Genomic DNA, 72,089 nt, shown 5'->3' with positions numbered 1-72,089 from the left:
AGACTTTTGTGTTTGAATTTGTGGGTCACTGCTTCTTCACGGCGTACAAAGCTACTGCAGCTTTACACCTGATATCTAGTGTTGAGCATTCCGATACCGCAAGTATCGGGTATCGGCCGATACTTGCGGTATCGGAATTCCGATACCGAGATCCGATATTTTTGTGATATCGGGTATCGGTATCGGAAGTGTAAAATAAAGAATTAAAATAAAAAATATTGTTATATTCACCTCTCCGGCGGCCCCTGGACATCAGCGGGAGGATCCGGCGTCCGGCACGGCTTCTTTCTTCAAAATGCGCGCCTTCAGGACCTGTGGAATGACGTCCCGGCTTCTGATTGGTCGCGTGCCGCCCATGTGACCGCCACGCGACCAATCAGAAGCCGCGACGTCATTCCTCAGCTAAAGTCCTAGAATGAGCGCCTTCTAGGACCTGAGGAATGACGTCGCGGCTTCTGATTGGTCGCGTGGCGGTCACATGGGCGGCACGCGACCAATCAGAAGCCGGGACGTCATTCCACAGGTCCTGAAGGCGCGCATTTTGAAGAAAGAAGCCGTGCCGGACGCCGGATCCTCCCGCTGATGTCCAGGGGCCGCCGGAGAGGTGAATATAACAATATTTTTTATTTTAATTCTTTATTTTACACTTTAATATGGATCCCAGGGCCTGAAGGAGAGTTTCCTCTCCTTCAGACCCTGGGATCCATGAGGATACATTCCGATACTTGATGTCCCATTGACTTGTATTGGTATCGGATATCGGTATCGGCGATATCCGATATTTTTCGGGTATCGGCCGATACTATCCGATACCGATACTTTCAAGTATCGGACGGTATCGCTCAACACTACTGATATCCTTTCTTGCAATATGGATGCTCAAAGTATTTGTAAACATTCAACACTTGCAAAGAAGAGAAAGAAAATATATTTTCTAATTTGCGCCATTAAATCTATGAAAGTGTGAAATTATGGGCCGTGAGCTGGACCTAATGTGCAAAGATATTTCTATCACAACTACATGAGATTTCCATATGCTATCCAATTCTTCATATTTTATAAATGTGTGTGATCTGAGCATACAGTCAAAGTGTCATCCACAGGTTTTACTTACGGCTATAATATTAGAAATTGCACTGTATGTATGGATGAGCGGGTTCACGGGTTCGGCCGAACTGTAGTTCAAAGGTCTATTCGGCAAACTCAATAGAAGACAATATGGACCCCAACTTCAGTGCTTTAAAATGGCTGTAAAATTGTCATATTAATGGCTAGGGGGTTTCAATAGGGAGCAAAATAGAGGTAAGAGCAGGACAACTGCCCTGCAAACAAATATGGATAGGGAAATTACTTAAAATAGCATAGAATTAAACAAAGTAATAATAATCTTGAACCAGTAGGCAGAGGTCCAAGTGGAGTAGGTGGCGGTGGCGGTGTAGGTGAAAGAGGCAGGAGAGGAGGTATCCAACACTATTTTTGTGTTTCTATGTTTGTTTGTTTTTAGCAAACTAACTTAACAAAACCTAGAATTTAAAAAAATAACAATCTAGAACCAGGAGGCAGAGGTCCAAGTCAAGTAGCGGGTGGAGCAGGTGAAGGTCGACATGACGATGAAGGTGGAAATGGTGAAGGAAGTGTATTTTCATGCACCCATTGTCACGAAGTAACTGCGACAGAGCTGTTTTGCCGCTGAGAGGAAGCACTTCTCTGGTGTACTAAATGTGTTTGTTTTCTTTCAGCAGGACAGGCGTTAATCGGCCATGTGGAAATCCCTGCATTCAGCTGTGCTTGGATAGCCACTCCTCTCTCCTATAAAAGTTAGGCCTTCTGGTCTGAGTTAGCACTTGCTATATAGACCTGGAGAGTGAGGAGCTGGTGTTTGAAGAGATGGAGGAGTTAATTTTGTGACAGTTGCTTGGTTTGCACACTTGGAAATTCCTCATCCTAACCTGCCTTATTTTCTTCCCCCATCCTTCACACCCCGGTGAATATCTCTGTTATTTGTGAGAGTATATTTTATGTGAGTGGAATTTTCTTTTACCCTTAACTTTGTTCCCCTGTCTGTCGGGTTGGTGTACTACGGTACACAGTAGCACCTCTGTTCCCCGGTTGGGAGAGGGGGCAGATGCAGAGCTGCAGTTAGGAGACAGGGAAAGGGTGGAGGCCCCGGCATTCTCGCCACCTGAGGTATCCCAGGGAACAGGGCGAGCTAGGGCGCACCCTAGTTCTAGGGCCAGGAAAGGTGCCCCTGGTCCCAGTTTGCTCGCTAGTCCAATCGTGACATTAACAAAAAGCCTTTTTCTGATCCATTATGGATCCTATCACAGCACTGACAGGGCAGTTGCAGCAGCTCAGTTTGGAGGTGGTGGATTTACGCAAAGTGGTTTCACAGCACCCTGTTATATCTGGTGTGGGTATCTCGCCCTCCAGGCAAACCATTGCGGAGCCCAAGGTCGTGCTGCCAGACAGGTTCTCTGGTGGGCAGGACAAGTCTGTTGTTTTCCATAAGGCCTGTAAAATATATTTCCAGCTGCATCCGGTGTCCTCTGGTACAGAGGAACAATGGGTGAGGATTGTTTTCTCGGTCCTGCAGGGGGACCCACAAGCATGGGTATTTTCTCACCCACCTGACTCAGTCACTCCAGACAGTAGAGGGCTTCTTTCAGGCTTTGGGCTTGGTGTATGATGATCCTGATTGCGTCTCCTTGACTGAGTCATCTCTGCGTTAACTTCAGCAAGGAGACTGTCTGGCGGACGAATACTGATCCGAGTTCTGGCGGTGGGCCACTGACACTAGGTGGAATAACCCGGCCCTCCGTAGTCAGGGTGAGGGTCTCTCTCTACGTTAGCTCTCTGAGACTCCTGACACCCTTGAGGCGGCCATGTGTCTGGCAATCCAAGTTGATCGCCGTCTTTGCCACAGATATAGGGAGTCACCTGGGGGCAGGAGGTCCAAGTTTGAGCGTGGTCAGTACTGATTCTACTGTGGAACCCATGCAGGTGGGTGCAGCGTTCCAATTTCGCAAATTTGCATTAATCCGGTGTAAGAGGTGAGTGTGTTTCTGTTGTGGCAAAAATGGTCATTTTGTGAGCACATATCCTAGCCATCACTTGTTTAAACAACCGCTGGAAAACTAGAGGGCCAGAGTTGCAGTGAGGTTGGCAACTCGGGTGTACTCATAACCTTAGTGGGAAAGACTTGTTTTTTCCTTTCCAGCTAGTTTATACATGGGTGAAAATAAGGAGGATGTTTCCACCTTCTTGGACAGTGGGGCGGGGTTTAATTTGGTCGACGTTAGGTTCGTCCAGGACCAAGGCCTTGTCCCATATACCTAATTCAGACCGATACCCATTATAGCTATCGATTTTGGCCCTCTAAAACAGGGGCACTTCATGCAGGTGGTCTGTGACTTGCGGCTACAGGTGGGGGCCATACATTCTGAGGTGTTAAACTGCTACGTGCTTAAGGGCCTGCCCTCACCTGTGGTACTGGGACTTCCTTGGCTCGCTGTGCACAATCAAGTAACTGATTGGCAGACACAGGAAGTGGTAAAGTAGAGTACATACTGTCAAGGGCACTGTTTGGGTACCCAGTTGGCAAAGGTGGATACTCAGTCCGTGCCCTATTATTTGTCAAACTTTGAGGATGTGTTTTCTGAGCAGAGAAGCACAGAGCTTCCCCCTCATTGTCCTTATGATTGTGCCATTAATCCTGGTTCCTGGTGCCAAGCTGCCCAAGAGCAGACGCTGTAACATCTCAGCTCCAGAAAGGCAGGCCATGAAGGACTATTTTACGGAAAGTCTGGCTAAGGGTCATATCTGACCTTCCTCTTCTCCCCTTGCTGCAGGGTTCTTTTTTGTCAAGAAAAAGGATGGGGGTTATTATGTCCTTGAGCAAAAAAGAAAAAAAAAAAATCCAGCTCCAGGAGTAAAATTAAACAAAAATTTTATTAAATATCTTTAAAAATTGGAAAGCTGCTTACCAAAAATATAAATCACAAAATAAGGATGAAGACAAACATCAATTCGCTGGACGCGTTTCGAGCGCCAAAAGCGCTCTTAAACTTCAGTATGCTTTAATCAAATTGTTGGGGCAAAATAGCTCTCTAATATGGACCTCAGGGTGGTGTACATCCTCTTCCGCATTAAGGAGGGGGATGAGTGGAAGACTGCGTTCAATACTCCAGAAGGACACTACGATAATCTGGTGATGCGTTTTGGGTTGACGATCGTGCCCGCCATCTTCCAGCACTTTATTAATGCCATATTTAGTCACCTAGTAGGCAGGTTTGTTGTTATCTACCTGGATGATATTCTTGTTTATTCACTTGACCTTGAGTCACACCAGCGGCATGTCAGACAAGTCCTACACATACTATGTAAGGAGGAGGGCCAAGCTAACAGTCTCTCTTGCATGTTTGGGCCGGAACTGTCAGGGCTGTCACCATTTTTTCAGGGGGAAGAGATTTCTGACTGGAGCAGTTCAGGACACCTGACTGATGGGGCGGGTCCGACACAAATAGCAGTCTGGGCGGGAAGACGGTACACTTGGCGGGGAACAATCTTGGGAGCAGTGAGACAGTTGACTCCCTCTCGATGGACCCACGCCAGCTAGCTGTGCCTATATCCCCGGCTAGCAAGAGAGCCAACACATTCTACCCTCAGCCCAGAGAGACATTCGCACCGGGTAGTGACCAGTATAAAGTGCATACCTTGGCTCCCATCACCACGGTGGCACCACTTAGTCCCATCCTTGCGGTGCCTGCTAAGGACCTGACGATGCCTGTGGCTTTGTCTGCTGTACTGTGTGCTTCTACTGCGGCCTTGTCTACTGACCTTTCTGCTTCTTCCACTGTGCCGCCAACTATTATCTCTACCCCACTGCACCCGGATCAGGAGATCACAAGCCGAAGGACCTGGAGGATTCGTCATCGCAAGGAGACAGTGTATCGCTCTTCTACGGGACCTGAACGGAGACATATCGCTCCCCCTGCGGCGCCACTGAGGGATCTTCCAGCCACCTTCCTCCAGCGCCCAGAGACTGATAAGTTAATCTATTGTTATTTTCTGCAAATTGACTTTTCTCTTCCGCAAGTTTATATCTTTTACCCCCCTGCTTGTACTATTACTGTTTGATATAAAGAACCTGTTAACCCGTGCTCTGCCTCCTGTGTGTCACTGCATCCTACGCACCTGCTAGCATCCTATAACTACATGATAATAAATTATACGTCAATCCCGAGAAGTGTATGTTCTCGGTTGAGGAGATCCCTTTCCTTGGGTATGTATTATCTGCCACCAGTTTTCACATGGATCCGGCGAAAGACAAGGCGGTATTGGAGTGGGATCATCCTGAGGATTTGAAGGCCTTACAAAGGTTTTTGGGTTTCACCAATTACTACCATAAATTCTTTCAAAAAAAGTTTCAGTAGTAGCCAAACCGCTCACTGATATGACTAAGAAGGGGACGGACTTCTCCAGGTGGTCCAGTCCTGCCAGGGAGGCATTTGACACATTGAAAAGGTGTTTTGCTTCTGCGCCGATTCTTATTCAGCCTGATGTCACTCAGCCTTTCATTGTGGAGGTGGATAAATCCGAGGTGGAAGTGGGGGGCTGTTATGTTGCAGGGTGTGTCTCCTGGTAAATGGCAGCCATGTGCATACTTTTCTAAAAAAAACTTTCGGCACCTGAGAGAAATTGTGATATTGGTAATAGGGAACTCTTAGCTATCAAATGGGCATTTGAAGAGTGGCATCATTTTTTGGAGGGAGCAGTTCACACAGTGATGGTGATCACTGATCATAAGAATCTGGTTTACTTGTGGTCGGTAAAACATCTATAAACTCATCAGGCAAGATGGGCATTATTCTTTACCAGGTTCAACTTCTTTGTTACTTTTAAGGCTCATACTCACTTGTGAGAAACTCGGATGAGTCTCGCATGTCAATACCCGGCACTCAGGAGCGGAGCATGCAGCCGCAGAGCAATACATGAAGCTGCACTCTCTGCTCCTGAGTGCCGGGTGCAGTGCCGGGTATTGACGTGCGAGACTCATCCGAGTTTCTCGCAAGTGAGTATGAGCTCTTAGGCCGGGCAGCAAAAATGTTCAGGCGGATGCTTTGTCTCGTTGCTTTCCAGGTGGAGGCCATAAGTGCAAACCGGTACCTATTTAGCAAAAAGGGGTAGTGATGGCATCTATTAGCTCCAATCTTGAAAGATAGGTTGCTTCCTGTCCACCTGATAAACTGTTTGTACCGATCAATCTCCATCTTAGAATTCTCAGCGAACATCATGATACGGTGCTGGCTGGACATCTGGGGAATAAGGCCACCACAGATCTACTTACTCGGTGTTTTTGGTGGCCAGGTGCTTATAGGGATGTTCAGGAGTATGTAGCCGCATGCAATATCTGTGCGCATTCTAAGACCTCACATACTCATCTGTCAGGGGCTCTCCAACCATTGGAGATTCCCAGCAGACCTTGGAAACATTTGTCAGTTGATTTTTATAACAGATCTACGTGTCTGCAGGGAACACTGTAATCCTGGTGGTGGTGGACAGGTTCAGTACATTGTCTCATTTTATTGCTTTGCCTAATGCCAAATCTCCGGCGCAAATCTTCGTCAGGGTATTAATCAGACTGCATGGGATTCCTACCGATATTGTTACGGATCAAGGGTGCAGTTTTTCTTCAAATTCTGGAGGGAATTTTGCACCCATCTGGGGACCCATTTGTCTTTTTCTTTGGCTTTTCACCCGCAGTCTAAGGCTACTTTCACACTTACGTTGTTCAGAACCCATCACAATGTGTCGTTTTGTGAAAAAAAAACGCATCCTGCAAATTTTCCCACAGGATGCGTTTTTTTCCCATAGACTTGTATTAGTGACGCATCGTGACGTATGGCCACACCTTTTGTCCGTCGTCCACTGGTTGCGTTGGAATTTGGCGGCCCGTCGTCAGGAAAGAACGTTCAAGAACGTTTCTGTGCATTGTATCCTGTTTTTCCGACTGTGCATGCCCGGCAGGAAATGTCTCTCTCTCTGTCTCTTTCCTCCCCGGGACTGCAGACGGAAGTGTGAAAGGACACACTTCCGTCGGTACGTTGTGCCAACGCTTTGTGACTGCCGAGTTCCGATGCAAGTGTGAAAGTAGCCTAACAGGCAGACTGAACGGGTTAAGCAGAATTTAGAGACCTATCTTAGATATTTTATGTCTGAGAATCAGGAGGACTGGGTGACCTACTTACTGTTGGTTGAATTTGCAGTTAATAATCGCTGTCAGGATTCAACCGGTCAGTTCCATCCGCAGTTTAGTTAGTTCACTGGTGATCGCCCTTCTGGTTTACCGGAGGAGGAACGGTTCTCTTCTTCTATTTCGACTATATGGCAGCAGGTGACTAATAATTTGTGAAAGATGGGTTCTCAAAATGAGTGTGGCTGATCGGAAACGTTTGGTGGGTCCGGACCTGTGTTGTGGTGACTTGGTATAGCTGTCCTCAAGGAACATTAAGCTAAAGATTCTGTCTTGGAAATTGGGTCCCAGGTTTATTGGTCCTTATAAGATCTTAGCCGTTAGCATTCCGCCTTGCTCTTCCACCTACTTTTAAAATCCGTAATGTTTCTCACCGTTCACTTCTCAAGAAGTGCATGGCATCTTCAGGACCTTCACCTCTGCCACCTTCTCCTGTCGTTATTGATGGTAATCTGGAGTTCCAGATAGCAAAGGTCTTAGACTCTCATCTTGTTCGTTGGTCACTTCAATATATAATAATAAATAATAATAATTTTATTTATATAGCGCCAACATATTCCGCAGCGCTTTACATTATAGAGGGGATTTGTACAGGCAATAGACATTACAGCATAACAATAAACACAGATCAAAACATGGTACATTGGAAGGGGTATGGTCCTGAGGAGAGGATGTGGGTTCAAGCTTCTGATGTCCATGCGGCCAGACTGGATCGGGCCTTTCATGTGGCACACCCAGATAAACCAGGCTCTGAGGTTCTGGAGGTCCCTCGTAGAAGGGGGGTACTATCACGGAGTTACTGTGACAGAGCAGTGCCAGAAGACCGCAGCATTTGATGGCTCCTGCTTCGCCGCTGAGAAGTTTGATGCATCCTTTGATGTCTTTGAGTCAGCCGCCAGGGCTGTGGGGTACCCGACACCGGGTCCGGTGTTCACAGGGGGATGTCATGGTGGCAACCCGGTCCGTAGCCCTGGGTGCCCATGTAAAAGGGAGGTTTAATAAAGTTTATGTTCGTAACGTCACCTGTGGTATTCCGTCAGTGGGGACCGATGCTGCTTTATGGGGTCCTCTGGGGTGATGCTATGGCAGCTAGATGGTATAACTTCCCACAGGTGAAGTATATCCCCAGGGTTTCCGGTGTGTAGATGGAAGATGGTGAATGGTGCAGTAAAAAATGAGGACACATGTTTGCATCATCTCGCGAGATCGCAATGCATTCCTGGGACCGGAGCATTGCGAAGAGCATCGCTAAACGCCTCGCCTGGATCCAGGGGCCACCGGGAGGTGAGTATATAACTATTTTTTAATTTAATTCTTTTTTTCTCTGTGCTATATACTACGTGGGCTGTGTTATATACTATGTCTGTGCTATAAACTACGTGGGCTGTGCTATATACTACATCGCTGTGCTATATACTATGTGGGCTGTGTTATATACTGCGTCTCTGTGCTATATACTACATGGGCTGTGCAATATATTACATGGCTGGGCAATATACTATGTGGCTGTGTTATATACTGTGTGAGCTGTACTATATACTACGTGAGCTGTGCTATATACTACGTGAGCTGTGTTATATACTATGTGAGCTGTGCTATATACTATGTGGCTGTGTTATGTACTACGTGGGCTGTGCTATATGCTACGTAGCTGTGCAATATGCATGGCTGGGCAATATACTACGTGGCTGTGCTATATACTATGTGGCTGTGTTATATAGTATGTGGGCTGTGTTATATAGTACATGGGCTGTGTTATATAGTATGTTGGCTGTGTTATATACTACGTGGGCTGTGCTATATACTGTGTGGGCTGTGTTATACACTGCATGGGCTGTGCTTTATATTATGTGGGCTGTTATACACTGCGTGGGCTGTGTTATACACTGCGTAGGCTGTGCTATATACTACGTGGGCTGTTATACACTGCGTGGGCTCTGCTATATACTACGTGGGCTGTGCTATATACTACACGGGCTGTGCTATATACTATGTGGCTGTGCTATATGCTATGTGGCTGTGTTATATGCTACGTGGCTGTGCTATATGCTATGTGGGCTGTGCTATATGCTACGTGGGCTGTGCTATATGCTGTGTGGGCTGTGCTATAAGCTGCATGGGCTGTGCTATATGCTGCGTGGGCTGTGCTATATGCTATGTGGGCTGAGCGATATACTACTTGGCCTGTGCTATATGCTATGTGGCTGTGCTATATACTATGTGGGCTATGTTATATGCTACTTGGCTGTGGTATATTTCTCTGCTGTATCTGTGCATCATGAATCGTGGTATGTGTTAAAGTGGGGGGCCCACTGAGACTCTTTCGCCTGGGGCCCTCAAAAACCTGCAGCCGGCCCTGGCTTCACTGATTGGTTACGCCCGGCCAGCCATGAACAATCAGTGACAGGCACAGTCCGGCAGCGAATTGGCGTGGAATTTGAACCACGCTTGGCTAGTTGGTCGCGCCCGGCCGGCCGAATCCTGTGTATAAATTGCATTATTCTGAAAGCTTCATAAATAAACTACATACATATTCTAGAATACCCGATGCATTTGAATCGGGCCACCATCTAGTCTCTATATAAAGACCAATATGGATATTACCGCCATATGGTCAGTGGTGGATACCAGCCTAACAGAACATATAAAAGATAACAGCACAGTTACAGAAAATGACGTTCTTTCTCAAACTCATACTTTATGATGTTCCTGAAGGGGTTTAGTTTCCAAATTGGTGTCACTTGTGGGGGCTTCCACTCTTTAGGCACATCAGGGGCTCTCCAAACGCAACTTGGCGTTCGATCTCAATTCCAGCCAATTCTGCATTGAAAAAGTCAAACAGCACTCCTTTTCTTCCAAGTTCTGCCATGCACCCAAACAGTGGTTTACCCTCACATGTGGGGTATCGGCGTATTCAGGAGAAATTGCACAACAAATTTTGTGGTTCATTTTCTTTTTTTACACTTGTGAAAATAAAATAAAAAATTGGTTCTAAAGTAAAATGTCTGTAAAATAAGTTAAATGTTAATTTTTTCCTTCCACATTGCTTCAGTTTCTGTGAAGCACATAAAGGGATAATAAACTTCTTGAATGTGGTTTTGAGCACTTTGAGGGGTGTAGTTTTTAGAATGGTGTGTCACTTTTGGGTATATTCTGTCATGTACACCCCTCAAAGTGACTTTATATGTGAGATGGTCCCTAAAAAAATGGTTCTGTAAATTTTGTTGAAAAAATGAGAAATCGCTGGTCAACTTTTAACCCTTATAACTACCTACAAAAAAAAATTGTTTCCAAGATTGTGCTGATGTAAAGGAGACATGTGGGAAATGTTATTTATTAACTATTTAATGTAACATACTGTATCTCTCTGATTTAAGGGCATAAACATTCAAATTTTGAAAATTGCAAAATTTAAATTTTTTTGCCATATTTCTGTTATTTTCATAAATAAATGCAAGTAATATCAAATAAATTTTACCACTAACATAAAGTAAAATATGCCACGAAAACAGTCTCAGAATTAGTGGGATCCGTTAAAGCGTTCCAGAGATATAGCCTCATTAAGTGACAGTGGTCAGAATTGTAAAAATTGACCTCTGCAAATTGGCTCCGTCACTAAGGGGTTAAATCCTTCTTCCAATAAGACTTTGCTCATGTTGGTGTCCATGCTCTTAGTGATTTCTTAAGACCATAGAGAGATTTTTGTAGTTTGCAAATGAGATTCTCTTCACCCTCATTTATATAATCCTCAGGTTTAGTCATGTACAAGTGGAGCGCCCCCAAGGGCTAGGGGTACTCGGTACCGGGTCCTTTGGTTCTCAAGGGGGATGTCACGGTGGCTGACCCGGTCCGTGGCCCTCGGGACGTCCGTTATAAAAGGGGGAAGGTCTTTTAAGGGATTCTTGACGCCACCTGTGGTATTCGGTCAGGGGGACCGACGCTGCTTTGAGGGGTCTGCTAGGGTGATGTTGTGGCAGCTAGATGGTATACCTTCCCACAGATGAAGTATGTCCCCAGGGCTTCTGTTGTGAATTCTGTGGTCAAGCTCCCTCCTGTGGTCATGAGTGGTACTTCAGCTGGTTCTGTCTATGAGCTTCCTCTGGTGGATGTGAGTGGGGCTGCGGCTTCTGAGTTTCCTTCCTCAGGTGACGAGGTTAAGTCGTTAGGTGCTGCTCTATTTAACTCCACCTAGTGCTTTGACCCTGGCCTCCAGTCAATGTTCCAGTATTGGTCTTGCTCTCTCCTGGATCGTTCTTGTGGCCTGTCTGCCCTGCATAAGCTAAGTTTTGCATGTGTTACTTTTGTTTGCTATATTTTCTGTCCAGCTTGCTTTATTGATTTTTCTTGCTTGCTGGAAGCTCTGAGACGCAGAGGGAGCACCTCCGTACCGTTAGTCGGTGCGGAGGGTCTTTTTGCGCCCTCTGCGTGGTTGTTTGTAGGTTTTTGTGCTGACCGCAAAGCTATCTTTCCTATCCTCGGTCTATTCAGTAAGTCGGGCCTCACTTTGCTAAAATCTATTTCATCTCTGTGTTTGTATTTTCATCTTTACTCACAGTCATTATATGTGGGGGGCTGCCTTTTCCTTTGGGGAATTTCTCTGAGGCAAGGTAGGCTTATTTTTCTATCTTCAGGGTTAGCTAGTTTCTCAGGCTGTGCCCTAGGCGCCTAGGTCTGGTCAGGAGCGCTCCACGGCTACCTCTAGTGTGGTATGATAGGATTAGGGATTGCAGTCAGCAGAGTTCCCACGTCTCAGAGCTCGTCCTATGTTATTAGTAACTATCAGGTCACTTGTGTGCTCTTAACCACTAGGTCCATTGTGGTTCTGAATCACCAGTTCATAACAGGCTTCCCAGTGTGTAAGATGGTGGATGGTATGAGGTGCAGTGAAGAACGAGGACACAAGCTTGCAGTCACTTTACATTTTACTGAAGGCTTCAGCAACCACAGTCCAGAGTACCAGATCACAGGGCAGGCAGAGTCCGGCCGGTTTGGAGGCAAATCCAGAGTCCCCTTATCCAGGCGGAAATCAGTAGCCTTCCTCTAGCGCCTGGGTGTTGTAGTACCTTATTGCTAAGCCTCTCATAAGGTCCTCACAGATGTTGTAGATGTTATCAATGTTATCTCATTCTCTCTCTCCCCAGATGGATAGGACAAACGTGTATGACCGGTGGCTTGAAGCTTTTTACAGGGACTCTATCGTGCCCCGGCCTCTCGTGGGTGCCACCTTGCCTCCTGGGTCTAGGGAGGATCAGTAACTTGCAATTAGCTGTCCTGTTGGTCTCTTGAGCAAGGCATATAGGACTGTCGCTCCCTCGGTGTTCCGGCTACCGGGATCCTGCACCTCAGAAGGAGGCAGCCTGTGCAAGGCAGAACTCCTTCTGGTCTCCACTCATTTTGCTATGACTTCTTTCTCACTCTCTACAATACAGTTCTCTGTTCGTGTCCTTTCTTAGGAACTGCTGCACGTGGGGCAGACGCAGCTCTGGGACCTTCTGTTTAGGCCTCTGACAGGATCCCACCCCTGTCAGGGACCAACTGCCTGAGCCAAGCTCAGACAGCAACTGCCTAACTTCCTCTCCAGGCCACCAGTTTTACCTAAGTGTGAAGAGTGCCCTAATAAATAGGAGCATAGCTCCCCCTGGTGGACTGGAGTATGAAACTGTGTTGTATGCTTGTGGTACCTGGTAAAGAGATCTCCTTTATTGCCTCCAAATGTAACATCACTCCCCCCTAGAGGAGAATGATATTGCTGCAATGACCAGGACCCTGGGGCGCTGCACAAGTCCTCTTCAATGTCACTATTTAAAAAGGCAATTTTTCTGTCCAAATGTGTGAAAAATATATCTTGTACAGCAGCCATAGCCATTAGAGTCCTGAATTTGTTCTGCTTAGCAACTGGAGAAAATGTGGAATCAAAATCTTTACCATATTTCTCATAATATCTTTTTTTGCAACCAATCTTACTTTAAATTTGTGAACCTTGCCTTCAGAATCGTCCTTAAAATCTTAAAATCCCACTTGCATTTGACTGCTTTCTTGCCTTCTGGCAGTTTTGCGAGTTTCCAAGTTTGAAATTGATGAATGGACAACATTTCCTCATTAGCAGCATTAATCCTCTTCAGTTTTTTCACGGACAGGAAGTTGTTGCATCTCACTCCATGACTGGGGTTATGACTCATGTAGTGTTTTGACAAGCTAGTATAGACGCTTAGCTGGTATACCCTTGTTTGATCTCAATGATCTTCTGACTTCAGGTTCACCTGATTATGTTGTTGAAGAACAAAACTTCTACATCTTTTTCTTGTTAATTTGAAATTGTGACTGAGATTGTTGTTACATCAGCTAGACTACTGGTATGATGTCATGAAACTTGAGTGACACGAAGTTGTCATTCATCATTAGATCTTAGTGTGACCTTGCACGATTTTGGTTGCAGGATTCTATATCCTTTCTGGGTTTCATTGTAGCCCACCAGGATATCTACTTTTGCATGAGATTTCCACTTGATACATTTTTCTTTGAGAATATGTACAAATACTTTACTTCAGAATATTCTTATGCATAGTAATTAAGGCTTCATTCGGTTCCATTGCTCCAATGGAGTTTTCTCAGTAGCTTTACATGCCAGTCTGTTTTGAAGGTAGCAAGCGTTCATTTTTGTTTCACCCCAATATGTTGTTGGCAAATGTGCGTGAAATAGCACATTTCTTCCACTTTCACAAAGTGTCTGGTGGCACCATTTTGTTCAGGGTTGTATGGTACAGTAATCTGAAATACGATTCCATTTTTCCTTAAAATGATTTGTGTCTCATTACTTGTATATTCAGTTTCATTATCTGCGCAGAGAAGTTTTGTCATTCTCCCAAATTTGTTATATACTTCAGCAACATACCGTATATGTCAAGTTTCTCTGGAACTTTACGTTTCCTGTGAAGCATATAGACAACTGTATATCTGGTATATTCATCGATAAATTTGAGAAAATATCTCTTCTTTCTAGGAGTTTGAGTACTCATTGGACTCCAAACATCTGTGTGTATTAAGTCCAGAAGTTGTTCTGATTTTGTAGTAGTTCTTAGGAAAGGATTTTCTTGACATTTTTACTTTTAAGACAGCTAGTATATTTCATTATCTGTTACAAAGATTGACTGTAACTTCCTGGTAGACCACTTAGTAGTATTGCAGCAACATGGAAATTCTTTGGATCTTTCCCAATGCCCTGCAGGCACTTCACATTTTCTAGAGTATTTCTGCACCCCATTACACCTTTGAACCCTCATACTCGATGGGTCCATGAAAATTCGCTTCACAATATGCATTTTGTACTCCCGTACTACTTTGTTTTACACAGTGACAGCAATGTTTGCCCTGCTGCATAGTCATATGCACCCCATTACGCCTTGGAACCCACATACTGGATGGGCCCATGAAAATCCACTTCACAATATGCATTTTGTACTCCCATAATCCTTTGCTTTACACATTGGCAGCAAGGCCAGCCCTGCTGCATAGTCATATGCACCCAGTGTCGGACTGGGGTGCCCAGGGCCCACCAGTAACTTTGACTTTGGGGGGCCCACTTTTCACCTGCACACAAATATTGTATGACCCTGGTTCACAAATTTACCAATATCTCAATATAATAATAAACTGGGCAGTTTGGTTAATGAATAATGAGATGCTGCTTTTTTTCTGTACAGAGTGAATCAACAGAATTACGACAAGTACTGTCCATACAATAAGGTTTGGGACCCAGATCTGCACAGGGGCCCACCGGGGGATTCCCCTGTTCCCCTAGGGGCCAGTCCAAGCCTGATTTCTTATGTAATCCTGCATATCTTGGCAATCATTTAGCTTAGACTTATAAAGCTTTCTCATTAAATAGAGCTTGTTGCTGAAATTTATCCTTCCATGCACTTTCTATAGCAGTTCCCACATTTCTTTAGCAGCTTCACATTTACATACATGCACAATCTGATCATTATCTATACTGAGGGATACAGTACTGTTTTTGATCCTTTTCAGCCGAGTCTTCTGTTAGTGGGTCAGGCCTTTGTGTATTCTCACTTCTCTTATCAGCAGCATCTTTACCTTGAATTTCCAGAATTTTTAGTTCTGATTAGTCAGATTTGGCACAATGAACTTCACAGAGTTCTTGCTGGTGCCCATCTAAACTTCTTTTGGCACATGGTGTTCTCGCTCCTCTGGGCTGTTTTCTGGGTCTTTGAGTTTCTGGGTCCCTGCACCTTTGGGCCCTTAACCTGTGGGCAGTGGATTAATCTCTGTACTGTCCAGCGATTCAACAGTGAATATATATTTACTAGATTGTGGCCCGATTCTAACGCATCGGGTATTCTAGAATATGCATGTCCCCGTAGTATATGGACAATGATGATTCCAGAATTCGAGGCAGACTGTGCCCGTCGCTGATTGGTCGAGGCAACCTTTATGACATCATCGTCGCCATGGCAACCATTATGACATCATCGTCACTGTGCCCGTCGCTGATTGGTCGAGGACTGGCGGCCTCGACCAATCAGAGACGCGGGATTTCTACGTCGATACTGTGCCCGTCGCTGATTGGTCGAGGCCTGACGGCATCGACCAATCAGGGACGTGGGATTTCCAGGACAGACAGACAGAAAGACAGAGAGACAGAAAGACAGACAGACAGACAGACGGAAAAACCCTTAGACAATTATATACTGTATATAGATTCAGGAGCAAAGATACAAATTACACCTGGTATTTCATGTAGCTTAAGATCTTAGCATATTTTCTGTCAATTTGCAAGTTAAATTAAAACTGTGCTCCAGTTACACACACACAAATGCTCTGTTACACTGAAGTGTTTTATAACATCAAGATGTGCCATTTTTGTCTGTAACTGAATATGAGCCTCTGCCTGAAGCAGGAAATGTGTTGAAGATTTACATCAAGTCCCCGCGAAGCTCATGCACATTCAGGGGTACGAAGCAGGGTGTTTTGGGAGGCGTAAAGTGATGTCAACCAAATCCTTCTCTTACATCTGAATTGATGTAGTCGGCAGGATGGAGATGCCCTGCAGAATTTATTTTAGGGGAAGATGTATGGCGCAGTGAAGATGTTTATCTGTATACAGTGCCAAGATGGCGGATGCTGTTTCAGGAAAAAAGGTAAGTAACGCCCATCATAGAAGTGGGGGATATGGAACACTGCGGAACTTTTCAAACCCCAGTAAAAGTGCAGACCAAAGAAGGAAACTTGTAAAGAAAGCCTGACTCACTGTTGGGAGAACGCATCGGCAGAAAGCATGATGGAAAGGAAGGTCCTGCCCACTGGAAGGCAAAGAGAGTACAGAAGGAACAGCTTTGTGACGCAACCAAGATGGCGCCTGATGACATGTGCATGACTGTAATGACCGGGGCCGCCATGATAGAAGAGAGGTTCGCCCATCTTAGCAGTGACAGGTGTGCTGGAGGAAGATAGCCTACCGGGATATGTGTGGAATGCTCAGGAGCGAAAGGCAAAGATATGCAGAGTGACAAGTGAAGCCGCAGACACTATAGAAGTATAGAAAAAAAAAGACCGCCAAGAAGCTGGAGCTGGTGTCATTACCATGCCGGAGTGTGAGGAGAAAGCAGTGCATAACCTGTACCTGTGAGATGCAGTTGGTGAAGTTGAGAATGACAGTGGTGAGATGAGGTTGAAGGCCTTGTTTACGGAGAATGCGATGGAGATGGAGCTGGAAGGTCTCTCACAGGTAGTGACCCATGAAGTCACGGTGGTGATGAAGGCCCACATGTCTGTGGGGAGAGACAGCTGAGAATCAACTCGGGTGGTCCTGATGCTCCAAGAGTTCTGAGTTTATTGCGGGAGCTGGCAGCTCCTATATACAGTGTGAGCCACTACATTGCCTCCCAACTATATATATAATCGTCTAAGGTCCACTTCCGTCTGTTTGTCTGTTATGGAAATCCCGCGTCGCTGATTGGTCGTGGCTGGCTGAGCGCGACCAATCAGCGATAGGCACAGTCCGGCCGCGAATTGGCTACTCCCTTCCAGTCAGTGCCTCCTCCTTAGTCCCCTCCAGTCAGCGCCCACATAGCATTTTAGCAGTCCGTTAAACGGACTGCGTTACACCGCGTCATAACGCGTTGTAAGAAAGTCCATTAACGCTGCCTTTAACCCTGTGTGACCAACTTTTTACTATTGATGCTGCCTATGCAGCATATAATGTTAAAAATAATAATTAAAAAAATCATTATATTCTCACCTTCCGGCGTCCACGGCAGCCTTTCCCGCTCCTCGCGACGCTCCGGTCCCAAGAATGCATTGCGGCAACGACCCGGTTTTATTTACAAGCGCTGAGTTCAGGCCGCTAAATGAGTTTGATCGATAATACTGAAGTTGTTCAACACTTGTTTCCCGGCCTCTTTCCACCAGCTGAGAAATAATGATGGGACAGAACGATCACTAATAGATCACTAACAGATCACCTTACAGTATCATGTTATCAGCAGCACATCTACAGTTTACACCGGCGATGTGCTGCTGAGAACAAGGATTTTTGCTCCAGCAATAACAATCTGAATATGCAGCATTTTACTTGTTTAGTAAAATACACCCCATAGTCCTCCATATATTATAATGTGCACCACAGTCCTCCATATAGTATAATACACTCCCTATAGTCTTCCATATATTAAAATACACAGCTAAGTCCTCCATATAGCATAATACACTCCTCATAGTACTCCATATAGTATAATGCACCGCCACAGTCCTCCATGTAGTACAATTCACTTCCCATAGTGTAATGCACCCCATAGTTCTTCATATAGTATAACGTATTCCCCATAGTCCTCGATACAGTATAATGCAGCCCACATATAGTATAATGCAGCCACCATCCTACAGAATATAATGCAGCCACCCCAGAGTATAATGTAGTCACCCCAGAGTATAATGCAGCCACCCCATAGAATATAATGCAGCCCCCTCATAGTTTAATGCAGCCCCCTCATAGAGTATGATGCAATCACCCCTCAAAGAATATAAATATAATGCAGCCCCCCATAGAATATAATGTAGCCCCGAATAGAATATAGTACAGCCCACCTTCCAAAAGAATATAATGCAGCCCCATCAAAGAGTATGATGCAATCATCCCTCATAAAATCTAATAAGCCCCCCATAGAAAATAATACAGCCCACCTCCCCATAAAATATAATGTAGCCCCCATAGAATATAATGCAGCCCCCAATAGTATATAACACAGCCTCCCCATAGAATATAATATACCCCCATAGTATATAGCACAGCCTCCCCCAAAGAATATAATATACACCCACAATAGTATATAACACAGCCACATAGTATATAACAAGGCCTCCCCCATATAATATAATATACCCCCAGAGTATATAGCACAACCCACATAGCAGATAACACAGCCCACGTAGTAGTATACAGCACAGCCCACACAGCTGAGGAATTTAAAAAGGAGTGGAATCAAATTCTTTCCATTTGCTCACTAAATTTAATGAAATTGATTATAAAAAATGAACAAATGAAATTAGAGGAAACTCAAATTAATGTGGAAAAAATAAATAATACTCTGGAAGAATTTAAAATGTTGCCACTCTTTGAGTCCTCTTTGAAACAACTTAAAGATAATGTGAGCATTTTGGAAAATGAAATTATGAACAGAAAAAAACAGAAATTTGAGAGAGACCTCAATGATTACAAGAAGGACAGTGTTTACGACTGGGGCAAATGGGAAAAAATGTATAAATCACCCAAACCCATCTTGAAAAAAAGCCACTCCCAAAATAAATCAACCGATAGACCACAGGTGTATTTTACATCAACAGAGCCTGAATCTTCAGACACCAATGCTAGTATGTCGGATGTATCTGTCATGAGCAACACTCGAGAGAACAGAAAAAGATATGTAAAAAACTCAAAAACCGCAAGAGAAGAGCCGGGAGAAAGCATAAGAAATCAACAAGGAATAATTACCCGACACAGAAGGAAACACAAACAATAAATACAAGTAATGTGGTTAATTTATCTTCACAACCTCTCACTGAAGAACAATTGGACTATTGGCTCTGGGCCTTAATTTCGTGCCAGACTCTGACTTTAACCTTTTTTTGACTATTTTGGATATAAATAAGTTTATGAGAAATCTTACCATAAAAAAACACTTTTTTTCAGAACATGTTACATCCACGCAGGTGGCTACGATTTCCAACGAATCGAATGAGTTTGAAGGTTTGGAATTTAAGGAGCAAGTGGCATTAAATTGCTTATTGAAATTATCTAGAGACCAACAAGAAGAATCCACTACTGGGTTATGTAACTCCTCGGAAAATTTTACAACAAAAAATCCGTATTTTTATCCTCTATAGAATAGAGCAGATTGTATGGATAAATTCCAGGAATTAATTGAGAAGGACTTAAAAAATCTTAAGGATGGCTGGAAAAGAAATATTCGGAGCAATCTATCCCGCAAACAAAGGAGAGCGCTGAACGAACTAAAACGCATGAAAAATATCATTATATAAAAAAAGTGACAAAGGAGGTCTTATTGTTGTCCTTAATGAACAGGACTATAAAGATAAAATGTATGAACTTTTATCTGATGCTTCCACTTACGACAAACTTGTAAAAAATCCAACCATTGATATTAATGCTAAAATTGCTAAAATAATTGAGGAAGGTCTTAGTTTGGCAGTTATTAATAAGAAACAGGCTGAATACATATATGTACAATCTCCTAAATTGCCCATTATGTATGGGCTACCTAAAGTACACAAGAGTGACGGTTTTCCAGCTATGCGTCCTATAGTGTCCGGTATCGGATCCATGACAGAACACTTGTGTGAATGGGTGGACTCATTATTAAAACCACCAGTCAGTAGGATACCGGGCTATATCAAAGATTCAAAAGAGGTTCTTAAGACACTAAGTAATTGGAGATGGAAACAAAACTATACATGGCTCAGTTGCAATGTCGTGTCATTGTACACGAGCATTCCGCATGATGTGGCCATGGAAGCACTACAATTCCATCTTACTGAGTCTGGTCAATTCTCCCTAGATTTAATCAACTTCACTCTACAGGTGACTTTCTTCCTAATGAAGAATAATATTTTTTCATTTGATGGACAAATTTATGTACAAAAGTCGGGAGTCCCGGTGGGAGCCAAATATTCACCTTCTTTGGCTAACCTGACCATGGCATATTGGGAACAAAAATGTATTTATTAGGTTGACAATCCTTTTTTGGACCACATCTCCTGGTATGGCAGATACATAGACGATACCCTCATTATTGGGGGGGGGATGTGTCTGCCATATCGGGATTTGTCGAATATATTAATGATAATAATTTTTGAATTAAGTTTACGTATGCTTTTAATCCACACAAAATTTCCTTTTTAGATCTTGAGTTATTAGGACATGCTGATGAAAACATTGCCAGCAAGACACATGTTGAACCAATTAGTGGTAATGCAATCCTTCATGCGGCCAGCAGTCACCCAGCACATACAATCAAATCGATACCAACTGGTGAATACACAAGACTCAAACGTAATTGTAGTAGAGAAACTGACAGGGAAAATGAGTTTGATAGCTTAAGAAAAAAACTTAGGGCTCGTAAATATCCACAGTGGTCACTTGACAGAGCAAATGCTATAGAATGAAATATAAAAATGAGAGAAGATTTATTGACTTCTGACAGGAAAAATAGAATACATACCATCAAATATGATAATAAGCCATATGTTTCTTTACAATTTAGTCCTCAATTTAATCTTATTAGAGACATTATTAATAAGAGGTTACCTATTCTTTATGAGGACTCCACGCTCATGCATATTCTTAAGGATGGCGTTAATGTGGTAGCCAGAAGGGCACAAACTATAGGAGACTCTATTGCTTCCAACTCCCAGTCTCCGATTTGTAAATCCAGAACTTGGCTTGAGTGCAAGGGTTTTTTCAAATGTGGCACAACAGCGTGTAGTACCTATGCACACGCACAGTTGGGGAACACGTTTCAGAATTCCGACAATATGAATAGTTATAATATTAAAAGTTTCATCAATTGCCATACTAAAAATGTGGTTTACAAGATAGATTGTGTAGCCTGCGGGATTTCATATGTAGGATGTACCTCGAGGAAATTGAAAACGCGAGTTACCGAACACTTGAGAGATGTGAATAAATGGAATATACCCAATAAAAATATTTCCATGGTATCAAGACATTTTGGTACTAAACACAATGGCGATATTTCTGACCTTAGAGTACATGGTATTGAAAATGTATACCCGCACAATCGTGGTGGAGATATTAAAAGACGTCTTCTCACCAGAGAGGCGTTTTGGATATATAGTCTCAATACTCGTTTTCCCACAGGATTAAACAAAAGAAACAAAATACTATATCATTATTGTTGATGTTTTAATTGTTTTTGCTTTAATTTTTGTATTATTTTGTTGTAGTATTTTATGTCCTTGTTTTAGATGTTTAGGACCTTTCCGGATTTATCACATGTTCAATTGGAACTCTGTATTATGATTATATGTGTAACACTCTATCCGGATTTCCCTAAGGCATGAGTAAGATCCTTATGGATCGAAACGCGTAGCCGGGACTGTCGCTTTCGCCTACTTGTTCACTGTGTGCTTTGGATTATCCTTTTTAATTTTGGAATAATAAAGACTTTCACCTTTTATCGGAGCTGGAGTACCCATTCATCTTCTGTTGTCTGCTATAGCTTGGCATTCCGGTCAGGACGGACTCTCGTGCTCTGCATCTGGTGGTCTGGTTGGTGAGCTAGCTGCGGCTTTTGGCCGTATTTTCTTTTATATTTGCTGTATATATATATGTATACAGTATATATATATCTATAACATAATGGTAGGAGCGTCACTCTGTCCGAAGCCTTTATAGACTGCACAAACGCGACACGCCTGTGCAGTCTGGACCCCACAGAGTTGCGCATCCGGGGATGAGGAGATTGCGGTACAGATCGCGGTATGCATAAGCACTGATCGCATACCGTGATCTCCGGAACAACAACTTACCTATGAGGTATTGCCACTGGGTCTCTTCAGGCTGGAGGCCGAGACATGAATCCGCCGTCGGAAATGGCGCATGTGTATAGCGCACTTCAGGCGCCATTTTGTAAGTTACACATCCGCGCTACAGCACATGACAGAATGGGGGTGCAGAATAGGTGCAACACATGCCAGAATGGGGGAGCAGGATGGGAGCAGCACATGACAGTATTGGGGCGCAGGATAGAAGCAGCAGATACCAGAACAGAGACCATATACCAATAGAAATGCTTGCCACCCAGGGGGTAGAACAGGTTCAATAGCTAGTACAAATATATTGGCTTCAGAAAGGTTCCTGTTGGGAACGAAACTTCGCTTTCTGGGCTGATTAGATAGCTCTTTTTCACTACAAAACGGTGTGCTGCCTCCAATCTTCCTTTTCTACATATATATATATTTATATTAATGAGAAGAAAAAGGAAGGCACTCACCGATCTGTTAAAAAATACCTTGCTTTATTAGATCTTCATTTAAAATCCATGGCCGGGAGAGTGAGTAACGGAGCTAGAGTGAGCAGGTGTAGACCAGGGCCGTTTCGTGCTGTATAAGCACTTGACTGACCCGTAGAAGTGCTTATACAGCAGGTAGCTGCTGCATTTTCCACCCTAGGCTTATACTCGGGTCGGCTTATACTCGAGTATATACGGGTATATATTTTCTTACAATTTATTTTATTGAGTACGGATTTTTATAGGATCACATATATGAAAAAAAATTATATGTATAAATCATCTATATAGATATATACACTGAACAACACTGAACCAATTTTCTTGCCATGCAAGATCTTCGTAAAGCCATTGAAGAGGAGAGAACAAACATTCCACAGGCCACAATCAACAACCTGATCAAATCTATGCAAAGGAGATGTTTTGCAGGGCGTGAGGCAAATGGTGATCAAACCAGATACTGACTGGTTTTCTGACCTCCCCAGATCCCGCCAAAACTGTAAATCTGCATATTGTAGAGTGGCCTTTTATTGTGGTCAGCCTAAGGCACACCAGTTCAATAATCATGCTGAGCGATTGTAAATGTAATATCCAGACTTTTTACCATCCTTTGTCCCTTTTCCTTCTACAGGAGCCATCCGACATTTACTCCATCCCCATGAATGAAAAACCAGAAAAACAGAAAACCAAGAATAATATATTCTCAGGGATTAAAGGAAAGAAAAATGCTAAGAAAGTAGAAAACTTGAAAAAGGAGCTAGAGATTGTAAGTGATAGATAATTAATACTGATTAGTGATGACCGAACGTGCTCACCACTACTCGGTACTCGCCCAAGTATCACTATGCTCGGTGTACTCGGCGAGCACTGAGTGTTTCCTTGATTATTCGTCTGGAGCTCGGGTCTCCTTCTTTTAATGCTGGCGCTCTTCAGAGCACCAATCAGCATGCAGGGATTGTCTGCCATGCACAGTAATACCGCAGCCATCTTTGTTGTGGTATTACAGTGATTGGCTGGCCGCACAGAGACCTGGCACCGTCCTGCTCGCCGCATTCTGCTCCGAACTTAGCGAGTGTAGGGAGAGCTGCTGCTCAGATAGGGTCAGATTCGTTCTTATAATAGTGTGGGTCTGCTAGTCTTCTATCCACAAATCCTGATAAACCAACAGTCTCTTTTAAGGCTAATTCGGGGGTACATAGCTTGCAGTGCTAGGTAGGCAGGGGAGTCTATTTGCACATATACACATCAGTGCAATACCTGCAGGCACTGTATGTGAGTTTATAGATCTCACTGCATACCTCAAAATGCTCCATTCCTGTGTACTGCTGCAAATTTTATATATACGTAGCTGCAGGTATCCGTGGCAATTTTTTTTTGCTGCTCATACCTGCTCATTTCATTAGAAAGCAATCCATAGCCCCCTTTTTTCTACATTTATTTGCTTGGTCATGCTGCAGGCTACAGCCAGGTCATTGTGAAATAAGAGCGTGAAAATCTAACAATTAAATTTTTTTTTGTCCAAGACATCAGATGTGGGTACGCAGAAAAATCTGGCCTTTTTTGGTACTATTTAATTTTTTGCAGTGTCTTACAACATTTTTGGACACCATTTCGCTGCCCCAAAAAACTGTAGTTGACACAAAAATGTTTAGCTACAGTTCTTATATTTATCCCTGTGATTTGTACACCACATGCATCACATATCATTGTGCTAAATCTCTTACAATTTTAGTACTCCAATTTTTTATTAAGTTTCATAACCTACTTATTGACACAATTTTGGTGGGCCCAAAAAAATCAAGGCCACATTTTGATCAGTCTATTATCTCAGTCTGATGCCTGTTGTATCTGTGGTGTCCAGATCCTTGCTTTGCATGCATACGTTGCATTGTTTTGTCTGATAACCTTGGTCTACTTATTATTGTCTTACCGCTGTCTCTAGCATCATGTCCTCCCTCTATCTGAAACTAAACCTGTCAAAAACTGAACTCCTCGTGTTTTCTCCCTCTACTAACCTACCTTTGCCTGACATTGCCATCTCCGTTTGCGGTTCCACCATTACTCCAAAGCAACATGCCCGCTGCCTTGGGGTCATCCTTGATTCTGACCTTTCATTCACCCCCCACATCCGATCACTGGCTCGCTCTTCTTACCTGCATCTCAAAAACATTTCTAGAATTCGCCCTTTTCTTACTTTCGACTCTGCAAAAACTCTTACTGTTTCACTTATTCATTCTCGTCTGGACTATTGTAACTCTCTACTAATCGGCCTCCCTCTTACCAAACTCTCCCCGCTCCAATCTGTCCTGAATGCTGCTGCCAGGATCATATTCCTCACCAACCGTTACACCGATGCCTCTACCTTGTGCCAGTCATTACACTGGTTACCCATCCACTCAAGAATCCAGTACAAAACTACTACCCTCATCCACAAAGCACTCCATGGCTCAGCACCACCCTACATCTCCTCTCTGGTCTCAGTCTACCACCCTACCCGTGCCCTCCGCTCCGCTGATGACCTCAGGTTAGCATCCTCAATAATCAGAACCTCCCACTCCCGTCTCCAAGACTTTACACGTGCTGCGCCGATTCTTTGGAATGCACTACCTAGGATAATACGATTAATCCCCAATCCCCACAGTTTTAAGCGTGCCCTAAAAACTCATTTGTTCAGACTGGCCTACCGCCTCAATGCATTAACCTAACGATCCCTGTGTGGCCTATATTAAAAAAAAAAAAAAAAAATTAATTAACTGGTTCATGCAGCTTTACATGAACACCCAAGCCTTACACTATGGCTGGTCCGAATAACTATAGCAATTGTTACCATCCACCTCTCGTGTCTCCCCTTTTCCTCATAGTTTGTAAGCTTACGAGCAGGGCCCTCACTCCTCTTGGTATCTGTTTTGAACTGTATTTCTGTTATGCTGTAATGTCTATTGTATGTACAAGTCCCCTCTATAATTTGTAAAGCGCTGCGGAATATGTTGGCGCTATATAAATAAAAATTATTATTATTATTATTATTATTATTATTTAGTGGTTTATTTAAAAAAAAACAACAACAAAAATATTTTAACTGTCTGTTATCTACGTCAAATGCTTGGTGTATCTTGCTTTCCAGGCATACTGATCACATATAAGTTTTCACCAAATTAATCCATTTGTATTAAAAAAAACAAGGCCACACATTTAAATGGTCTGTTATCTCCGTCAGACGCCTGGTGTATCTGTGGTGTCAAAATCCTCGCTTTGCAGGCATATGATACATTGCTTTGTCTGCTAGCCTTGGTCTACTCATAATTTAGTGTTTTAATTTTAAAAAAACAACAAAAAAAAAACCTATTTTAACTGTCTGTTATCTCCGTCAGATGCCCGTCGGTGTATCTTGCTTTTCAGGCATACTGATCACATATAAGTTTTCTCCCAGTTAATCCATTTGTATTAAGCTTTTAAAATATTTTGGTAGTCCATTGAAAATGGGCAAGGCAAGGGGCAAAAGACGGGGAAGTGGGCGTGATGCTGATGGTGCATGCAGAGGACGAGGCCGTGGCCAAGCTGAAAGTGGACCACAATAAAGACCCACATCTTCTCGCTTGACCTTCCTGTCCCACTTTTTAGGGGATCGCAGCACACCACTATTGAAGCCAGAGCAGTGTGAAACGGTTGTTGGTTGGATAGCGGATAATGCTTCCAGTAACTTAGCTACCACTATGTCTTCCACATGGTCAAGTCTGAGTAGCCATGAGTGTGGACCGGATATTACTCACCCTGATCCTCCTTCCTCTCACCATGCCGAGTGCCCTGAGACAACTGATCCCACACTTGGACACTCCAAAATGTTGTTCAGTTTTATCTTTAAAGATTCCGGACTCTCGGCCAGTCAATTTGAAGTGGAGCCAGATGAGATCGCATGTAGCGATGCCCAAAGATTTGAACAGCCACGGTCATACGAAGGCAATGGTGTGAAAGTGTCACAAGAGGTGGACGATGATGAGACACAATTGGCAGAAAGTCAGGAGGAGGAGCAGGGTGCAGATGTAGAAGACGAGGTGGTGGATGATATAGTGACTGACCTAACCTGGCAGGAGGACATGCAGAGCGAGGACAGCAGCACACATGGGGAAGGAGGCATATCACCCCAACAGGCAGGAAGAAGCAGTGTGGTGGCCACAGACTGAAGGAGTGCATCCGTTTCTCGCAACACCAACATGACAGAATTTGCCATTCCAATTGTTAGATCCCCCAAGTCTGGTTGATTTTTAAAGACTCGGGCAATAACCCCAAACAGGCCATTTGCAGCACCTGCCATGCCCCCATCAGCAGGGGTAGCAAAACTCCCAGCCTGAACACCAGCATGATTAGACTCATGGTAGAAAAGCACATGACTTTGTTGTCCGAACCCCAAGCTCCAGGAATCCTGTTTGCAGGTGACACCACTGTTTCTTCCACTGTTTTGCATACAACCCAATCCCCAGTTCACCGTACCTGTGAAGATGCCTTGGGCCCTGCACCTGTTGTTCCAACAGTCAACCAGCACCATCATCAAGCCTGTCCATGTCCTTGTCCCAGCGCAGCCTTCAGTTGTCTATACCCCAGTCATTGAAACGCAAGCGGAAATACCCAGCCAACACCCCACAGGCCACAGTGCTAAATTCTAACATTTCTCATCTGCTTGCGCTCAAAATGTTATCTTTTAGGCTCGTTGAGACGGAAGCTCTCTGCAACCTGATGGTGGCAGCCGTCCCAAGGTACTTGGTCCCCAGTCACCACTATTTCTCCCAGTGTGCCATACCAGCATTACACCAGCACATGTCCCACAACATTACCCGAGTCCTCAACAATGCTGTCACTGGGAAAGTCCACCGAAACACGGACACGTGGACAAGTGCTTGTGGGCGAGATGGTACATCTCACTGACGGCACACTGGGTTAACACAGTGGAAGATGGGACCCAGTCGGACCTTGGGTTGGAACACATCCTCCCCATGAGGATTGCGGGCCCTACATCAATCAGGGTTGCCCCACAGTCTGCAGCTCCTGCACCTCCTCCTGCTCTTCAGTCTCCATCTCTGAAATGAACACATCAGTCAGAAGCTGGAAGCACTGCAGCACTGCCTAGCCAAGCGGCAACAGGCTGTGCTGAAGCTAATCTGCTTAGGTGACAAACCGCACAATGCTGGAGAGTTGTGGACAGGTCTGAAAGAGCAGTCAGATATTTGGATGACACCGCTGAACTTACAGCCAGGCATGGTTGTGTGTGACAATGGCCAAAACCTGGTGGTGGCTCTGAGGCAAGATGAGCTCACACACATACCTTGCCTCACCCATGTGCTTAACCTCATCATTCAACATGTTCTGAAAAGCTACCCAGAGCTGCTGGATCTGCTAGTGAAAGTACGCTGTCTGTCTGCCCATTTTAGAAAGTCAGCTACAGCATCGGCTGCCCTTTCCGTGTTTCAGCAACGGTTGCAGCGTCCGTCTCACCGACTGGTGTGTGATGTCTCACTGCATTGGAACTCTACACTGCATATGTTGGAAAGGATTTGTGAGCAGAATAGGGCAGTTGTTGACTACCAGCATCAAGAAGGCCGTTGATATTCAGTTCAGACTCCACACATAAGACCTCAGGAGTGGACACGGATGTCAGACATATGTACCATCCTCCAAAACTTTGAGGACTGCACCAAGATGGTAAGTGGTGATGACGCCATAATTAGCATTATCATGCTGCTTCTCAGCATTCTGAAAACCTCTCTGCTCACAATTAAAGAGGATGCATTGCAGGCAGAGCATGAGGACATGGAGCAAAGAACCACACAGGGGGATGACACTCAGCCCAGCCTCTTGTCGTCCCAACGTGGATTGGTTGACAATGAGAAAGAAGAGGAGGAAGAACAGGAGCTACTATCATCATCCATCAATAATTTTTTAAAAATGTACCCCCCATGGTGAAATGTTTGTCAGCCCATGCACTTAGTGTATGGGCATTACAAGTCTACTGCCCCTATTGGACAAACAATCAGCAGATTTGGGTTCCAGCATCATCTCTATGCTGACGACACCCAATGATACAGTTCTTCCCTTGAGATCACCCCTACCCTAATTCAAATTACCAAGGATTGTCTGTCTGCTGTCATCATGTCCTCTGAAACTAATTCTCTCCAAAACTGAACTTCTTGTGTTTCTCTCTTCTACTAACCTCAATCTACCTAATATCGAAATTACCCTGGAGGGTTCAACCATAACTCCCAAGCAGCATGCCCGCTGCCTTGGGATCATATTCGACACCGAACTTTCCTTTATTCCCTATATCCGATCACTCATTCGCTCTTATCACCTGCATCTTAAAAACATTTCCAGAATCTGAACTTTTCTCACCTTTGAAACTGCTAAGACTCCTACTGTCGCTCTGATTCACTCTCGTCTGGACTACTGCAACTCTCTTCTCCAATCCATCTTGAATGCGGCAGCCAGGATCATATTTCTGTCCAGCCGCTTCACCAATGCCTCCATCTTGTGCCAGTCATTACACTGGCTACCCATTCACTACAGGATCCAGTATATACTCATCTCTCTCACCCACAAAGCTCTCCACAGTTCTGCACTGTCTTGTATCTCCTCTCTCATCTCTGTTTTTCGCCCTACACGTGCCCTCCATTCTACAAATGACCTAAGACTAACATCTCCCATAATCCGAACCTCGCACCTCCATCTCCAAGACTTCTCTCCTGCTGCGCCAGCTCTCTGGAATGCACTTCCCCAGATGATCAGACTGATACCTAGCCCCGACCTATTCAAGCGCGCTTTAAAAACTCATCTCTTCAGCAAGCCTACCACATCAACTACTCAGTAAACTAACTTTGCCCTGTTGCCTCCTTCAAATATTATTCTGAATCTGCACCCTACTATTCATCAGTCTCCACACCCTCCATGCACGCGATAACTGCACTTGATACTTGACTATTGCACTTAAACACACGGGCTGATGACCGGATCATGCAGCTTTATATGAAAATCCCTATTTATTATAATTGCCAGACCTGAAATAACAAGCACTTTTCACCTATTGTGTCCCCCCCATTTCCTTGTAGATTTTGAGCTTGCGAGCAGGGACCTCACTCCTAACTTCACTGTTTAAATTGTCTTAACTTGTATTAAATTTATTGTCTGTACATGTCCCCGCTTAATTGTAAAGTGCTGCGGAATATGTTGGCGCTAAATAAATAAAAATTATTATTATTATCCACACATGTAATCAAGCAGGCTAGTAGCTGTAAATCATTCAGCTGCCACGATGAAAACTAAATCTCCGAGCAGTCATAAATACTCGGAGGTCACCCAAGTGTGCTCGGGAAACCCGAGCAACAAGTACACTCGCTCATTACTAGTAGTGACCCATGAAGACGCAGCGGCATTGAAGGCCCACAGCTGATAATCAACTCAGGTGGTCCTGATGCTCCAAGAGTTCTGTGTTTATTGCTGGAGCTGGCAGCTCCTATATACAGTGTGAGCCACTACTTTGCCTCCTATATATAATATGAGCCCACACGCAGCCTCCTATAAGCAGAATGAGCTCCTATTAAGCCCCTATATACAGTTTGAGCCCCCACATAGCCTGTTTTACACAATATGAGCCCACATATAGCCCCTATACACAGCATGAGCCCCCTATGTACAGAATATGACACCATATAACCTTCTATATGAACTCTGACTCTGCTGACACGATGAAATAACATTGTCACGTTAGCTGGCTCAGTTGCACACACTGATTTGAAGATGAAGGAGTCAACGGCTCCATCATCCACCAAAAGATGCACCGATATCTGTATCCTGAGGATAGATAGCACTGACAACAGGTGGTTGCGGCAGGCAAGGCATGGTGTCGCCCACTATTGGCAGCCCTTCAGCTATCTCAGTCCTCGGACTTGACTGCAACATCCAGAGCCAAGGACTTTTCCCAGCTCTGGTATATGACTATTATTGGGCAAATTCCATAGAAGAACATAGTATTACTGATGAATTTGATAGAGCCCATCATAGCTCATAGGCATTTTTTAAATTTGTACTTTATTTACCTATCCACAGGAAAGCAGATAACAACTCCATTAGCAGACATCTGAATAATGAGACCCCCATTGATTGCCAAACTAGAGACTTCTGTTCATCCTTTTAATGGATGTGCATGTGGACTTCTGCTCCTACTTAATTGATATCTGAGAACAGTCCTCATATTTCTTGGGTGATCATAGACAAATGTACAACTAGGGAGCAGGACACAACTTCCATTCTGATAAACATTGGGGTCGCAAAGCTTGATCCATAGAGACATGGTTGGGTGAGAACATGACCGGTTGCACAAAGCCAGAACCAGAATTCCATCTATTGGGGGCACTATAAAGGAAACTGTGAGCCCGGACTCTCCCTGACATCATTGTCTGACTTCACAAATGCTCTGAACGGAAGACGGGGCAAACATTCCAAAGGATGCAGCAAAAATCTTCCCAGAATAGTGGAAGCTGAAATATTTTAATAGTATCATTTGCATAGCTAAACCCGCACCCAGCTTGTGCACTAATGATGATTCACATCCTTAGTAAAGGCCATCTATCTGATCTGCAATTCTGTTATCAGCACCTTGATAGTTTTTCAAAGAAAAAAAGAAATACTGGTTTATCTGGGGGCAAACCTGGTGCAGCGAGATCCGGAATGGACTGCACTTATTACCTCCAGGTGGTGACAGAGGGAGGAGCTGCGTAGTATATAAGCCAAAGGAGTGATCCTACAAGGCTCCGGCATCTTCCATCATAACTGACGGAATCTAACAGGATCAGCTGAAGAAGCTTCCAGGTAGCCACTTACCACCACAGAATGTCCAGCCTTTCCCAATCTCAAATTTCACCATCCCAGGTACGTGCACTTTACTTTTCTTGCAAAATAACTTATTGGGTCTGGAATTTTATTGGATCATATCTATTTTGGGGACAAAAATAAATAAATAATTAAATATAAAAATATATAAACCGCCATGGAATTAACGGCGTTATAATAATAAATAATAATAAAAATAATGTACTTTTTCTATTATTATTTTTCCTGCAAAATATCTGAAGTCTGGATTTTATTGGATCATATATCATATATATGAGAAAAAATGAAAAAAAAAATATGTAGGTTTTATATATATATATATATATATATATATATATATATGCCTCCATTTTTGGATGTGTGTGTGTGTATATATATATAAACATATACCTATAAAGAGAAAAATCAGACAAATTGAAAATTTTGCAGTGGTCTCTTAATTTTTGCCAGAGCTGTACTGTATATATATACATATACAGCTCTGGCAAAATTTAAGAGACCACCACATCAAAGCCCTGCCATGGGCAGCCCAATCTCCAGACCTGAACCCCATTGAAAACCTCCGGAATGTAATCTATAGGATGATGGATAGCCACAAGCCATCAAACCAAGAGGAACTGCTTTAATTTTTGCACCAGGATCAGTATGAAACTCTGGTTGAAAGCACGTCAAGAAGCATGAAAGCTTTGATTAAAAATCATGGTTATTCCACAAAATATTGATTTCTAATCTCTTCCTGAGTTAAAACATTATTATTGTTGTTTCTAAATGATTGTGAACTTGTATCGTTTGCATTATTTGAGGTCTGAAAGCACTGGCTTTTTTGGGGTTTTTTTTTATTTTGACCATTGTTACTTTGTCAGAAAAAAATACTAAATTTATTGCTTGGAAATTCGGAGACCTGTAAGAAGTTTTTTAGAATAAATGAACAATTTACATTTCACTCAAAAATATACCTATAAAGAGAAAAATCAGACAAACATTTTGCAGTGGTCTCTTAATTTTTGTCAGAGCTGTATATATATATATATATATATATATATATATATATATATATATATATATATACTGTACATATGTACAAAATTGAAGACAACTCTCCCAGATAGAAAATTTGAATATTTTAATAGCCCATAGTGACACCAACGTTTTGGTCCATTTGAGGACGTTTCTCAGGCAGTGTTAAAGTGCATATGCCAAAATATGCATGTACTGTGTATATAGATCTAGTATATATAAATTTTCTTGAGTCCTCATTTTTATTGAAATATATATTTAATATCTATCTATATATTTTTTTCTTGCAAAATATTTTATTGAGTACAGATTTTTATAGGACCATAAATATGAAAAAGAATGTATATGTAGAAATCATCTTTATAGATATATACACTGAACCAATTTTCTGGCCATGCAAGAACATCGCACAGCCATTGACGAGGAGTGGACCAACTTTCCATAGGCCACAATCAACAACCTGATCAAATCTATGCTAATGAGATGTGTTGCAGGGCGTGAGGCAAATGGTGATCAAACCAGATACTGACTGGTTTTCTGACCTCCCCAGATCCCACCAATACTGTAAATCTGCATATTGTAGAGTGGCCTTTTATTGTGATCAGCCTAAGGCACACCAGTGCAATAATCATGCTGAGCGATTGTAAATGTAATATCCAGACTTTTTACCATCTCTTTCCTTCAACAGGAGCCATCCGACATTTACACCATCCCCATGAATCAAAAACCAGAAAAAGAGAAAACCAAGAGTAACATATTGTCAGGGATAAAAGGAAAGAATACTAACAAAGTAGAAAAATTGAAAAAGGAGCTAGAGATTGTAAGTGATAGAAAATTAATGCTGATACAATAAAATACAGATATTAGGAGGTTTGGTAATATGAAATGACCATTTTTTTTTCTAGACCGAACATAAGCTGAGTATAGAAGAACTACAAAAGAAATACTCAGTAGATATCAAACAGGTCAGTTTGCAAGAAGGTTTCTTCATCTAGAAAACATGTTTTCAAAAACTGTTTTTTTTTATAGTAATTCTGAGTTAGAAGAAAGCGCTCCATCATCCTGGACTCTTAACTAGTAGTTGGAGCTAATGGAGTAGATACAAAAGCCTGCCCTTCACTCTAGAAGATCTGGCATATCCATTTGTTACAAGGACAGCTTTTTCATTTCATTGGAAGCTGTGTAATATTTAATTTCACCTGTGGTGGCATTGTAGATGAATTGGAAATGTTCTTCCCCGGATTGGGATGGAATTCCGGGAGATTGCCCAAAGTGGACATATCTCTAACACAATGATGAAAGCTTATTTTATGATCTCATGTATCAATCCATCTATTGGTACAGTAAAGTATAAAAGGGTGTACAATATTTTATCAATTGTGTTTTTCTTTCAAGGGTTTGAGCACATCAGCTGCTCAGGAAATTTTAGCCCGAGATGGACCTAACAAACTCTCACCTCCAAAAGGAACCCCTGAAATTGTGAAATTTTTGATGCTCATGGGCGGAGGATTCGCCATTGTCTTTTGGATTGCGTCTGGATTGTGCTTTCTGGCATATGGGCTTCAAGCTGCCCAAGACCCTACGGTTTCTAAAGATAATGTAAGAAAACCGTTAGATTTTGATTTAGATCTTAGGTCGAGTGGATGCTGTGGTTCAATCCTTTATGTATTTTTTTTACCTATAATTCTTCCACGTCTTTAGCTCTGGTTGGCGATCATCCTGATTGCAGTGGTTGTGTTGACGGCCCTCTTTGCATATTATCAAGAAGCCAAAAGTACCAACATTATGGCTGGCTTTAAGAATATGGTGCCTCAGGTAAGAAGCGTTACTACTATAAATTTGTAGAATGATAGTCGATGAGCGTTGTTTTTAATACATTTCTTTCTTGATTTAGCAAGCTTTGGTTCTTCGAGATGGGAAACGTATCGAGATGCTAGCGGAGAACCTTGTTCCCGGGGACATCGTCTTTATTAAAGGAGGCGATAAAATCCCGGCTGACATACGTATATTTGAGAGTCATGGTTGCAAGGTGAGAAGAATAAAGAAAACAATTTTGCGTTCTGTAAAGCTCATGCTAGGGAGTTTGATGAAATCTTGGAAACCATTACGTCATAAGAAAGATTTATAATTTTGATGTGCAGGTTGACAACTCATCCCTCACCGGTGAATCAGAAGCACAACCTCGTGGCATGGAATGTACCGATGATAACCCTCTAGAGACAAGAAATTTGGGCTTCTTTTCTACAACCTGCTTGGAAGGTGAGCTAAAAATCACAATTTGAGGTTTCCCTAGTTCATATCCTTTACTTCATGTACAAAGTAGAGATACATAAGATGATATGCATTTGGTAAAGGTCACTAAATCTGGTCTAATATTTTATGCTTACTTTACAGGGACAGCGTCTGGTATAGCAATTAACACAGGTGACCGTACAGTCATTGGGCGTATTGCATCACTGGCCTCACAAGTTGGTAACCAGAAGACACCCATTGCCTTGGAGATCGAGCACTTTGTGCACTTGATCAGTGGTCTTGCAGTAGGCGTTGGCGTAGTTTTCTTCATTATTTCCATCTGCATGGGATATAGTCCCCTCGATGCTATAATATTCTGCATTGGCATCGTGGTAGCTTATGTGCCTGAAGGACTACTAGCAACTGTAACAGTGAGTATAACATGTTAATGAACTCATTATGCATTTGTCTTTGATGCAAGCTTCTTTTAAAACTTCACGGCCTTCCTAATCTAATATGTGCCCTACAGGTTTGCCTGTCCTTGACTGCAAAGCGCATGGCAAAGAAGAATTGTCTGGTAAAGAACCTGGAAGCTGTGGAGACTCTGGGGTCCACCTCAGTCATCTGCTCTGACAAAACTGGGACCCTAACCCAGAACCGGATGACTGTGTCACATATGTGGTTTGACAATCTCATCCACAATGCAGATACCAGTGAAGAACAGACAGGTAAGGGCCTATTAATCTCTTGACATTAGAAGGTAGATAATGGGATTCCGAACATCACACAAAACATTTTTTGAGGAATACAAAGGTAACCATTGATAATTGTTTTTCTGTTCAGGTGAAAAGTTTGATCAAAGCTCCCCAACTTGGGAATCACTGGCTAAAATTGCCACCCTGTGTAACCGAGCTGAATTCTGTGCTGATCAAGAAGAAGTTCTCATCAACAAGGTAAATATTCATTTATATATCCTACCTATATGCAAGTGAACTGTGGTGCTGTCTCACAAAAACATCCTGTCCATATGTTCTAGAAGGGTATACGGATGTCCCTTTGGAATCTTCTTTATAAGAGGGTTTTCTCTTCCGGAGGACCTGGCTGATTCATGTATTAGATACTTTCCAAGGGAATGTGTGCTGTGCTACTGTGTGCTGAGTAGGGTTGAGCGAAACGGGTCGAAATTGTTCAAAAGTCGCCGACTTTTGGCAAGGTCGGGTTTCATGAAACCCGACCCGACCCCAGTGGGGGGTCGGCCATGAAGTCGGCGATCTTTTGAATCTGGAATCGGAATTCCGATCCCGATTCCCGATATGTTTAAGATATCGGGAATTGGTATCGGAATTCAGATTAAAGTGTAAAATATAGAATTAAAATAAAAAATATTGCAATACTTACCCTCTGACGCGCCCTGGTACTAACCGGCAGCCTTCCTCCTTCGAATCCGCGCTTCTAGGACCTTGCCGTGACGTCGCGGTGACGTCGCGGCTTGCGATTGGCCGCGCGGCCGCCCATGTGACCGCTCGCGCGGCCAATCACAAGCCGCGACGTCACCCGCGACGTCACCGAAGGTCCTAGAAGCGCGGATGGAATATATATTCCTATTAGGTATATACTCACCCTCGGAAGCGCCCTGCTTCCTTCCGACAGCCTTCCTTCCTAAGAATCAGCCCTTCCAGGACCTTCGGTGACGTCGCGGGTGACGTCGCGGCTTGTGATTGGCCGCGCGAGCGGTCACATGGGCGGCCGCGCGGCCAATCGCAAGCCGCGACGTCACCCGCGACGTCACCGAAGGTCCTGGAAGGCTGATTCTAAGGAAGGAAGGTTCCCGGTTAGTACCAGGACGCGTCAGAGGGTAAGTATAAGGATATTTTTTATTTTAATTCTATATTTTACACTTAAATATGGATCCCAGGGCCTGAAGGAGAGTTTCCACTCCTTCAGACCCTGGGAACCATGGAAACCCAATGCACTGCATTGGGTTTCGAGTTTCGGCCGACCCCGACCCCGACTTTTTTATAGGATCGGCCGATTTCACTCGACCCGACTTTTCCAAAAGTCGGGTTTCGTGAAACCCGACCCGATCCTATAAAAGTGAAGGTCGCTCAACCCTAGTGCTGAGGATTGGAGTAGCCAGACTTACTGGGATCAGTTGTTCCTCTTTGGAGATGGGTTGTCTTCATAAAACATATCCTTGAGGGTCATTTTGTCATTTAACAATAAAAATTTTTTAAAATATATATATCTTAATCTGCTTTTTTGTGTGCAGAGGTCAGTCAATGGAGATGCCTCAGAAGCAGCTTTACTGAAATTTACAGAGAATGCACTTGGAAAAGTCATGAATATTAGGGATCGAAATGAGAAAGTATTGGAAATCCCATTTAATTCGAGCAACAAGTACCAGGTAATTGATGAACCTGTTGTATCTCAATGCCAAAGCTCTCTTTGGGGATAAAAGATTATGATTATTGGCAATTCCCTTTTTTTACTTACTTTTTAGGTCTCTATTCATAAACCAGAGGATCCTGCAGAGAAGGGTTATTTGTTAGTGATGAAAGGGGCCCCAGAACGAATTTTGGATAGATGTTCTACCATTATGATTGGAGGGGAGGAATTGCCATTGGACGATGATATGAAGGAGAAGTTTCAAGAAGCGTACATGGAGATGGGGAGTATGGGAGAGAGAGTTCTTGGTAGGTATATGCAACAAAACCTAAATTGAGACCTGGAATCTTCAAGATATCTTAAAGATTTTCAATATGTTCTGTTTCTTCTACAGGTTTTTGTCATCTGGTGCTTCCTGCCTCCATGTATGGCCCTGGTTACCCATTTGATGCTGAAAGCGGAAATTTTCCTCTAGATAAATTATGCTTTGTTGGCCTCATTTCTATGATTGACCCACCTCGTACCACTGTTCCCGATGCAGTCATGAAGTGTCGTAGTTCCGGCATTAAGGTTAATATCTCCGAACATTGATCATGGTGATATCTAGAGTTAGTAATCTCTAAATATATCTAATAATCTGTGTTGTTTATGGCAGGTTATTATGGTAACAGGAGATCATCCAATCACGGCCAAAGCAATTGCCAAAAGTGTCGGGATTATCTCAAGTTCTAGCGAGACTGTAGAGGATATTGCCAAAAGATTAGGAATCCCTACTGAAAAAGTAAATCCTAGGTCAGTACATTATGGATGGCTTTCACTCTCCAAGCCAGTTGTCAGCATTTGGGGACCTTGTTTTGCATTGAAAAACAAAACCCACATACATTTGTGGCTGTTTTTGGAAAACCATCTTTGTAATCTTGTGCAACCCATTTTCTTAGCATACTGACCGGTTTATTCGACTTGCAGAGATGCCTGCACCATTGTGGTAACTGGAGGTGAACTCAGTGACATGAGCTCTGATGAACTGGATAACATCTTGAGATATCACACAGAGATTGTGTTTGCCCGGACCTCACCCCAACAGAAACTTCTCATTGTCGAAGGATGTCAGAGATTGGTAAGTTATGTCACAGCTTTTGAAGATAAAAAATTGCAACTCAATGGTGGAACATATTATATCTATTACTTTCAGGGTAACATTGTGGCAGTGACTGGGGATGGTGTTAATGACTCCCCTGCATTGAAGAAAGCCGATATTGGTATTGCGATGGGAATTGCTGGTTCTGATGCTGCTAAACACGCCGCCGACATGATTCTCCTGGATGATAACTTTGCTTCTATTGTGACCGGAGTGGAAGAAGGTAAGATGGTCACTTTGGGAATGTTTACTTCTCAATTGCTTGAGTAGCACTAGAAAGGTCCTTTATTTTGGGGATTTGTGTGTTAATAAATTGGTGTTAAAGTAAGAAGTAAGATCTACACTATATACAGTGGGGCAAAAAAGTATTTAGTCAGTCAGCAATAGTGCAAGTTCCACCACTTAAAAAGATGAGAGGCGTCTGTAATTTACATCATAGGTAGACCTCAACTATGGGAGACAACCTAAGAAAAAAAAATCCAGAAAATCACATTGTCTGTTTTTTTAACATTTTATTTGCATATTATAGTGGAAAATAAGTATTTGGTCAGAAACAAAATTTCATCTCAATACTTTGTAATATATCCTTTGTTGGCAATGACAGAGGTCAAACGTTTTCTGTAAGTCTTCACAAGGTTGCCACACACTGTTGTTGGTATGTTGGCCCATTCCTCCATGCAGATCTCCTCTAGAGCAGTGATGTTTTTGGCTTTTCGCTTGGCAACACGGACTTTCAACTCCATCCAAAGGTTTTCTATAGGGTTGAGATCTGGAGACTGGCTAGGCCACTCCAGGACCTTGAAATGCTTCTCACGAAGCCACTCCTTCGTTGCCCTGGCGGTGTGCTTTGGATCATTGTCATGTTGAAAGACCCAGCCACGTTTCATCTTCAATGCCCTTGCTGATGGAAGGAGGTTTGCACTCAAAATCTCACGATACATGGCCCCATTCATTCTTTCATGTACCCGGATCAGTCGTCCTGGCCCCTTTGCAGAGAAACAGCCCCAAAGCATGATGTTTCCACCACCATGCTTTACAGTAGGTATGGTGTTTGATGGATGCAACTCAGTATTCTTTTTCCTCCAAACATGACAAGTTGTGTTTCTACCAAACAGTTCCAGTTTGGTTTCATCAGACCATAGGACATTCTCCCAAAACTCTTCTGGATCATCCAAATGCTCTCTAGCAAACTTCAGACGGGCCCGGACATGTACTGGCTTAAGCAGTGGGACACGTCTGGCACTGCAGGATCTGAGTCCATGGTGGCGTAGTGTGTTACTTATGGTAGGCCTTGTTACATTGGTCCCAGCTCTCTGCAGTTCATTCACTAGGTCCCCCCGCGTGGTTCTGGGATTTTTGCTCACCGTTCTTGTGATCATTCTGACCCCACGGGGTGGGATTTTGTGTGGAGCCCCAGATCGAGGGAGATTATCAGTGGTCTTGTATGTCTTCCATTTTCTAATTATTGCTCCCACTGTTGATTTCTTCACTCCAAGCTGGTTGGCTATTGCAGATTCAGTCTTCCCAGCCTGGTGCAGGGCTACAATCTTGTTTCTGGTGTCCTTTGACAGCTCTTTGGTCTTCACCATAGTGGAGTTTGGAGTCAGACTGTTTGAGGGTGTGCACAGGTGTCTTTTTATACTGATAACAAGTTTAAACAGGTGCCATTACTACAGGTAATGAGTAGAGGAAAGAGGAGACTCTTAAAGAAGAAGTTACAGGTCTGTGAGAGCCAGAAATCTTGATTGTTTCTGACCAAATACTTATTTTCCACCATAATATGCAAATAAATTGTTAAAAAAACAGACAATGTGATTTTCTGGATTTTTTTTTCTCAGTTTGTCTCCCATAGTTGCGGTCTACCTATGATGTAAATTACAGACGCCTCTCATCTTTTTAAGTGGTGGAACTTGCACTATTGCTGACTGACTAAATACTTTTTTGCCCCACTGTATCCTATCGTGTTCAACCAGAGAATAGGTGAGGCTGTCAATGAGCAGGGATTGGGAAGTGATGCATTGCAAAACTTTGCTTCCCCTATTGGTAAAAAAGTAAAAATTAGATATAAGGCATAAGTTAATATGAAGGAAACCTCTGCTCTATTTTCCAAATCAGTATTGAACAAATCTTAGAGAGAGGGGAGCCTCTGTTGTAGCCAGTTGCCTTACAGCAACATCATAGGTTTCTGAGGAGTGGAGATTGATCTTCTAATCTTCTAAAACACTAATTTTTCCTTTATGTATTTGCCAAATTTCTTCATTTCCTTTTTATCTTCCCAATCGATCATGAATGTGATTTTTCCCTCAGGACGCTTGATATTTGACAACTTGAAGAAGTCCATTTCATACACCGTGACCAAGAACATTCCGGAGATGATTCCTTTTATGGTCTACGTGATCATCAGTTGCCCCTTGCCCATCGGAACCATCACCATCCTCTTCATAGAATTGGGAACCGACATTGTAAGTTGACTTTTTTTTAAACATATATGTGTTTTTCTTACACTGATACATCTGATGTACAAGTCTCTGTGTAGGTGACGTTATTGGAAAGAAAATTTTGTAAATAGAAAGACGTCATCTTTTTGACCAAAGGATAAATTATTTGCTCAAAGTTTGACACGTCCTAACGACCCCAATTTTATTTGCCTCCCTTAGATTCCTTCCATAGCTTTAGCGTATGAGAAAGCTGAAAATGATATCATGCTCAGAAAACCACGTAACCCATACAAAGACCGACTGGTGAACATGAATTTACTGTCATATTCCTACTTTCACATAGGTAAGGATTTTCATTTAATCGAAAACTGGATTTTTACTTGTCATTTTAAATGGCTGCAAAACAAAAAAGTCCCATACGAGGATGCTTACTCAGATGGTTCTTATGTGTCCCACAGCTGCAATGGAAGGATTTTCGGGGTTTGTGAACTATTTCACTGTCTTGGCTGAACAAGGTTTCCTACCAGCTACAGTACTTGGACTCCGAGTCCAGTGGGAAAAGAAAACCAACAATGAGCTGGAGGACAGTTATGGGCAGGAATGGGTAAGCATGGGGAGCCAAACACCAAGTGAACAATTAGGGTTAAACTATAATTTTTTTTGTGGAAAACTGAAATCTGAAGAGATAGTTAATTGTTTTGTGGCAGCTGTAACTTGTGAAGGGCTCTCAAACAGCTACTATTCAGTAGGACTGTCACTAAAAGGCTTTCTGGTGGATCATGTGCCTTAGGTGATAGATGTCAGGAGCCTTGATGAAGCTACCTTTCTATTCCCTGGGCAGTAAATTGAACCTTTACCCTGCATAGAAGACACTAAAACAAGGTCTTTGGACCTTTATTAAAGTAGATTTCCACCCCAATTGAAAAATTGTTTGTAAATCAGATATTGGAAAGATAGCCAAAGTTTGGTCAGTAAGTTACATTTACTTTCTGAGATATTACCATTTTTCAGTTTTCTTGTATCGGCCATTTTGAAAAACTAGCAACAGGAAGTGCAGCTATTGATTTGAACAAGTAGACCAATAAGTTGATTTTTAGTGAAATACACCGACAATAGCCATTTATCATCTGCTTCTGAGAAGCTAATACAAAGGTGAAAACCAATGTGATGCCTCATCCTGTTGCAAAATGGCGATTGAACAGAGAAATGATCTCTTGAGGCAAATACAACATAATCCCCAAATTTTGACTAAAGTTCTAACTTTTTAATATCTAGTATATGGCCAGTTATTAATTTTTCTTGGAAACCCCCTTGAAAGTTTGCTATATTGTTTACTTTTTCCTATTCTTTTCTGTTCGTGCAAAAGACAAAACATGTCCCTTTTTCTGAGAAATACTTGTTCCCTTCTCCATCTCCAACTCCGTGGTCCAATTTATCTGCACTTGATTTTGCACAGTCACGTAACCTAGACCTTGCTAATTTAAAGGTGCCATTTTTAACCCCTTCCCGACCTGTGACACAGCGTATGCGTCATGAAAGTCGGTGCCAATCCGACCTGTGACGCATATGCTGTGTCACAGAAAGATCGCGTCCCTGCAGATCGGGTGAAAGGGTTAACTCCCATTTCACCCGATCTGCAGGGACAGGGGGAGTGGTAGTTTAGCCCAGGGGGGGTGGCTTCACCCCCTCGTGGCTACGATCGCTCTGATTGGCTGTTGAAAGTGAAACTGCCAATCAGAGCGATTTGTAATATTTCACCCATTATAACGGGTGAAATATTACAATCCAGCCATGGCCGATGCTGCAATATCATCGGCCATGGCTGGAAATACTAGTGTGCCCTCACCCCACCCCACCGATCGCCCCCCCAGCCCCCCGATCTGGCCGGTACACTGCTCCGGCTCCCCTCCATCCAGTGCTCCGCTCCCCCCCGTGCTCTTGTCCGCTCCCCCCGTGCTCCAATCACCCCCCCGTGCTCCAATCACCCCCCCCTGCATTCAGATCCACCCCCCCGTGCTCCGTTCCACCCCCCCATGCTCCGTTCCAGCCCCCCCGTGCTCCGTTCCACGCCCCCCGTGCTCCGTTCCACCCCTGCCGCGCTCTGATTCCCCCCCCCCCGTGCTCCGATCCCCCCCCATGGTCCCCCCCCACCCCATCATACTTACCGATCCAGCCGGGGTCCCGTCCGTCTTCTCCCTGATCGCCGCCATCTTCCAAAATGGCGGGCGCATGCGCAGTGCGCCCGCCGAATCTGCCGGCCGGCAGATTCGTTCCAAAGTGCATTTTGATCACTGAGATAGATTATATCTCAGTGATCAAAATAAAAAAAAAATACATGACCCCCCCCCCCTTTGTCACCCCCATAGGTAGGGACAATAAAAAAATAAAGAAAATTTTTTTTTCCACTAATGTTAGAATAGGGTTAGGGTTAGGGGTAGGGTTAGGGTTAGGGCTAGGGTTAGGGTTAGGGGTAGGGTTAGGGGTAGGGCTAGGGTTAGGGTTAGGGTTAGGGGTAGGGTTAGGGCTAGGGTTAGGGCTAGGGGTAGGGTTAGGGGTAGGGCTAGGGTTAGGGCTAGGGTTAGGGGTAGGGCTAGGGTTAGGGGTAGGGTTAGGGCTAGGGTTAGGGTTTCGGTATGTGCACACGTATTCTGGTCCTCTGCGGATTTTTCCGCTGCGGATTTGATAAATCCGCAGTGCTAAACCGCTGCGGATTTATGGCGGATTTACCGCGTTTTTTTCTGCGCATTTCACTGCGGTTTTACAATTGCGATTTTCTATTTGAGCAGTTGTAAAACCGCTGCGGAATCCGCACAAAGAAGTGACATGCTGCGGAATGTAAACCGCTGCGTTTCCGTGCAGTTTTTCCGCAGCATGTGTACAGCGATTTTTGTTTCCCGTAGGTTTACATTGAACTGTAAACTCATGGGAAACTGCTGCGGATCTGCAGCGTTTTCCGCAGCGTGTGCACATACCTTTAGAATTAGGCTATGTTCACACGGTGCGGATTTGGCTGCGGATTGGCCGCTGCGGATTCGCAGCAGTATTCCATCAGGTTTACAGTACCATGTAAACATATGAAAAACCAAATCCGCTGTGCCCATGGTGCAGAAAATACAGCGCGGAAACGCTGCGTTGTATTTTCCGCAGCATGTCAATTCTTTGTGCGGATTCCGCGGCTTTTTACACCTGTTCCTCAATAGGAATCCGCAGGTGAAATCCGCACAAAAAACACTGGAAATCCGCGGAAAATCCGCAGGTAAAACGCAGTGCCTTTTACCCGCGGATTTTTCAAAAATGGTGCGGAAATATCTCACACGAATCCGCAACGTGGGCACATAGCCTTAGGGTTAGGGTTGGAATTAGGGTTGTGGTTAGGGTTGTGATTAGGGTTATGGCTACAGTTGGGATTAGGGTTAGGGGTGTGGGGGGGTTAGTGTTGGAGGTAGAATTGAGGGGTTACCACTGTTTAGGCACATCAGGGGTCTCCAAACGCAACATGGCGCCACCATTGATTCCAGCCAATCTCGTATTCAAAAAGTCAAATGGTGCTCCCTCACTTCCGAGCCCTGAAGTGTGCCCAAACAGTGGTTTACCCCCACATATGGGGTATCAGTGTACTCAGGATAAACTGCGCAACAATTACTGGGGTCCAATTTCTCCTGTTACCCTTGTGAATCTAAAAAAATGCAAAAAACATCATTATTGAGGAAAGAAAAATGATTTTTTATTTTCACGGCTCTGCGTTGTAAACGTCTGTGAAGCACTTGGGGGCTCAAAGTGCTCACCACATATCTAGATAAGTTCCTTGGGGGGTCTAGTTTCTAAAATGGGGTCACTTGTGGGGGGTTTCTACTGTTTAGGCACACCAGGGGCTCTGCAAACGCAATGTGACGCCCGCAGACCATTCCATCAAAGTCTGCATTTCAAAAGTCACTACTTCCCTTCTGAGCCCCGACGTGTGCCCAAACAGTGGTTTACCTCCACACATGGGGTATCAGCGTACTCAGGAGAAACTGGACAACATCTTTTGGGGTCCAATTTCTCCTGTAACCCTTGGGAAAATAAAAAATTCTGGGCTAAATAATTATTTTTGAGGAAAGAAAACGTATTTATTATTTTCACGGCTCTGCATTATAAACTTCTATGAAGCACTTGGGGGTTCAAAGTGCTCACCACACATCTAGATAAGTTCCTTTCGGGGTCTAGTTTCCAAAATGGGGTCACTTGTGGGGGGTTTCTACTGTTAAGCCACATCAGGGGCTCTGCAAACGCAACGTGACGCCCACAGAGCATTCCATCAAAGTCTGCATTTCAAAGCGTCACTACTTCACTTCCGAGCCTCGGCATGTGCCCAAACAGTGGTTTACCCCCACATATGGGGTATCAGCGTACTCAGGAGTAACTGGACAACAACTTTTGGGATCCAATTTCTCCTGTTACCCTTGGGAAAATAAAAAATTCTTGGCTAAATAATTATTTTTGAGGAAAGAAAACGTATTTATTATTTTCACGGCTCTGCATTATAAACTTCTATGAAGCACTTGGGGGTTCAAAGTGCTCACCACACATCTAGATAAGTTCCTTTCGGGGTCTAGTTTCCAAAATGGGGTCACTTGTGGGGGGTTTCTACTGTTAAGCCACATCAGGGGCTCTGCAAACGCAACGTGACGCCCACAGAGCATTCCATCAAAGTCGGCATTTCAAAATGTCACTACTTCACTTCCGAGCCCCGGCATGTGCCCAAACAGTGGTTTAACCCCACATATGGGGTATCATTGTACTCAGGAGAAACTGGACAACAACTTTTGGGGTCAAATTTCTCCTGTTACCCTTTGTAAAATAAAAAATTGCAGGCTAAAAGATCATTTTTGAGAAAATAATTTTTTTTTTTATTTTCATGGCTCTGCGTTATAAACTTCTGTGAAGCACTTGGGGGTTCAAAGTCCTCACCACACATCTAGATTAGTTCCTTTGGGGGTCTAGTTTCCAAAATGGGGTCATTTCTGGGGTATCTCCAATGTTTAGGCACACAGGGGCTCTCCAAACGTGACATGGTGTCCGCTAATGATTGGAGCTAATTTTCCATTTAAAAAGCCAAATGGCGTGCCATCCCTTCCGAGCCCTGCCGTGCGCCCAAACAGTGGTTTACCCCCACATATGGGGTATCAGCGTACTCAGGACAAACTGGACAACAATATTTGTGGTCCAATTTCTCCTATTATCCTTGGCAAAATAGGAAATTCCAGGCTAAAAAATCATTTTTGAGGAAAGAAAAATTATTTTTTATTTTCATGGCTCTGCGTTATAAACTTCTGTAAAGCACCTGGGGGTTTAAGTGCTCAATATGCATCTAGATAAGTTCCTTGGGGGGTCTAGTTTCCAAAATGGGGTCACTTGTGGGGGAGCTCCAATGCATAGGCACACAGGGGCTCTCCAAACGCGACATGGTGTCCGCTAACAATTGGAGCTAATTTTCCATTCAAAAAGTCAAATGGCGCGCCTTCCCTTCCGAGCCCTGCCGTGTGCCCAAACAGTGGTTTACCCCCACATATGAGGTATCGGCGTACTCGGGAGAAATTGCCCAACAAATTTTATGATCCATTTTATCCTACTGCCCATGTGAAAATGAAAAAATTGAGGCGAAAAGAATTTTTTTGTGAAAAAAAAGTACTTTTTCATTTTTACAGATCAATTTGTGAAGCACCTGAGGGTTTAAAGTGCTCACTAGGCATCTAAATAAGTTCCTTGGGGGGTCTAGTTTCCAAAATGGGGTCACTTGTGGGGGAGCGCCAATGTTTAGGCACACAGGAGCTCTCAAAACGCGACATGGTGTCCGCTAACGATGGAAATAATTTTTCATTCAAAAAGTCAAATGGCGCTCCTTCCCTTCCGAGCCTTACCATGTGCCCAAACAGTGGTTTACCTCCACATGTGAGGTATTGGTGTACTCAGGAGAAATTGCCCAACACATTTTAGGATCCATTTTATCCTGTTGCCCATGTGAAAATGAAAAAATTGAGGCTAAAAGAATTTTTTTGTGAAAAAAAAGTACTTTTTCATTTTTACGGATCAATTTGTGAAGCACCTGGGAGTTCAAAGTGCTCACTATGCATCTAGATAAGTTCCTTGGGGCGTCTAGTTTCCAAAATGGGGTCACTTGTGGGGGAGCTCCAATTTTTAGGCACACGGGGGCTCTCCAAACGTGACATGGTGTCCGCTAAAGAGTGGAGCCAATTTTTGATTCAAAAAGTCAAATGGCGCTCCTTCCCTTCCAAGCCCTGCCGTGCGCCCAAACAGTGGTTTACCCCCACATATGAGGTATCAGCGTACTCAGGACAAATTGCACAACAACTTTCGTGGTTCAGTTTCTCCTTTTACCATTGGGAAAATAAAAAAATTGTTGCTAAAAGATAATTTTTGTGACTAAAAAGTTAAATGTTCATTTTTTCCTTCCATGTTGCTTCTGCTGCTGTGAAGCACCTGAAGGGTTAATAAACTTCTTGAATGTGGTTTTGAGTACCTTGAGGGGTGCAGTTTTTGGAATGGTGTCACTTTTGGGTATTTTCAGCCATATAGACCCCTCAAACTGACTTCAAATGTGAGGTGGTCCCTAAAAAAAATGGTTTTGTAAATTTCGTTGTAAAAATGACAAATCGCTGGTCAAATTTTAACCCTTATAACTTCCTAACAAAAAAAAATTTTGTTTCCAAAATTGTGCTGATGTAAAGTAAACATGTGGGAAATGTTATTTATTAACTATTTTGTGTCACATATGTCTCTGGTTTAACAGAATAAAAATTCAAAATGTGAAAATTGCGAAATTTTCAAAATTTTCGCCAAATTTCCGTTTTTATCACAAATAAACGCAGAATTTATTGACCTAAATTTACCACTAACATGAAGCCCAATATGTCACGAAAAAACAATCTCAGAACCGCTAGGATCCGTTGAAGCGTTCCTGAGTTATTACCTCATAAAGGGACACTGGTCAGAATTGAAAAAAACGGCAAGGTCTTTAAGGTCAAAATAGGCTGGGTCATGAAGGGGTTAAACCATAAGTTATTGATTTGTGCCCAGTATAGACTTTACTATCTAGCTTCACAACATCACTTTAGTACCTTTCTTGGCAAAATAGCTTATTTACAAAAATTAACCTGTATGATCTCATCTCTGATTTGTAGACCTACGTCCAGCGTCTCAACCAGGAGTGGTACTGCTACTCTGCTTTCTTTATCAGTATTGTGGTCTGCCAGATGATGAACACAATTATCAGAAAAACAAGAAGGAACACTCTGCTTACTCCTAGGTTCTTCAAGTGAGTGACAGATTTTGGTTGTGTATAGTGCGTGACTTTTTACATTTCGATGCCAAGTTACGTCCTTTTATAAATATGTTTTGTAGTGCAGCAGGATTGGTGCAGGGTGACAGAGGCAGTGACCACAGGAAAGTTCAAAATAAAGTCTCTTTAATGTCCAACGTACTCACAAATGGAAAATAAATGGTATCCTCCGGATCGCAGTAGGGAATCAAGACAGTCCGTATCTGAGTCCGGTTGCCTTTGGCGACTGCACCACCATGTTACGCTGAGAGGTGCCGGACCTTTTGGCTTCGCCTGGCTCCGTGTTACTTCACACAGGCTGAGCCTTGCACAGCCACCTGCTCTGCAAGTTTGCAAACCAAAACTGACACACCCCATTCTTTGCTGCAGGGTTTTTAAATGAAATCTGTGGCCATGGGCCACTTGTAAGACCATGCCGAGTTTTCTTAAATCTGCCTTGGGCAAGGAGCTTTCCCAAGACCAAACTGACTTTCATTTTGCACTGCAATCACAGCTATGCCTGTGACTGCAATGCACTCTAGCGGCCTCAATACGCTTTTATGTGCATCCTAGGGGACACATAGTGACCCTCGCATATAACATCTGTCACTGCCTCACAGTTTGAAGCCATGCTTCTTTCTGGTACTGAAAAGTGTCTATATATTTCTCATGTATAGACTTCCTACTTGGTGCCCTCCTCTTGCCCCATCGGCAGTCCGTTCCTCCTGCTACCAAGATAAGTGCCTCAGTGGAATGAGGAGTGCAGCGCTAACTCTATATCAGTGGTGGACATAGACTGAAGAGGATTTCAGTGCACAGACCTCTTATGTGTTTGTGACAGAAGCTGCTTGCTGCGTTGAGGGTGAAAGTGGGCTTTTTTGTCTTGAGCCCCTGTGCGACTGCTCAGGTTGCCCAATGGTCTGTCCGCTCCTGATCTAAACCATGCAATATCTGCCTTTCCTCTTCTGTAGGATAGGAAAGGAGGGAAGGCACAGTTTAGACTTGCCACTACTTTCTGCATGCCACTGCAGTGGGAACTTTGGAAGCAGGAGGAAAGAAATGCTAATTTGAGTAGAGGAGGCAACGAGAAGCATATTGAGAACACCGGACAGGATGACTATAAATGAAAAATGTATAGTTACTTCTTAGCCTCGGCACGGTGGATCACTTCGAGGAAGGGGTGTAGATGAGGTGAAGGAGCCAACACAGCTAAATCAAAACTGGGTCACTTCTCCAGCTAGCTTGTGTCCAGGTATAGAGCAAGACAGTGATGCCATTGGTTGCAAATAAGCAAAAGGGCTATCCCTTAAAAATAGGGCAAAAACAACTTGGTATTTCCTAACTTCACACTTATTTATTTTTCTACAGGAACAAGATCATCTTCGTAGGTGTACTCTCGCAAATTGCCATTGGCGTAATCCTCTGTTATGTTCCTGGGTTAAATGAAGCTTTACACTTTATGCCCATTCGGTAAGAATCAGCATATAGAAAAGTGGTATTTACTATAATAAAGCAATAATTATCCTAATCACCAACTACTGCTGCAACCCTGTTACCTTAAGACGGTGCAGCAGAGGTTGGTTGCTCTCAAGATGCTTCAGGTTGTCACTGATACAAAGAAATAATAGATTTGGAAGCTGCTTTTCAGCTGTGATATTGACATTAAAGTAGCAGTCTAGTCATAAGTTTAATGTGCAGCCCGCCTAATTACAGATCTGGCTATGTCTCATGAACATATCTCACTTTATACCCCAGATTTTTCCTAATCTTGATTGATAATTTGATATATGTTCCATCATTTTTCACAGAATCCAATACTGGTTTGTAGGAATTGAGTACACAGTTCTTATCTTAGTTTATGATGAAATCCGAAGGCTTCTCATAAGAAAATTTCCTGACAGTAAGTATCTGTTGTATGAAAGGTTGGTGTAATATAATTGTCGTCAACTGCAGATACATGATGTCTTCATACCTGAACAGAGCATTGGCTTTAGGCATATGGATATAGTGATGTTGATGGCCTCATTGCAGTATGTAGGTCATGAATGACAACCTTCTCTTATATATGACATTGACCATCGATGTCCAAGATCGATATAACCGATGCTCACTAACGAAGTTTATTTCATCTTGTTTTGTCCACTTATATGAATTCTTACCATCACTGGATGGACACTTGATGTTAGTCAATATACGCTCTAAATGTGTTTTCATGACCATCCCTCCTTCTTACAGGCTTAGATTGGACATGGTTTTGAATCTTACAATAATACGTAAGAAAATTTGGCACTCAAAGTAGATGAAATTAAATAAAATAAATCATTTAATATGCAGTCCAACATTAAAGGCCCACAAATGTTTCAGTCTACATTAGACCTTTCTCAGTGTGCTTATTGTCCAACTGAAAATATATCAGATTGTGTTTTATCCCCTGAGTCACGAGGAACCATTGAATGCAGTGTCCACCACTGGTTGAAATAGCATCAGCTTAGATCCTACTTGTGCACAATTTTACTGTAATGCCATGGTCATCTTTATATGGTTTTGACTCTTGACCTCTAAATGATGACTAGTTCTTATTGATATCGATTGGATATTTTCTTGACCCCTAATTGATAACTACTTGGTGCAGAATCCAACCAGAGGAGCAGCACTTTTAGACCTAATACTATCTAATAGACCTGACAGAATAACAAATCTGCAGGTGGTTGGGCATTTAGGAAATAGCGACCACAATATTGTGCAGTTTCACCTGTCTTTCACTAGGGGGACTTGTCAGAGAGTCACAAAAACATTGAACTTTAGGAAGGCAAAGTTTGAACAGCTTAGAGATGCCCTTAATCTGGTAGACTGGGACAATATCCTCAGAAATGAGAATACAGATAATAAATGGGAAATGTTTAAGAACATCCTAAATAGGCAGTGTAAGCGGTTTATACCTTGTGGGAATAAAAGGACTAGAAATAGGAAAAACCCATTGTGGCTAAACAAAGAAGTAAGACAGGCAATTAACAGTAAAAAGAAAGCATTTGCACTACTAAAGCAGGATGGCACCATTGAAGCTCTAAAAAACTATAGGGAGAAAAATACTTTATCTAAAAAACTAATTAAAGCTGCCAAAAAGGAAACAGAGAAGCACATTGCTAAGGAGAGTAAAACTAATCCCAAACTGTTCTTCAACTATATCAATAGTAAAAGAATAAAAACTGAAAATGTAGGCCCCTTAAAAAATAGTGAGGAAAGAATGGTTGTAGATGACGAGGAAAAAGCTAACATATTAAACACCTTCTTCTCCACGGTATTCACGGTGGAAAATGAAATGCTAGGTGAAATCCCAAGAAACAATGAAAACCCTATATTAAGAGTCACCAATCTAACCCAAGAAGAGGTGCGAAACCGGCTAAATAAGATTAAAATAGATAAATCTCCGGGTCCGGATGGCATACACCCACGAGTACTAAGAGAACTAAGTAATGTAATAGATAAACCATTATTTCTTATTTTTAGTGACTCTATAGCGACAGGGTCTGTTCCGCAGGACTGGCGCATAGCAAATGTGGTGCCAATATTCAAAAAGGGCTCTAAAAGTGAACCTGGAAATTATAGGCCAGTAAGTCTAACCTCTATTGTTGGTAAAATATTTGAAGGGTTTCTGAGGGATGTTATTCTGGATTATCTCAATGAGAATAACTGTTTAACTCCATATCAGCATGGGTTTATGAGAAATCGCTCCTGTCAAACCAATCTAATCAGTTTTTATGAAGAGGTAAGCTATAGACTGGACCACGGTGAGTCATTGGACGTGGTATATCTCGATTTTTCCAAAGCGTTTGATACCGTGCCGCACAAGAGGTTGGTACACAAAATGAGAATGCTTGGTCTGGGGGAAAATGTGTGTAAATGGGTTAGTAACTGGCTTAGTGATAGAAAGCAGAGGGTGGTTATAAATGGTATAGTCTCTAACTGGGTCGCTGTGACCAGTGGGGTACCGCAGGGGCAGTATTGGGACCTGTTCTCTTCAACATATTCATTAATGATCTGGTAGAAGGTTTACACAGTAAAATATCGATATTTGCAGATGATACAAAACTATGTAAAGCAGTTAATACAAGAGAAGATAGTATTCTGCTACAGATGGATCTGGATAAGTTGGAAACTTGGGCTGAAAGGTGGCAGATGAGGTTTAACAATGATAAATGTAAGGTTATACACATGGGAAGAAGGAATCAATATCACCATTACACACTGAACGGGAAACCACTGGGTAAATCTGACAGGGAGAAGGACTTGGGGATCCTAGTTAATGATAAACTTACCTGGAGCAGCCAGTGCCAGGCAGCAGCTGCCAAGGCAAACAGGATCATGGGGTGCATTAAAAGAGGTCTGGATACACATGATGAGAGCATTATACTGCCTCTGTACAAATCCCTAGTTAGACCGCACATGGAGTACTGTGTCCAGTTTTGGGCACCGGTGCTCAGGAAGGATATAATGGAACTAGAGAGAGTACAAAGGAGGGCAACAAAATTAATAAAGGGGATGGGAGAACTACAATACCCAGATAGATTAGCGAAATTAGGATTATTTAGTCTAGAAAAAAGACGACTGAGGGGCGATCTAATAACCATGTATAAGTATATAAGGGGACAATACAAATATCTCGCTGAGGATCTGTTTATACCAAGGAAGGTGACGGGCACAAGGGGGCATTCTTTGCGTCTGGAGGAGAGAAGGTTTTTCCACCAACATAGAAGAGGATTCTTTACTGTTAGGGCAGTGAGAATCTGGAATTGCTTGCCTGAGGAGGTGGTGATGGCGAACTCAGTCGAGGGGTTCAAGAGAGGCCTGGATGTCTTCCTGGAGCAGAACAATATTGTATCATACAATTATTAGGTTCTGTAGAAGGACGTAGATCTGGGGATTTATTATGATGGAATATAGGCTGAACTGGATGGACAAATGTCTTTTTTCGGCCTTACTAACTATGTTACTATGTTACTATGTTACTTCTTTGCCATATAGATTGGACATGGTCTCAACCCCTAATTGATAATTACCTCTTATCGATATAAATTGGACATGGTTTTGCCCTTTTAATTGTTGACTATTTCTTATCTATATAGATTGGACATGGTCTCAACCCCTAATTGATGATTACTTCTTATTGATATAGATTGGACATGGTGTCGGCCTCCAATTGTTGACTAGTTTTTAATGATTTATATAGGACACGGTCCCCAACTGTAACTAATTATTAGTTCTTATCGATACAGATGGGACAATGTCTCGTTCTCCATTAGATAACTAGTTTTTATAGATATGGATTAGACATGGTTTTGACCTCTGATAGATGACTACTTCTTATCGAAAGAGATTGGACATGGTCTCGACCTGTAAATGATGTGTTGTTTAGTAGAAAGGATGTAGATACAGAGTTGAAATCAATAATTCTGATAATAGAAGATGTCGTACATGGACTTATGAGTATAAATATTAATTTTCAGCTCCTTTTTTTTCCAGGTTGGGTGGATAAAGAGCTGTATTACTGAAGATCCGCCATACTTGCCATGAAGATACCTATTTATTGTCTGACTTTTTTACCACCCTTCCCCATTTTGCACTTTTTGTATATTTGTATAAAGCTATATAATGTAAATAGAAATATATTTCTAAAAAAGAAGTTCTGACATATTGCTTTTATTCTTTTTTTATCTTGCAAAGACGGTCACCATCACGCACATGGTAAAAGTATTGTAGATAAAGAAAACAATTATGAATGTGGTCAGAGCAGGAGTTAGCGTTAGGAGCATGTAATAAAATGTAATATAAAGTTACTCGCAAAGTTACAAGAGGGAATTATGTTTCTTAAGGGCAATTGAGAAACAGTATAAAATACTAGAGCATTATCATGGAGCTTCCAACAAATATGCCATGAGTGAATATAACCTTGAGAGAACTACAACAAACTAGGCTCATCACATGCACCAGCTGGTGCCAACATCTTAGGATGCTGGTGCTCTGCTTCTTGGTCCCATGTTCCTGAATCCTGAGATATAAGTGTTATATTCTAATGACTAATGTACATGCATTTATGTAGCAACTAGAGGATACTAATATACACCACGAGTACACACTGTCCCTGGGATTTTGAGTTGATGTTTGTTGAGTCTTCATTTCACGGAAATTCTCCTACCAACTCCAAAGAACCAGTCCATGTAAGGATGGAACTGAGCCTGCGCAGAAAAAAAACGCAGGCTGTTGTGATGTCACCGCATATACCCTGGTATATACCCTGGTATATACCCCAGTGGTGACATCAAAATAGACCTATCTGGTGTTGACTGCTGATGACCTCACAGCAGACAAGTCTAATATAGGCTGCTATGGACATCACAGATACTGTATGTCTGATGTAGGCTGCTGGTGAAATCACAGATGACATGTCAGGTGTAGACATCTGTGATGTCAGAAGCAGTGCCTGGTGTTTTCCGCTCATGAAATAAAAGTAAACATATCTGGTGTAGATGTCTGATGACATCACAGTAGAATCTTGATGACTCAATAGATATGTCTGGCGCAGCCTGCTCATGACATGACAGTAGAAATGTGTGGTGTAGAATGCTGGTGACATTTCAGTAGAATGTGGAGGACATCACAATAGATATGTCTGGTATGGAACACCTCTGACATCACAATAACCGTTTATGGTGCAGGTGGTCACATGACCTTGCATAATGATTCCAGCTTAATTATTAATTGTCGCAAAGACCTGCAATAGAGATTGTGGTCTTTATTGTGTATGTGATGGATCTGGATTAGAAATAAACAGACTAGTGGTTGTTCATCATCGGGGTGGATGGTTAGTTGGGTTCGGGCGATCCATAGTCCAAAGTGGAGGTGATAGATGACCCAGTTGTTGACCCCGATTGGCAGCCATTGGGGGAACAGGGTGGCGCTGGCAGTAGCTCTGAAGCGGAGGAGGAGGAGCCGCAGCAGGCATCAACATCGCAACAGCTTTCATCTGGCAGGCCTGTATCTGGCCAAAAACATGTGTCAAAACCAAAAACAGTTGTAGGACAGCGTGGCTGTCCGGTTAAAGTAGCTCAGTGTGCAATGCCTGAAAAGGTATCCGATAGTAGGAAGAGTGAAGTCTGGCAATTTTTTAACCAAGATCCGAATGATCGGTGCAAAGTCATCTGTAAGAAATGCTCAAGGACCTTTAGCAGAGGTCAGAATGTTAAAAATTTAAATACAAGTTGCATGCGTAGACATTTAACCACCATGCATTTGCAAGCCTGGACTAACTACCAAATGTCCCGTAAAGTTGTTGCACCCACTCACAATGAAGCTAGTCAGCAACGCTACATTCTTTCCCTCACTGTAAGCCCACCGTTTACGACACCACCTGCAGCAAATGTGGAGGTATCATCGCAAGTTATCCAGGGTTACCCGCCTTACTCCTGAAGGTGTGAAGACTTTGCTCGCACATCCGCCGTTCGCCCGTACACTCCAGCCGTATGCAGAACCATCAGCGATCTTTGAATCTTCCCCAGCACCACCTAATAATCGACGTTGCAACAAGGTGGAACTCCACACTGTACATGCTTCAGAGGCTGTGCGAACAGAGGCGTGCTGTTATGTATTTGTGGGAGGATACACATACACGGGCAGGCAGTTGGATGGCAAACATGGAGTTGTGCAGTGGTCGAAGCTACAAGATCTGTGTCAAGTCCTTCAGTGTTTTGAGGAATGCACACGCCTGGTTAGTGCAGACGACGCCATCATAAGCATGAGCATCCCCCTAATGCGTCTGCTGATGCAAAGTTTGACGCACATAAAGGAGCAGGCGTCTGCAGCCAAGGACTAGGGTAGCCTTGATGACAGTCAGCCACTGTCTGCTCATGGAAGTCTCCGGGACGAGGTGGCGGACGAGGAGGATGATGGGGATGAATATTTATGGGAGGAGGAAGCTTCTCAAGGGGCAATAGAAACTGGTGGCGTTGCAAGGTCAGGTACAGGGTTTTTGAGGGAGACAAGTGATGTTGATTTTCCAGAAAGTGCTCCTCAACCCAGCACAAGCAGTGAATCGACACCTGGAGCATTGGCCCACATGGTGGATTATGCCTTGCGTATCCTAAAAAGGGACCCCCGCATTATCAAAATGATGACCGATGACGATTACTGGTTGGCCTGCCTCCTGGATTCACGCTATAAAGGGAAATTGCAAAATATCATGCCACATGAGAACCTTGAGCAAATATTGGCTACCAAACAAGCAACTCTTGTAGACCGTTTGGTTCAGGCATTTCCAGCACACAGCGGCGGTGATGGTTCTCACATGAGCTGCAGGGGGCAACATGGCAGAGGTGTTAGAGGTGCACAAATCAGAAGTGGCGTTGGACAGAGGGGTTTTATGACCAGGTTGTGGAGTGATTTCGAAATGACCGCAGACACAACAGGTACTGCAGCATCAATTCAAAGTGACAGGAGACAACATTTGTCCAGTATGGTTACTAACTATTTTTCCTCCCTTATCGATGTTCTCCCTCACAAGTCATTCCCATTTGATTACTGGGCATCCAAAATAGACACCTGGCCTGAATTGGCAGACTATGCATTGCAGGAGCTTGCTTGCCCAGCAGCTAGTGTGCTATCAGAAAGAGTATTCAGTGCTGCTGGGTCAATACTGACTGAAAAAAGGAGTCGTCTGGCTACCCAAAATGTTGATGATCTAACCTTCATTAAAATGAACCACTCATGGATTTCTAATTATTTATTACCTAGCTTTCCAGTAAAAAGTTCTTGCTTTTGGACTGGTCTTACTGACTGTTCCAATTTCTCCATTTGCAGCTGCTGTATGTCCAGCATACGCCATTTTTACACCTCCCTAAATGGGCTGACTCCCCCCACGGGGCCGTAGTCATCACTTGAGTGCCGTTTGGCTGAAGAGGTGGGTGTGCCCATTTTTGGGCGACGGCACTGGCACAGGGTCCCTCATAGTACAATGAAGTGTCTCTGGCGGTGGTGGTGTGCACCCAACGTCAGACACACCATTGTAACATGAGAGGCCCTGGGCCAGTACCGCCGGCCATGAGAGAGTGTCCCCCCAGCTCAAACAGTGCTCTACCACTTGCAAAACTATCTCTCACTGCTCCACCGTTTAGTCTATGCGGTTAAATCCTTTAATGGCACTGCCAATACCAATTTATTGACATGTATGATGCTACTAAAAATATACTGGGGCCCTGTCCTACATTTACACCAGTTAATACTTTGCGCCAAATACCAGTGTCTGCAAGTCAGCAGAGGAGCCCACCCTTGTACCTAGGTATGCCACCTGTTTATTTGTTAATTTTCTTTTTTGCCAGACATTAACATCAATTTATTATTTTGGACTACTAACTGTGTCAGACACTCCTTCCAATTGTCCTCCGCTGACCACACCAATGCTGCCTGTGTACCCCTGGAACCTATTTAAACCTGCATCGAGCCAACCTTTTTATTTTAGGCCTAGTAAGTCTGTCTGCGGTCCCTCCTTCCAATTGTCCTCCACTGACCGCACCAATGCTGCCTGTGTACCCCTGGAACCTATTTAAAACTGCATAGAGCATCCTTTTTTTAGTTTAGGCCTAGTAAGTCTGTCTGCGGTCCCTCCTTCCAATTGTCCTCCGCTGACCACACCAATGCTGCCTGTGTACCCCTGTAACCTATTTAAACCTGCATCGAGCCTACTTTTTTTATTTTAGGCCTACTTAGTCTGTCTGCGGTCTGTTGTGAATTCTGTGGCAGAGTTCACTCCTGTGGTCACAAGTGGTACTTCGGCTGATTCTCTCTGGGAGCTTCCGTTTGTGGAGGAAAGTGGTACTGCAGCTTCTGAGTTTCCTCCCTCAGGTGATCTGGTGAGGTCGTTAGCTACTTCTCTACTTAACTCCACCTGATGCTTTGATCCATGCTTCCTGTCAATGTTCCAGTGTTGGACTTGCTTTTCCCTGGATCATTCCTGTGGCCTGCTGCTCTTCATAGCTAAGTGTTTCTTATGTTTTTTTTGTTGCTATATTTCTGTCCAGCTTGCTTTATTGGTTTTTCTTGCCTGCTGGAAGCTCTGAGACGCAGAGGGACCACCTCCGTACCGTTAGACGGTGCGGAGGGTCTTTTTGTCCCCTCTGCGTGGTTATTTATAGGTTTTTGTGCTGACCGCAAAGTTATCTTCCCTATCCTCGTTCTATTCAGCTTGTCGGGCCTCTCTTTGCTAAACCTGTTTCATCTCTATGTTTGTGTTTTCATCTTACTCACAGTCATTATATGTGGGGGGCTGCCTTTTCCTTTGGGGAATTTCTCTGAGGCAAGGTAGGCTTATTTTTCTATCTTTAGGCCTAGCTAGTTTCTCAGGCTGTGACGAGGCGCCTAGGTTCTGGTCAGGAGCGCTCCACGGCTACCTTTAGTGTGGTTTGATAGGATTAGGGTTTGCGGTCTGCAGAGTTCCCACGTCTCAGAGCTCGTTCTATTATTTTGGGTGTTTGTCAGATCACTGTATGTGTTCTGATCGCTATGTCCATTGTGGTACTGAATTGCCTTCATATCAGTTTTCATAACAGTACAGGAAGCCAACAGTGCTAATGATTCTCAATAGAGGGAAAAAAGAAGTTCTGAGACCATTTTTTTTTCTTTGCACTGTGTTTTGTCTTTTTTTTCCCCTAGACATTTGGGTGGTTCAGGACACAGGTGTAGCAATGGACATTAAAGGTCTGTCTTCATGTCTGGATCAGCTCTCGGCAAGAGTACAAAAGATTCAGGACACTATTGATCAGAAATCTATGTTAGAGCCGAGAATTCCTATTCCAGATTTGTTTTTTGGAGATAGAATTCAATTTCTGAGTTTCAAAAATAATTGTAAACTATTTCTGGCTTTGAAACCTCGTTCTTCTGGTGACCCAGTTCAACAGGTTAGGATCGTCATTTCTTTTTTGCGCGGCGATCCTCAGGACTGGGCGTTTTCTCTTGCGTCAGGAGATCCTGCATTGAGTAATATTGATGCGTTTTTCCTGGTGCTTGGGTTGCTGTACGATGAGCCTAATTCAGTGGATCAGGCAGAAAAGAATTTGCTGGCTCTTTGTCAGGCTCAGGATGAGATAGAGGTATATTGTCAGAAATTTAGAAAGTGGTCAGTGCTCACTCAATGGAATGAATCTGCGCTGGCAGCTATATTCAGAAAGGGTCTCTCTGAAGCCCTTAAGGATGTTATGGTGGGATTTCCTATGCCTGCTGGTTTGAATGAGTCTATGTCTTTGGCCATTCAGATCGGTCGACGCTTGCGTGAGCGTAAATCTGTGCACCATTTGGCGGTATTACCTGAGCTTAAACCTGAGCCTATGCAATGTGATAGGACCTTGACCAGAGTTGAACGGCAAGAGCACAGACGTCTGAATGGTCTGTGTTTCTACTGTGGTGATTCCACTCATGCTATCTCTGATTGTCCTAAGCGCACTAAGCGGTTCGCTAGGTCTGCCGTCATTGGTACTGTACAGTCAAAATTTCTTCTGTCCGTTACCTTGATCTGCTCTTTGTCATCGTATTCTGTCATGGCATTTGTGGATTCAGGCGCTGCCCTGAATTTGATGGACTTGGAATATGCTAAGCGTTGTGGGTTTTTCTTGGAGCCCTTGCAGTGTCCTATTCCATTGAGAGGAATTGATGCTACGCCTTTGGCCAAGAATAAGCCTCAATACTGGACCCAGCTGACCATGTGCATGGCTCCTACACATCAGGAGGTTATTCGCTTTCTGGTGTTGCATAATCTGCATGATGTGGTTGTGTTGGGGTTGCCATGGCTACAAGCCCATAATCCAGTATTGGATTGGAAATCCATGTCGGTGTCCAGCTGGGGTTGTCAGGGGGTACATGGTGATGTTCCATTTCTGTCAATTTCGTCATCCACCCCTTCTGAGGTCCCAGAGTTCTTGTCTGATTACCGGGATGTATTTGATGAGCCCAAGTCTGATACCCTACCTCCGCATAGGGATTGTGATTGTGCTATCAATTTGATTCCTGGTAGTAAATTCCCAAAAGGTCGATTGTTTAATTTATCCGTACCTGAGCACACCGCTATGCGCAGTTATGTGAAGGAATCCCTGGAGAAGGGGCATATTCGCCCGTCATCGTCGCCATTAGGAGCAGGGTTCTTTTTTGTAGCCAAGAAGGATGGTTCGCTGAGACCTTGTATAGATTACCGCCTTCTTAATAAGATCACGGTTAAATTTCAGTACCCCTTGCCATTGTTATCTGATCTGTTTGCTCGGATTAAGGGGGCTAGTTGGTTCACAAAGATAGATCTTCGTGGTGCGTATAATCTGGTGCGAATGAAGCAAGGCGATGAATGGAAAACTGCATTTAATACGCCCGAGGGTCATTTTGAGTATCTTGTGATGCCGTTCGGACTTGCCAATGCTCCATCAGTGTTTCAGTCCTTTATGCATGACATCTTCCGAGAGTACCTGGATAAATTCCTGATTGTGTACTTGGATGACATTTTGATCTTCTCGGATGATTGGGAGTCTCATGTGAAGCAGGTCAGAACGGTTTTTCAGGTCCTGCGTGCTAATTCTTTGTTTGTGAAGGGATCAAAATGTCTCTTTGGTGTGCAGAAGGTTTCATTTTTGGGGTTCATCTTTTCCCCTTCTACTATCAAGATGGATCCTGTTAAGGTCCAAGCCATCCATGATTGGACTCAGCCGACATCTCTGAAAAGTCTGCAAAAGTTCCTGGGCTTTGCTAATTTTTATCGTCGCTTCATCTGCAATTTTTCTAGTATTGCTAAACTATTGACCTATTTGACCAAGAAGGGTGCTGATGTGGTCAATTGGTCTTCTGCTGCTGTGGAAGCCTTTCAAGAGTTGAAGCGTCATTTTTCTTCTGCCCCTGTGTTGTGTCAACCAGATGTTTCTCTTCCGTTCCAGGTCGAGGTTGATGCTTCTGAGATTGGAGCAGGGGCTGTTTTGTCGCAGAGAGGTTCTGATTGCTCAGTGATGAAACCATGCGCTTTCTTTTCCAGGAAGTTTTCGCCTGCTGAGCGAAATTATGATGTGGGCAACCGAGAGTTGCTGGCCATGAAGTGGGCATTCGAGGAGTGGCGTCATTGGCTTGAAGGAGCTAAGCATCGCGTGGTGGTATTGACTGATCATAAGAACTTGACTTATCTCGAGTCTGCCAAGCGGTTGAATCCTAGACAGGCTCGTTGGTCGCTGTTTTTTGCCCGCTTTGACTTTGTGATTTCGTACCTCCCGGGCTCTAAAAATGTGAAGGCGGATGCTCTGTCTAGGAGTTTTGTGCCCGACTCTCCGGGTTTGTCTGAGCCGGCGGGTATCCTCAAGGAAGGAGTAATTGTGTCTGCCATCTCCCCTGATTTGCGGCGAGTGCTGCAGAAATTTCAGGCTAATAAACCTGATAGTTGTCCAGCGGAGAGACTGTTTGTCCCTGATAGGTGGACGAATAAGGTTATCTCTGAGGTTCATTGTTCGGTGTTGGCTGGTCATCCTGGAATCTTTGGTACCAGAGAGTTAGTGGCTAGATCCTTTTGGTGGCCATCTCTGTCGCGGGATGTGCGTACTTTTGTGCAGTCCTGTGGGATTTGTGCTCGGGCTAAGCCCTGCTGTTCTCGTGCCAGTGGGTTGCTTTTGCCCTTGCCGGTCCCGAAGAGGCCTTGGACACATATCTCTATGGATTTTATTTCAGATCTTCCCGTTTCTCAAAAGATGTCAGTCATTTGGGTGGTCTGTGATCGCTTTTCTAAGATGGTCCATCTGGTACCCTTGTCTAAGTTGCCTTCCTCCTCTGATTTGGTGCCATTGTTCTTCCAGCATGTGGTTCGTTTGCATGGCATTCCGGAGAATATCGTTTCTGACAGAGGTTCCCAGTTTGTTTCGAGGTTTTGGCGAGCCTTTTGTGGTAGGATGGGCATTGATTTGTCTTTTTCCTCGGCTTTCCATCCTCAGACTAATGGCCAGACCGAACGAACCAATCAGACCTTGGAAACATATCTGAGATGTTTTGTTGCTGCTGATCAGGATGACTGGGTGTCCTTTTTGCCTTTGGCTGAGTTCCCCCTTAATAACCGGGCCAGCTCGGCTACCTTGGTTTCGCCATTTTTCTGCAACTCTGGGTTCCATCCTCGTTTCTCTTCAGGACAGGTTGAGTCTTCGGACTGTCCTGGTGTGGATGCTGTGGTGGACAGGTTGCAGCAGATTTGGACTCATGTGGTGGACAATTTGACCTTGTCCCAGGAGAGGGCTCAACGTTTTGCTAATCGCAGACGCTGTGCGGGTCCCCGACTTCGTGTTGGAGATCTGGTTTGGTTATCTTCTCGTCATATTCCTATGAAGGTTTCCTCTCCTAAGTTTAAACCTCGTTTTATTGGTCCGTATAGGATTTCTGAGGTTCTTAATCCTGTGTCTTTTCGTCTGACCCTTCCAGATTCTTTTTCCATACATAACGTATTCCATAGGTCATTGTTGCGGAGATACGTGGCACCTATGGTCCCATCTGTTGAGCCTCCTGCCCCGGTTTTGGTGGAGGGGGAATTGGAGTATATTGTGGAGAAGATTTTGGATTCTCGTCTTTCAAGACTGGGGCTCCAGTATCTGGTTAAGTGATGTCTGATGTCCATGCTCCCGATCTTGTTCGTGCCTTTCATGTGGCTCGTCCTGGTCGGCCTGGGGGCTCTGGTGAGGGTTCGGTGACCCCTCCTCAAGGGGGGGGTATTGTTGTGAATTCTGTGGCAGAGTTCACTCCTGTGGTCACAAGTGGTACTTCGGCTGATTCTCTCTGGGAGCTTCCGTTTGTGGAGGAAAGTGGTACTGCAGCTTCTGAGTTTCCTCCCTCAGGTGATCTGGTGAGGTCGTTAGCTACTTATCTACTTAACTCCACCTGATGCTTTGATCCATGCTTCCTGTCAATGTTCCAGTGTTGGACTTGCTTTTCCCTGGATCATTCCTGTGGCCTGCTGCTCTTCATAGCTAAGTGTTTCTTATGTTTATTTATTTTTTTTTTTTTAAATCTTTTTATTAGAAATTTATAATATAATACAAAAACGTACAAAATATAAATTTCCAAGGTTGATGATATGGTAATGCGATAATGTGACAATATAATGATATTGTATCCCTTATCCCCCCACCCCAACATAAACCAAAAACCAAAAACATGAACCTCCATACTTTACGTACACTTAATCATAAAAGTACCTCATGAAATTGATGAGTTACCTCCTATCCGCTGCAGCAAATACCATTGGGTATTTTCAAACTGTGCCCTCAATTTCTCCCTAGTCTCCAAAGGAAGTGATGGAATAAAAGTATCCCATGTGGAAAAAAATTTGCTTACTTGTTTTTCTTTGTTAGTTAATGTGTCTAACCATTCCATTCTAAATATGAACTGTATTTTTGTGCGAATGAAAGGGAGTGAAGGAACTAAGGGACTCAACCATTGATGTAAAATACTCTTCCTAGTTGCTGAAGCCCATATTGTAAGTGTTGCCTTGACGTATTTGGGTAGCTTTTGAGATGATTCGTCTAGGATGTTAAAAATGGCCCATTGCGGAGTGAGTGTGAAGTCCATTCCACAAATTATTTGCAGTTCATTATGTACCTCTCCCCAAAGTTTCCGAATCTGCGGGCAGCTCCATAAGTGATGATAAATGTCGGTGTTACGGGCTTTACATTTAGAACATAGGTAGATGATGGATGGGGACATTTTAGATTGCATGCATGGTGTGATATAGGCTCTATGTAGAATTAGAAGTGCCATATCAGTGTAACTGCTATATGGTAAAATCTTTCTTTGTGTTATGGTAGCTTCAAAAAGGTCACTCACCTCCAAGTTTGGTATATCTCTCAACCACCTAGCCACGCCCATGGTTTTCCCTTCCCCCACCCATTTCCTACGTAATATTGAATAGATGTTACTTATAGAAGCCGGGTGGGCTTTTGTATTTCTGATAAATCCATCCAAATTGGACCTCCCCTCTGCCGTCCCCCCCAATGTCTGACATTTCTGTATTAAGCTACGTGCTTGGAGAAATAAGAATGGTTTATTATTAAATAATGGATATTGTTGTGATGCCGTTTCAAAGGATATTATTGAGAAATTAAGCTCTAATAGGTCTATTACCTGCCCGCAACCCTGAGAAGCCAAAATCCTATAGAAAGACGGTGCTGAACCCCCCATGAACCTCGGGTTTCCCAAAAAGGTCTGAAACGGGGAAAAATTATATTTTAAATTACAAATCTTCCTACAAAGTCTCCAGGTTTGTATTGTTTGCCATAGTGATGGGTGATCATTTATTCCCACTGGGAGGTCTTCTCCACCCAAATGCAATAAAGCTGGTAGCGAAATGTGTGGGTAAAATTGTTGCTCTATTTCAACATTTGCAAAATGAGAAATACCTCTAATCCAGTCGATTGCATATCTGAGATTTGCTGCTAAATTATATCTTCCCAAATCAGGAAAATTAACACCACCCTCTAATTTGGTCGCCTGTAGTCTTGCGAGGCTTATACGTGATCTACCTCCAACCCCCCAAATGAATCTTCTAAAGTTTAGGTTCAACAGATTCTGATCTGATTGAGTCAAGAGAAGGGGCAGAGTCTGAAAAGCGTATAGCAACTTGGGAAAAACTATCATTTTAATTAAATGGCATCTGCCAGAGAACGACAATGCGAAATGTTTCCAGGACTGGAGAAGATCAATTATGGAGGAGATTAGTGGTTTGTAGTTTGTGCTATATAAAATAGATGGGTCCGCAGGTAGCCTTATCCCCAGGTATTTAATAGATTCTTGGCCCCAGTGGAATGGGAATTTGGGATCACTCAACCTCCCAGATCTAAAAACTGCCAGGGCTTCAGATTTACTGTAATTAACTTTGAATCCAGAACACTTACCAAAACTCTTTAGGATATGCATGATGGCTGGGATTGCCCTAACCGGGTTAGCAATGAATAACAGAACATCATCAGCAAATGCTGATATCTTTACCGATGTAGTTCCCACCCTTACCCCTTCAAAGGCCGCCTCATTCTGTAACATTCTCAAGAATGGGTCTAGAGCTATGTCGAACAATAGTGGGGATAGAGGGCATCCCTGTCGGGTCCCCCTCTGAATCTCAAAGGGTTTGGATAGAACATTATTTACGGACATCCTGGATAATGGCTTTCTGTAAATTGATTTAACCGCTTCACTAAACCATGGGCCAAACTCTCTGAATGATAGCAACTCATATAGATAGTTCCATGCTACTCTATCAAACGCCTTGTCCGCGTCTAGGCTTACCACAATGGTTTTCATATGTTTATTTGCTCTACTATAAGATATGGTGTTCACCGCTGTCCTAATGTTGTATGTAATAGATTTCCCATGAATAAACCCGGTTTGTTGTGGCGATATCAATTTTGGCATTATTTTCTGTAGTCTGTCTGCCAAAATTTTTGTGAAAATTTTAAAATCTGAATTTAATAATGAAATAGGTCTGTATCCCTCAACTTGAGTATGATCTTTGCCTGGCTTTGGGAGAACTATAAGTACCGCTTCATTAAATCGGTCTGGCATGTGACCTTGTTCAACTATCTTATTAAATAACTCACATAAGTGGGGAGCTATACATGAACCTAATATCTTATAGTGTTCATTGCTGAATCCATCTGGGCCGGGTGCTTTAGATACTTTAAGTTTAGAAATAGTCTGTACAATTTCTGAAGTTGTTATTGGGGAGTTAATGGTCACTCTCTCTTCCTCTGTGAGCGTTGGGGCAAGGTGGTCTTTTAGAAACTCCTCGCTTCCACTTCCTGTCTCTGACCTATACAACTCGCTGAAAAAGGAACGGAATTCATCCACTATCTCTTCATTTTTAGTTAAAATATGACCATTGCGTTGTTGTATTTTGTGTATTCTCGTTGGTTTCCTATATGGTCTTGTGAGAGACGCCAACACCTTCCCTGGCTTGTTGCCCCATTTAAAGTATTTTTGTTTTTAATAGTCTAAGTTGAATAGAGCCAATTCATGTGCTAAAGTGTCTGCCTCTTCCTTAGCCCTCAGAAATTTTTCCTTTGTCAATGGAGTGTTATTTAGTTTAAAATCTTTGTAGGCCTGGGTTACTGATTTTTGCATTTCCCTAGTTCTATTCATAATGTCTTTTTTTTATGACTAACATAGGAAATAATTTGACCCCTCAGCACAGCCTTAGAGGCCATCCAGAACAAGTGTGCGTCGTCACAATGGATTTGATTATCATTTTTATATATTCCCCATGACAATTGTAGGTGTTTTTTAAAATCGTCTGATTGGTAAAGGTATGATGGGAATCGCCACCTTCTTTCCTGAAGTATTGGGGATACTAATTTGGATTGAAATGTCACTGGGGCATGGTCCGAAATATGAATGTTTTGTATTTTTGATTGTGTTACTAAGGGTAATAATGATTCGTGTAACAGCCAGCAATCAATCCTAGCGTGTGAATCGTGTACATGGGAGTAGTGAGAGTAGTCCCTCTCCAAAGGATGTTGTAGTCTCCATATGTCAATTAAATCAAAGTGATCCATTAGTGATTGGATATTACTATCTTGCATTGAACGATGAGTTTCTCTAGGGTTAGATCTATCCATGGATATGTCTGCTACCTCATTGAAGTCACCTCCCATGACCACCCGTGACGTATCCCAACCCGCCAGTTTCTCCTTTAGTTTAACTTGAAACTGAACCTCAGGCACATTTGGAGCGTAAATGTTAACTAGACTGAAACACATTCCTTCAATCATGATTTTGACCAGCAGAAATCTGCCTTGAGGATCTTCTAGAGTGTCTAGTATCTCATAGTTGAGGCCGTTGTAAACCAATATGGCCACTCCTCGTTGTTTTTTTGTATAAGAGGCCTCAGCACAAAGTGTATACTTTCTACTTAACAAAGAGGGGTGTTTACCTTTAACCCAATGTGTTTCCTGGAGAAATATAATGTGGAAATTCTGTTTTTGTAAAAAATTAACAACCTTTTTCCTCTTGACTGGAGAGTTAAGTCCATTTACATTCCATGAGCACCATTGTAGGGAGCGGATAGTGGTATCTTTGGTATCTGCCTGATCAGTCATTAACCTATCCCTTTTCGGGTGACCGCCTGACCCACCTGTATAAGTTGTAAGTGAGATCCCCGCCCATCCCAGCGAGTGAGCCTAAGATCTCCCCATACCCAAGATTTAAGTGTACATAAGCGGAGCCCTTCCCCCCCTCCCAAGTTCCCTCCCCAATTTAACTCTGTAACAATAATAACAAGTGTGCTCAACCTTAAAGTGAACATAACATATAAAGTAATCATGCCGCTTGTGGGCATAAGAATGTTAGCACAGGCATGATATCACTTAATAATGACATATTAAAGTAGCTTTCCTATTTAGGACTTAACAGAATTAGAGTTAGAGTGAGCCCGGGGTGTTTCCTGAAGGAATTCCAGGGCTTTTCCTGGGTCACTGAAGGACCGATTATTCCCCTCCATGACAAAGCGCAGAATCGCAGGATACTGCAGGTTAAAGCGAATATTTTTTTCCACCAACATTTTACAAGCAGGATTAAAAGCTTTGCGTTTGGCTGCCATGGCGGCCGAGTAATCCTGAAACAGTAATAATTTGTGGTTCTCATACATCAGAGTACGTTGTTTTCTGAATGCTGCCAGAATACGAATTTTATCCTGGAAGTCCAGGATTTTAAAAATGACCGGACGTGGCCTGTCTCCTTCTCCTCCTCTCAGGGGTCCTAGTCTATGTGCTCTTTCGATGGCCACGACTCCCGATGTTGGCAATACCCCAAGAGCTTTAGGCAGCCACTCAGATGTGATTTTTACTAACTCTGAAGGAGAGATCGACTCTGGGAGGCCTATAAGCCTCAAATTATTACGACAGGATCTGTTTTCAAGGTCGTCTACTTTATCTATCAAGTCCGATATAATCATTTCTTTCTCATCTAGTTTGTCTGAGAGAGTTATGGTGGAATCCTCCAGGTCTGATATTCTTTGTTCCGCGTCTGTTATGCGTGCGCCCTGGTTATTAACTTGTGAGACTATTGTGTCCAGTGAATTTTGGAAAGCCGCCAAACGATTGTCTATCTCTGGCATCAGCCGTTCTATGATAGCAGTTGCAATTGACTGTGGATTATCTGTATTGGTATCAACGCTTTGTGACACCGGAGATGTGCCTGCCTGAATGCGTGTAGAACTTCTGCCGGCCTTGGCCCCTTTACCCACAAATTTGTCCATGGTGAAATGGAAGCCCGAGATATTTGTTAAGTTATTAGTGATATCTTTGTGCTTAATAGTTACATCTGAGAATGAGTCTAAATGTCTTCTATGTTATCACAATAGGTGAGCCTTCACTTACAACACTTTGCTGTCCAAGATATTACAACAACACTGTGGTTGCTATGGAGATATGATAAAAGCCGGTTCTTAGCTCTTGCTATGCAGTTTGTGCAAATCACCCCGTACCAGGTGTATCTCCTGTAATCCTGCAGAAAAGTCTCTCTCCTTATGATTAACCTGGATCAGGGATGCTATGCACACTCTCCTGTACCAGCGATGCTTGCTGCTATGAGACTTCACAGGTCAGTGCCCTCAATATGGGGGATGAAGGGTCTGGCGCTCCACACTCCAGCGTATTATAAGATCGTAGCCTTCACCAGCTCCCTCTGTGCCCAGATAATATAAGTGTCACCTGTGCCTCTCACCTTGTTCTGGCAGCGGCTGTTATAATTGTGGTTGGCTCACTTCTCCTCTCTAGCGGTGCGTGGCGGGCTGTGAGGACTGGCGCGCTTTCTAACAAAATGGCGCCGGCTCACCTCCTCTTCCCACGCTGAGCCTCTGCGACACTCTGGAGCCGTTCACTGCGCCTGCACTCCTCGCGTCCTCTTCGGCGGCTCCTGCCCTCCTCACCAACCTGTATCGGTGCTTCTGCGAGCCAAGCGCTCCCTTCCTCTTACCGCTTCCGACCCTGCTGGTCTGGAGCGATACCCTGCTGCAGTGAACGTGGCGCTGCCTGCGCCTCTTGACTCCCGGGGATCCGGAGAGCTGAAGAGCTTGGGATATCGCCGGTGCTCCTTGTCCGGTCCTTATCCCGGACTCTGGGTGGAATAAATCGGCACTTTAGAAGTAATTAGCGCCCCAGGTCCGGGAGCTCTGCTAAAAAGCGGCCGCTTGCTAGCTCCGCCTCCCGGAAGTCCCTCTTATGTTTTTTTTGTTGCTATATTTCTGTCCAGCTTGCTTTATTGGTTTTTCTTGCCTGCTGGAAGTTCTGAGACGCAGAGGGACCACCTCCGTACCGTTAGTCGTTGCGGAGGGTCTTTTTGTCCCCTCTGCGTGGTTATTTATAGGTTTTTGTGCTGACCGCAAAGTTATCTTCCCTATCCTCATTCTATTCAGCTAGTCGGGCCTCTCTTTGCTAAACCTGTTTCATCTCTATGTTTGTGTTTTCATCTTACTCACAGTCATTATATGTGGGGGGCTGCCTTTTCCTTTGGGGAATTTCTCTGAGGCAAGGTAGGCTTATTTTTCTATCTTTAGGCCTAGCTAGTTTCTCAGGCTGTGACGAGGCGCCTAGGTTCTGGTCAGGAGCGCTGCACGGCTACCTTTAGTGTGGTTTGATAGGATTAGGGTTTGCGGTCTGCAGAGTTCCCACGTCTCAGAGCTCGTTCTATTATTTTGGGTGTTTGTCAGATCACTGTATGTGTTCTGATCGCTATGTCCATTGTGGTACTGAATTGCCTTCATATCAGTTTTCATAACAGCGGTCCCTCCTTGCAATCGTCCTCCGCTGACCACACCAATGCTGCCTGTGTACATCTCCATTGAGACTACTTTTGTGTTTAAGGCCTACTACCTGTGTCTGTCTGCGCCACTCAATACAGCTGTCCTCATCTTAAAAAAGCTGAGCTTCAATTGTCAGGTTTTCAGCCTATTGGAATTTGAAAACTGCATTGGGGCTACATGTTTGGTTGGGGCCTACAAACGGTGTCTGCCGCTCCTAGGTGTTCTCCTGGTTTCCTTTCCTGAGCTTCTATCTTCAGGCTATCATTAAGTAGTTTTAATATTAAACTGCATTTGACCTACTAGTTTTGTTGGGGCCTACTAACGGTGTCTGCCGCTCCTAGGTATTCTCCTGGTTTACTTGCCTTAGCTTCAATCTTCAGGCTTTCATTAAATATTTTTAATATTAAACTGCATTTGGCCTACTAGTTTGGTTGGGCCTACTAACGGTGTCTGCCGCTCCTTGCTGTTCTCCTCCACTGAACAAAGCAGTGCTGCCTGTTTACTACTGTTACCAGTTTTGAACTGCATTTAGCCTACTTACTGATTTGGGCCTACTCACTGTGTCAGCCTCTCATTACAGTTGTCCTCCACTGAACAAAGCAATGCCGCCTGGTTAGTCATGTTACCAATTTTGAACTGCATTTAGCCCACTTTATTATTTGGGCCTATATCTGTTTCCTCCTCATCCTGCCCATTGCCCAGCCAGTGCTAGATGAGTCCGCTGGTACATTGACTCACACCACTACATTCCCCTTGCACGCTACACAGCCAGAATCTGACCCTGCTGAAAGTCAGATTCCCCTTCCCGCATACTATACCACCTTACACGGGGACAAAGAGGAAGGTGCAGATGAAAGTGCAGGTTCCTTCATCAGGTAGGGGGGGGGCATACTCGTTGGCAACGTCACTGGCACAGGGCCCCTCATAGTATGCAAAAGTGTCGCTGCCGGTGGGAGGCGCCCCCGCCGTGCAAACACACCGCCGTACTTTGAGGGGCCCTGTGCCAGTGCCAATGCGAACGAGTGGGCCCTCCCTGCTTGCTCAGGATCACAGCACTTGCAAAGTTGAAATACTTACCTCTCCCTGCTCCACTGCCGTGACGAAGTCCATGTTTCCTAGGCCCACTAAAAACTTGAACCAGCCATACCCCCCACAACTTTAGCCAAATGACCCCCAATTTCCAATGCCTAACTATTATTATAAGGTAAATTAAGATTGACAAGCTTCAGTAACAAGAATGGATGTTTTTGCCATTAAAATGGGCACTGTAGGTGTTTTCCTGGCCTCCACCCACTGCTGACTATGCTTCCCCAATGACTTGCATTGGGTTTCGTGTTTCGGTCGATCCCCAACTTTTCGCGATAATCGGCCGATTTCACTCGACTCGACTTTTGAGATAGTCGGGTTTCGCGAAACCCGACTCAATCCAAAAAAAGTTAAAGTCGCTCAACCCTATTTAACACTATCACTTTAATACAGTGCAATAAGGTCAATGTTTTCTATTCTGAGATAGTACAACCTTTAAGGCTGCCGTCACACTAGCAGTATTTGGTCAGTATTTTACATCAGTATTTGTAAGCCAAAACCAGGAATTGGTGATAAATGCAGAAGTGGTGCAAATGTTTCTATTATACTTTTCCTCTAATTGTTCCACTCCTGGTTTTGGCTTACAAATACTGATGTAAACTACTGACCAAATACTGCTAGTGTGACGGCAGCCTAAAATTCAAACACTCAAGTACTTCACATTATAACAGTTTCAGTTTCATTCAGTAAATTGTGAAATCTCTCTCACCAACAACAGCAATGATGCATTGATGCGGGGGACCCGTTCTAAACCCCCAACATATTTCTTGGGCAGGCTGCAAGGCGTAAGCGGTCTCCTCTCTGGACCGCTTCTTCGCGCCCTGGTACTAACCGGGAACCTTCCTTCCTTCGAATCAGCGCTTGCAGGACCTTGCGGTGACGTCGCGGCTTGTGATTGGTCGCGCGACCGCCCATGTGACCGCTCGTGCGACCAATCACAAGCCGCGACGTCACCGC

General features: G+C 43.5%; 1 protein-coding gene across 1 annotated transcript; it reads left to right on the top strand.

Moving 5' to 3' along the window:
* Window positions 1–23,144: 23,144 nt before the first annotated feature.
* LOC138652180 (potassium-transporting ATPase alpha chain 2-like) lies at window positions 23,145–53,766 on the top strand. Its single transcript, XM_069742947.1, has 23 exons — window positions 23,145–23,252; window positions 23,447–23,581; window positions 33,612–33,671; window positions 34,102–34,305; window positions 34,408–34,521; window positions 34,601–34,735; window positions 34,848–34,965; window positions 35,101–35,369; window positions 35,468–35,666; window positions 35,782–35,891; window positions 37,208–37,342; window positions 37,439–37,631; window positions 37,718–37,893; window positions 37,979–38,115; window positions 38,290–38,440; window positions 38,516–38,684; window positions 40,769–40,923; window positions 41,119–41,242; window positions 41,358–41,503; window positions 48,081–48,214; window positions 49,586–49,687; window positions 50,026–50,117; window positions 53,738–53,766. Exons 1-23 carry the CDS (start codon window positions 23,145–23,147, stop codon window positions 53,764–53,766), a joined length of 3,195 nt encoding a protein of 1,064 aa, XP_069599048.1.
* Window positions 53,767–72,089: the final 18,323 nt, after the last annotated feature.

Source organism: Ranitomeya imitator, chromosome 10, assembly GCF_032444005.1.
Source record: "Ranitomeya imitator isolate aRanImi1 chromosome 10, aRanImi1.pri, whole genome shotgun sequence".
In the NCBI taxonomy this organism is placed as follows: domain Eukaryota; kingdom Metazoa; phylum Chordata; class Amphibia; order Anura; family Dendrobatidae; genus Ranitomeya; species Ranitomeya imitator.
The sequence above is the reverse complement of the archived record's forward strand: the minus strand, read 5'-3'. Positions and strand labels throughout refer to the sequence as shown.

Coding starts and splice junctions, on each gene's coding strand:
- LOC138652180 (XM_069742947.1), top strand. CDS start 23,145: ATGCAAGATCTTCGTAAAGCCATTGAAGAGGAGAGAACAAACATTCCA. Junction 38,116..38,289: donor ACTGAAAAAGTAAATCCTAG/GTCAGTACATTA, acceptor TTCGACTTGCAG/AGATGCCTGCACCATTGTGG. Junction 49,688..50,025: donor TTACACTTTATGCCCATTCG/GTAAGAATCAGC, acceptor CATTTTTCACAG/AATCCAATACTGGTTTGTAG.